General features: G+C 55.1%; 7 protein-coding genes and 1 non-coding gene across 9 annotated transcripts; 2 read left to right on the top strand and 6 right to left on the bottom strand.

Moving 5' to 3' along the window:
• Positions 1-425: 425 nt before the first annotated feature.
• On the bottom strand, positions 426-3083 carry TYSND1 (trypsin like peroxisomal matrix peptidase 1). Its single transcript, XM_063406257.1, has 4 exons — positions 1477-3083; positions 1260-1393; positions 993-1178; positions 426-898 (listed from the first exon to the last, which is right to left on the bottom strand). Exons 1-4 carry the CDS (start codon positions 3066-3068, stop codon positions 687-689), a joined length of 2124 nt encoding a protein of 707 aa, XP_063262327.1. The 5' UTR covers positions 3069-3083; the 3' UTR covers positions 426-686.
• A 471-nt stretch (positions 3084-3554) lies between these two features.
• On the bottom strand, positions 3555-8298 carry SAR1A (secretion associated Ras related GTPase 1A). The gene is made up of 7 exons (XM_063406259.1): positions 8205-8298; positions 7815-7889; positions 6820-6939; positions 6310-6375; positions 5813-5916; positions 5199-5330; positions 3555-4612 (listed from the first exon to the last, which is right to left on the bottom strand). The coding sequence occupies exons 2-7, from the start codon at positions 7870-7872 to the stop codon at positions 4496-4498; spliced, it is 597 nt and encodes a 198-aa protein (XP_063262329.1). The 5' UTR covers positions 7873-7889; positions 8205-8298; the 3' UTR covers positions 3555-4495.
• Positions 8299-8703: 405 nt separating this feature from the next.
• On the bottom strand, positions 8704-19177 carry PPA1 (inorganic pyrophosphatase 1). The gene is made up of 11 exons (XM_063406258.1): positions 19019-19177; positions 18812-18876; positions 15784-15837; positions 15247-15366; positions 13481-13567; positions 13086-13212; positions 12459-12586; positions 10986-11071; positions 10690-10759; positions 9575-9614; positions 8704-9034 (listed from the first exon to the last, which is right to left on the bottom strand). Exons 1-11 carry the CDS (start codon positions 19134-19136, stop codon positions 9003-9005), a joined length of 927 nt encoding a protein of 308 aa, XP_063262328.1. The 5' UTR covers positions 19137-19177; the 3' UTR covers positions 8704-9002.
• Positions 19178-20744: 1567 nt separating this feature from the next.
• NPFFR1 (neuropeptide FF receptor 1) lies at positions 20745-30166 on the bottom strand. The gene is made up of 4 exons (XM_063406254.1): positions 30056-30166; positions 22695-22988; positions 21956-22055; positions 20745-21635 (listed from the first exon to the last, which is right to left on the bottom strand). The coding sequence occupies exons 2-4, from the start codon at positions 22882-22884 to the stop codon at positions 20840-20842; spliced, it is 1086 nt and encodes a 361-aa protein (XP_063262324.1). The 5' UTR covers positions 22885-22988; positions 30056-30166; the 3' UTR covers positions 20745-20839.
• LRRC20 (leucine rich repeat containing 20) lies at positions 25166-34520 on the bottom strand. Its single transcript, XM_063406255.1, has 5 exons — positions 33944-34520; positions 32605-32736; positions 31683-31832; positions 30056-30223; positions 25166-26411 (listed from the first exon to the last, which is right to left on the bottom strand). Exons 2-5 carry the CDS (start codon positions 32672-32674, stop codon positions 26260-26262), a joined length of 540 nt encoding a protein of 179 aa, XP_063262325.1. The 5' UTR covers positions 32675-32736; positions 33944-34520; the 3' UTR covers positions 25166-26259.
• Positions 33497-33568, bottom strand: TRNAE-UUC (transfer RNA glutamic acid (anticodon UUC)). The gene has a single exon. It is a non-coding gene; the product is annotated as a tRNA-Glu (tRNA).
• EIF4EBP2 (eukaryotic translation initiation factor 4E binding protein 2) lies at positions 33658-37052 on the top strand. Its single transcript, XM_063406256.1, has 3 exons — positions 33658-33857; positions 34527-34703; positions 34785-37052. The coding sequence occupies exons 1-3, from the start codon at positions 33719-33721 to the stop codon at positions 34814-34816; spliced, it is 348 nt and encodes a 115-aa protein (XP_063262326.1). The 5' UTR covers positions 33658-33718; the 3' UTR covers positions 34817-37052.
• A 2328-nt stretch (positions 37053-39380) lies between these two features.
• On the top strand, positions 39381-60450 carry PALD1 (phosphatase domain containing paladin 1). Of its 2 annotated transcripts, none has more exons than XM_063406251.1 (20): positions 39381-39539; positions 46415-46612; positions 46744-46846; positions 47355-47534; positions 47611-47775; positions 47846-48006; positions 48141-48216; positions 49002-49150; positions 49232-49328; positions 49436-49540; positions 51911-52006; positions 52158-52292; positions 53229-53345; positions 53429-53608; positions 54080-54277; positions 54545-54685; positions 55298-55369; positions 55520-55660; positions 58032-58187; positions 60180-60449. In XM_063406251.1, the coding sequence occupies exons 2-20, from the start codon at positions 46425-46427 to the stop codon at positions 60327-60329; spliced, it is 2610 nt and encodes an 869-aa protein (XP_063262321.1). In that variant the 5' UTR covers positions 39381-39539; positions 46415-46424; the 3' UTR covers positions 60330-60449. The 2 variants fall into 2 exon arrangements, with proteins under 2 accessions (XP_063262321.1, XP_063262322.1); XM_063406252.1 differs by lacking the exon at positions 39381-39539 and adding an exon at positions 45408-45569 and having other exon boundaries at positions 60180-60450.
• Positions 60451-60948: the final 498 nt, after the last annotated feature.

Here is a 60948-nt window from a genome sequence, read left to right as displayed (position 1 = left end):
CACCCCCCGGCCCTGCAGGGCTGTCCTGGGGAGGGGGGAGCTGGGGCCGTGCCCTTCAGTGAGTGGGCACTGCTGGGCTGGAGAGTGGGTTGGGGTAGGAGTGCCCCTCTGCCAGTGCCTGGCTTTGGTTCGTGCACTCTGCTGCCATGAAGCTGGAACTGTTTCCCTCCCCAGGGATATGTCCCCTCCCCAGCTCCTGACCCCCAGCAGGACCCCAAACCCTTTCCACAGGGTCTGGAGCCATAGAAGGACTCAGAACTGCCCTCCCTCCCCATGCTTTACCCCAACCCCCAACAAGACCCAAACCAAATCCAATCCCGGACCCAGAATATCCCTTATAACCTGCCCCCCTAACCCAACCCACACCCTAGTGAGGGCCTCCACCACCCCCCTGCACCCACTCAGCACCATGAGATACCAGGGCCTCAACTCACAGCATTTATGGCCCCAGAAAGAAAAAAAACAATAACACAGACTCCAAACCTCCCCAGTTTGGGGTTGTCAGCAGCTGTCAAAGGCACTGTGCCACACCCCCTGCCCCAGGGTGCCCATGCTGCACTGGCTCTGTGGAGTCCAGCTGCTTCAGCCCCACACCACCGGGGTCAAAGGGGGCTGTGGCAGCCCCATCCCGGGCACCTTGGTCCCTGACACCTCGGTCCCTGGCCCCAGCCCCCCGGGAGGAGGGGTCAGAGCTTGCTGGGGGGTCCTGGCCGCTGCTGGAGCTGCCAGGTTGCCCGCACCCCCTCACCCACCCGGTTGAGCCCGGCGAAGGCCTCGGGGTCGCCGGTGCGGCGGTAGCGCGCGACGAGGGGCTGCAGGACGGTGATGGGGATGCAGAAGTTGAGGTGGGGGTAGGTGGCCCCTGCAGCGGTGTCCCGTGTGTTGCTGGCCACGATGCCTGGCGGGGAGGGAGCGATGCCCATGTCACTGGGTCTGACCAGGGGACACCCATGGGATCCCCCCGGCCACCCACGGGGAGACCCCTGGCTTACCCATGAGGCATCCACTGCGGGAGGAGACCAGGGGGCCGCCGCTGGAGCCCCCGTGGACGGCACAGGTGGTTTGGAGCATGACAGGGCGCCCGGCCACAGCCACCACCGCCGAGAGGATCCCTGCTGTCACCGAGGGGCCGCACGCCTGCCCCAGCGCCCCGAAGCCCACCACGCTCACCTCTTCTCCTGGGATGGGAGAGGCCAGAGGTGGGTACACGGGGGCGAGGCAGCCCCTACCCCAGCACCCCGTGTCCCCCCATTGCTTACCTGGGAGGAAGGTGTCGGCCAGGCAAGGCGGGACAAAGCCTGGCACGCTCTCTTCCAGCTCCACCACAGCCACGTCGAAGGGGGACGACTCCTCGGTGGCAAACACCACACGTCCCCTGAGCACGGCGGCATCCCTAAGGACACGGGCAACGAGATGTCACGGCCGGGGACACGCAGGGTGGGGGGGTTTAGGTGGGGAGGGCACAACCGCACTCACTGGCCGGGGCCGGCTGCCGGCGTCACATGGAGCGGAGCTCTGGCTTCCACGACGTGCCGGCAGGTGAGGAGCATCCTCGGTGCCAGCAGCACCCCGGAGCCCCAGGTCGCCCCGCATTGCACCAGCGCCGTCCAGCCCAGGGGGTCCTGCCCGCCGCTCGCTGGCGCCGCGGCCACCCAGGCCGGCACCGGCGGCACCGCGATCCCCGCTTCGCCCAGGACAGCGGCGCTGCTGCGCAGGATGGCGGCGAGCGAGCACAGCAGCGTGAGCCCGACCCACTCGGCGCCCTTCCAGCAGAGGGAAGCGGCGATCACGGCCACCACGCGCGGCCCGTCGGGCGAGGGCACGAAGGCGGCGCCGCCCTCGGTGCCGGGCAGGCAGCGGGCATCGGTGAGCACCAGAGCGTTCTCCTCGCCCGCCAGGTTGCTGACCACCCCCCGGCTCAGCGTGTTCAGGAAGAGCTCGGGGCACAGGTCTCCGAAGGGGGACCCGCAGGCCAGGAGCGCCTGCCCCTTGCGCAGGCAGCCGGCGCTGGCCCGCGCCGCCCACCCGGCCTCGGGCCCGTCCAGGCCGGGCACCCGCAGCCAGGCGAACCAGGGCAGCGCCCGCGGGTCGGTGCCCGCCTCCCCCTCCGCCCCGAACCGCCACCGCTCCGCCCGCCCGAGGCCGCGCTCCAGCGCCCGCCGGAACGCCGCGCACGGCACCAGCGCCAGCAGCCGCGCATCGAGCTCCCGCAGCCCGCCCGCCTCCGCGCCCAGCACGACGCTGAGGCGCGGCAGCGGCCGGAGCGCGGCGGGCGGCAGCGCGGCGGGCCGCGCCCAGGCGGCGGGGCCGGCGCGCAGGAACGGGGCGAGCACGGCGGCGTGGCAGAGCACCAGCGCGGGGCGGCGGCTCAGCACCAGCCCGCTGCAGCCGCCATCGCCGCCGCCCGCGCCCCGCACCCGCACCGCGCAGCACGGCGGCGCCGCCATCACCGCCCGCCCCGCCCCGGGCCCGCCCCGCGCGCCCATTGGCTGCGGGCCCGCCCCGCGCCCTCCCCATTGGCCGGGGCGGGGCGCGCACGTGGCGGACACGCCCCGCGGGGTCCTCACGGGGGGTGCGGGCCCCCGGCGCGGCCCGGCCCCGCTGCCCCGGGAGCCGCGATCCGAGCGGCCCCTCGGGCCCCGCTGCCCCGGGAGCCGCGATCCGAGCGGCCCCTCGGGCCCCGCTGCCCCGGGAGCCGCGATCCGAGCGGCCCCTCGGGCCCCGCTGCCCCGGGAGCCGCGATCCGAGCGGCCCCTCGGGCCCCGCTGCCCCGGGAGCCGCGATCCGAGCGGCCCCTCGGGCCCCGCTGCCCCGGGAGCCGCGATCCGAGCGGCCCCTCGGGCCCCGCTGCCCCGGGAGCCGCGATCCGAGCGGCCCCTCGGGCCCCGCTGCCCCGGCACCGTCCGCCCGGGGCCGCCCTCCGGCCTCCGCTTCCCCGGGACATCAGGGATGCCTGGTTCGGAGCCGTCCCCACCCTGCTTCCCTGGGAGAATCAGGACCGTCGGCCCGCAGCCGCCCCTCAGGACACCGGCACAAGGCCTCCCTTCCCCGGGACCCTCGCCCCGCATACCCCACGGCCATGTTCGCTTCCCGCCTCACCCGCAGCACAAACCTTTATTTCCAACAGAGGTACCGGGACTGGGAGGATCCCTTTGGAAGAGCTAAAATCCGCCCGAACACCGGGAGCCAGAGCTGAAGCTGAGTCACAGCTTCTTGGCTGTCTGGGGTTCGCTGTGGGTCCCCTGCACCAAGGGCAAAGCCCCTGCAAGCCATGAGCTCTCCCAGGTTGGCAGCCCAGAGGCAAATGGCTCTTCCATCCTGCCTCGGTTTCCCTCACTGGCTGCACCTCGCAGGTCACAGAATTATGGAATCATTGAATGAATATCCTGAGTGGGAAGTGAAAAGGACTGAGCCCAGCTCCTGGCCCTCAGGATGGCCCCAAATATCCCACCCTGTGCCTGAGTGTTGTCCAAACGCTTCTGGAACTCTGTGGCTGGTGTTCTGACGGCCCCAAGGCCCAGCAAACACCAAGCCAGACTGAGGCTCTTTGCCCCTTCGGAGGAGAAAGACATGTCTTTATTGAACTGAAAATGAGTGCCAGACAGCAATGAACTTCAGACAAAAAAAAGTCCGTTGAGAGTATAAAAGAAATCGGTTTAGTCTACATTAATCACCTCATGATATGCAAATGCCAAACACTTCCATGCTACAACCAGAACAGCTCCACGGTTCTTATGGTGATGGCTTGGCCAGAGGATCCTCAACAGAGGGTCTGGCCCGAGGGGGAACCAGGCAGCCCCTTCTCACTGGACACCACCCCCAACACCTGCACCAGGTGCTCCTCCCCAACTAGAAAAGAAAAAAACCTGTAAACTAAAGAAGCTGGGATTGCACACCTCAGTCCCAACGGCACCTCGCCGTCGTCGGTCAGCGTGACACAGCACAGCCACCCTACAGCTCTGTTAAGCCCAAATGCTATGTTTATTGAGGACTTCTAATATCGTGATACCTTGGTTCAGTAATTTGTGAAATACCTAAATACCGTTAAATATATTTTTAAAAAACCCTAAACCATACTCTGGACTAAACAAGATGAAAGTTAAACTAAAAAGTTAGAAGGGACGTAATTTACATTAACACTTTCTTTAAAAAATATAATTGCTTTTTCCTTTTCTGTTTCTGTTTGTTTTTGAAGTCAATTAACCACAGTGGTGAGACGTGCTCTCTTTTTCAGCTGTTACACTGCAGCGTGCAGAGTTTTGCCTCCCCAGATTGGAGCAGCCCCACTGTCACCGAACTGGCAGGGACAACTCAGGAACGGCGCTGCCTCCCCGCCGCGTGGAAAAGAGTGGTGTCACCACTGTGCCATAGGGGCAGCCGGAAAACCAGGAGTCTCTTGGACAATGCCAGCCTTCCATGTTCTAATAGAAAAGTCCATAGGAAGCTGTGAACAGGATCAGTCCAGAGGAGTAAAACTCTCGTGTCTGTGCCAGTATCAGTCGATGTACTGCGATAGCCAGCGGAAGCCCTCACCGTAGCCTTGCCTCTTGAGCACACTGCACATGAACACCTCCATGGGGCGCGCATTCAGGTCCTTCAGTGGCACGTTTCCCTGGGAAAATCCAAACACCAGTCACATCTGCACCCCTGGCACCCTCAGGGAGGCACCCAGCCAGCCACAGCCATCCAGGGGAGCTCCTCTCGCAGGCCCCTTCGTGTGTGCGCTGCGCTTTGGACAATCCTGGCAGCCTTAAAACTTGCCCAAGGGCATCATCAGAGGTTTGGGTTACAAGGGAACCTTAAAGATCACCTCATTCCACCCCGTTGCCTGGTCCCACAAGACCAGGTTACTCCAGCCTGGCTTTAGACACTTCCAGGGACGAGGCAGCCACAGCTTCTCTGGGCACCCTGTGCCAGGGCCTCACCACCCTCACAGGGAAGAACCTCCTCCAAATTTCCCATCTGAACCTGCCCCTCTGGCAGTGAGAAGCCAGTCCCTCTCGGCCCACTCCTCCATGGCCTTTAAACAGTCTCTCTCTTGTAGGCTCCCTTCAGGAACATCATCATTATTATCAATTGATTCACCTTGGTTAATTAGTGGACAAATTCCCAGAAACAACTCGGTCAGGCCTCAATGTGCCAGGAAGCAGGCAAGCTCTCCCCTGCGTGTGACAATCCAAGATTTGATGCCTCCCTACCTTTCCTGTGGTCTGTCCATAGAGCCCAAAGATCTCCCGCAGTTTCTCCTCACTGATGGCCTCTGGTCTGTCGATTTTGTTCCCCAAGATAAGGATTGGCACGTTGGATATTGTCTCGTCTGTCATTAATGCCTGCGTGCAAGAGCCAACAAGAGGTGAGCAGAGAGGTGGAAAAAGGAGTCATTGCTGGAAGAAAATGGTTTTGTTTAAGCTCTGTGACCAACAAGGGCTCATTTCTGGGGCTTCCATACTCCTGTGGAAGACTCACAGAATCTCTGAGGCTGGAAAATCCCTCCCAGCCCACTGAGTCCCAGCTGTGCCCCATGCCCACCCTGTCCCCAGCCCAGAGTACTCAGTGCCACCTCCAGCCCTTCCTTGGACACCTCCAGCCATGGGCACTGCAACCCTCCCTGGGCAGCCCCTGCCAAGGCCTGAGCACCCTTTCCATGCACAAATTCCTGCTGCTGGCCAAGCTGAGCCTCCCCTGACCTCAGGTGCCTGTGGTCAACCCAGAGTAAGGACATCCAGGCTCCCCAGCTCTGGGAGAGATGCTGTTCTTTATAATTTAGCTGCTCAGAGGTCTTGGAGAAGGGAAAGAAGAGAAGTGTATTTACATTAAGCTCAACTTTGGATTCCATAAGCCGTGAGTGATCTGCACAGTCCACCAGGAAGACAATCCCATTGATGGCAGGCAGGTAGTTTTTCCAGACCCGGCGAGCTGGAAAACACAAGGGACAAACATGGCCCTGTGAAATCTCCACACAGGGAAAACTCCACCAAACCTCAGCAACCATGGCTGCCTTTTTAGCCAGGCTATCTTCCTTCCAATAGTTCTGTACATAAAAGGGCAAAAAACCTGAGTTTAAAACTTTCTAGAAAGTACAGAACTAAAAATTCACCAGTTATTCAAACTAAATTATACTGGAGGCTTCCACAGCTAAAAATACTTCAGGCAGCAGAGCACGAACTGGCAGCACTTCCTTCCAAGCAATCCTACAGCCAGGAGGTCGCTTCCACGTGTTGTTCCATAAATAAAGCCAAGCAACAAATAATTAGGCACTGCTAATTGCTGGCGCTCGTCAGGATCAATTTTTGGTCATTTTTTCTTTACCTTGTTCATGTCCACCCAGATCAAAAGTCGTGAAGGTCATTCCAGCGATCGTCAGCTCCTCTGATGCTGAAATGGAAAACACAGGCTGGGATTCAGGAAAACAGGGAAGCTGTGATGGGCAGAATTTCTCTGGCGTTTGTGCTGGCATCACACACGCTCCTCCAATAAGGAATTCCCTGAACTTCCTGCAGAATTCAGTGGCTGAAATGGAGCCATTTCACAAAACCATGAGCGGCAGAAAGTAATTTCACCTGCCTCCCACTGAAGCTTTTTAACCTGCAATTATTATCCTTCATTCGTTAGGAAAATCTCATCTTTCTACTAATAGAGCCACAGCAGTTCTTGGCCATTTCTAGAGAGAACACAGATCCACTCCAGCTTGGGGGACCACAGTGCAGCTGCAACCTCAGCTCAAGTCCCAAGACCCTCAAACCCCCCCAGGCAGAGGGGTCTCCTCCTACACCGTGTCCCCAAAATTCCAGCGGAAAAGCCATACCCAGGGAGACTTACTGGGATGTAGCGTGGGGACGTGCTGACCCAGCCTGTCATCCTTGAGCATGTGCAGCAGAGTGGTTTTCCCCGCGTTATCCAAGCCCAGGAACACCAGTTTTCCAGACTTCTTGTACAAACCTGCGAGGAGAAGGAACAAAGCAAGAGGGAAACTCCAGCAGGAGCCGGAACGCTGCGCTGCCGCCGCTGTTTTTTGGGGAAGGCCTTTCCCAGAGCTCTGCTGCCACCTGTGCACACTGCCAGCATGGACACGGGGCAGCAGGGGAAAACACACAGCTCAAACAGGCTTTTCCCAAGGCGTGTTTACAGCGAGGGACATTTCCTAAGCTCCTATTCCCATCAGTATTCCACTCTTTCCTCTGGTCCGTCCTAGCAGCAGAGGACAGTGTGCAGCAGAACATTATGGATCAATCTCTCTCCTCAAAAGATGTGAAAATTGAACAGACTCATAAAAGACAGCAGAGAGTTGTCCAGGAAAAAGTGCAAAGCAGGGAACAGCATGTTGTTTTCTCGGCGTAAACTGATTTTTGTCATGTCTGCCACAGGAATGCTCCCAAAGGTTTCCAAAGTGAATTTTTGTCACCCCACCCCTCTCATCCTCCCTTCAAGAGGTGATCAGGAGAAAGGGCACCCCATCCTCCAGCACGGAGTTCCACTGGAATCTGGGACTCTGGAAGGAGGACAGGGAGGATGGGCTTCCCTCCCTGGTGAGGCAGCACCTCTGCCTGGGACTGGACAGGCCCTGGGTGCCAGCCCAGCTGCTCTCAGCCTTCTAAAGGGTAAGAGAAACACCCAACGCTCCCGAATACCCCCAAAGTTTCTCTGCATCCGTGTAAAAGCCCCTTTATTGATACGCAGCTTCCTCCCCAGACTTTGCACTGACCAGACCACCTCAATCCCTGATTTTTATGGGATACTGGCAATGGGAGAACCAAAAACCGACCCAGAGGGGGCTGCCAGGGGCTGCTGAGGCACGGAGGGAGCCGCGGCATTACCTAGGAACTGCAAGACGCTGCTGAAGCCGTTGTAGAGCCATTCGAAAATGAAAGACATCTCTGGAAATAAAATGCCTGCGGGGGACAACCCCCAAACCCCAAGTTACAAAGCGTCGGTGCTTAAAGGGAGCCGCGGTCAGGGGGTCCGGGCCGGGGGGATCGGGAGCGAAGGGGAACGGGGGTGAGAGGAGACAGGGGATGAGGGGCCACCGGGGTGAGGGGGACCGGCCTCAAGGGCGGGCGGCGAGGCCTGGCCCCCGCCCCGCCCCCGCCCTGCCTGCGTGTCACCCCCCGCGCCGCCGCCGCCCCTCGCCCGGGCCTGCCAGGCGCCCGCCGACCCGCTGAGCATCCCGCCGGGCCCGGCCGGCCCACGCGGCCCCCCCCGCTCACCCCCGGCTGCCCCCGGGCCGCCGCCGCCACCGAGTCCCGTCCGCGGCCGCCGCCAGCGCCCCGCCGGAAACGCGTCAGAGCGCGCCCCGCCCGCTTCCGGCCCCGCTGGCCCCGCGCGCCGGGGGCTGCGGCAGCGCCCCCAGGTTCGAGACCCGCCCGCTCCCCCCAGGGCCTCGGGTTCGAGACCGGCCCCGTCCCGCGAGGGCCGCGCTCCGGAGTCACCCCGTAAAGCTCCCCCCACAGAGGCCGGCACTGACGCTGAGGACGCGGGCTCCAGCTGCGCCAGGGGAGCTTCGGGTCTGGGCTGCCCAGGGAGGTGGCAGTGATCGTCCCCGGAGGTGTTTAAGGGAAGCCTGGACGTGGCACTCAGGAACAAGGAGGGGATTCAGTCACAGGCTGGACTCGATGATCCGTAAGGTCTTTCCCAGCCTCAGTGATTCTGTGATTTTGTGACCCCCTCAGCTCCAGGGAGGGAAAGGAGAAGGGAGCCCCACAGCACTGGATTTCAGTAGTTTTTATTTCTATCATCCGTACACATCCCAGGTGAGTGATCTCCTGTCATGATTTAGAGCACACCACGCGACCATGCACGAGTGGGGTGTTTGGATTTTATAAATTATTTCTTCCAGCCTCCACCAGGCCTCAGCAGACACGTCACTTCTAGGTATGGAATTCTAATCAGCAAAGTTACAGGCAAAGTCTTCTTGCTGACACTGAAGCTATTTTTCTGGTCTATTCCTGCACGTGGCAGCTCCTCAGTGGGGAAGGACACAGCTGTCTCACCACCATCCTCGGGACTTAGTTTTTCTGGTAGTAGAACCATTTATCAACTGTGTGGGGTAGAAAAAAGGAAGGGGTTAGTCCCCTGTGAGCCACCCAGTTATTAGGTAGTCGTGTGGCAGTGTGTATGTGTCACCTCCAACTGAGGGGCTTCCTCTGCTCTTGGCAACAGCTCCTCAGCACAGCAAACAGGTTCTGGCACAACCCTGTTTATGTGGATTTGTTTTCCCAAAGCAGCCACCCTTGCTCAGGCTGCCATTAGGAGCATCCATGACTTGGTGCAGGCAAGGACAGCAAGCCAGGCTTCCCTCTGGCTCAGCTGACTCAGGGAGGCAAAGCCATTTGACCTCCAACTCCCATGCCCACATGGAAGGCACACGGTTCTGCACAGGTTTATTCCCCATGAAGGGATTGGAAGTGTCAGCCTAGCTCCTCTTTCTGCTCCCAACACTGCCCTCAGCCTGCCCTTGGGCCTTGCCCTGGCTACAGCTACATTCAGGTGTAGTTCAGACCCTCATTTTCCTATGGACAATTCCCCTGAGGAAGCCCCTGCTCTGTACTGGGATGTCAGGGTGGCTTTTGAGACTCACCTTCGGGCGGGATGGGGCTGGCAGCTTTACATGGCGGCGCCTGAAACAAGAAGGGTTTTATCAGAGACCAGAGGTGTCCTTGCACTCTCCACACATCATTTAGAGCTGCACAAGTCTTCCCTGAGAACCATTTAAGACCCTGTGGCAGCTGGGGGGGAACAGCTGAGCTCACAGGCACTGTCCTGTCATTCCCAGAACCTCCCCATTCCGGAGGTGCTCTCCTCCAAGTGCAGGCTCCAGGGCCATCTGATTCCCAGCACAAGCAGCTCCCACTCCAGAGTCTACACAGGTGCTGCACAGCTGCTTTTTTTTTTTAAACCTACAACATTGGTTTAAATAATGTGGGGGAATAGAGGCATGAAGGGCTCTCTGAGAACTCCTCTGAAGAGCTTTCCCTGGTATTCAACCTGGTATAACAACCAAAGACAGCGAAAATCCCTGTCTAGTGACACATCCTCCATGAGGGCTTTCAAAAACCTCATTGAGACCCCTAAATGAAATACCAGCACTTTAGAAAACAAGACAATTGTTTTAAAAGTCTCTCCAAGGCTACAGAGAGACTCAGGTTATGGAAGAGAGGCAAGATTTGCATTTCAATTTTCCTGTCCCCTCCCTCTAAGCCCTTTCAGGTTGCCAACAGCAGTGATCTTCAAGTCTAGGGAGACACAATTAATTCCCGAGGCTGGCCAGTAGAACTACACCTCTCTCAGCAGGAGAACTACGTGTCGAGCTCTTCGTTCTGAAGCTGTAAAATCCCTGAGGAATTAGATTCTCTTTTCTCAAAGGGAGACCTGTACTGTGAAGCTCTTGGAAGTCCAAATATGAAAACCCTCTCAGAACAGCTGACAGGCAAGCTGCAGCTCAGAAGTTTAACCCTCCATGCAAACTCTGTTTGGGATTCCATCTCTTGGATGACTAAGGGCAGGGAGAAGCCTCTGGAGGAATGTCTGGTTTGCTCCGCATCCATCCTGTTTAACCAGAAGCAGGTGCTCAGCCACCCAAAACATCCTGAGCATGCCATGTGCCATTCACACAGAGAGGGCAGCTCACCACACAAATTGCACCGTTTTTCCTGATAATAACCCCTGGATTTGGCCACACAAACTGGTACTTACTGCAGCCACAGTAGCTTTTGCACAGTCTTGACTACAGCAGAAGGGGCTGTCAGACACCGTCAGGTTGGTGCTGGAAGACATTGGGCACTTGTGAGAACATGCAAGCCCAGCCCCCCCCCCGGAGCATTGAATAATGGAATGTTAAGGATCGCAGTTAACAGCTGCCAAGTGGAGGGGGAAGGCCTGGGGAAGAGAGCCAGCAGCTAACAGAAAGCATGGCTCCACTCAGGAAGGGATGTTCCAGGGTTTTTAGTTTAGGGAAGAGGAAGGTGCACATTACCACAAGCATTACTTACCAGTTGATCCCCCCTCCATCAGTTTTCTTCGTTACTAAAGCTTTCCAGTGTTCATGGGTTTCTCTGATGACATCCAGGGCAAAATCCTGAAGTTGGAGATGAGAACAAACATCATGTGTGGAAGAACCAGACCACCTTCTCCAGACTGTCACTTACAAGGAGCTGATTTTAGACAGCTCTGGAAGGGGCTCTTCCACCCTGGTGCCGTTCTGGAAGAGCAGAAACTCCCAGCACGCAACAGCTGAAACAACCAGGATTGTCCAGGAGAACTGTTTTGCTTTCAAGATGGGAGGATCTGCCAAGGTCACAGAGTGAGCTTGAGGCCAAAAGAAACTGAACACAATCTCAGGCCAGTGCTCCATTGTGAAAGCACCTCCACCCTGCTGCTCCTCCCACTCGGTTTTTCTTCAGCAGCTTGCTGATCCAGGCCTATCCAGGAGCTCTCTTGCACTCCAGGCAAATAATTCAGGCCAGCAGGAAGAGACACGCAGCTGATCTGGCTTTGCAACTACTTAAAAATGAATTTGTTTCCAGGCATACCAAGCTCTTTCCTTAAAAATGAGCAATATATGCTCAAGCATTAACCTGTCAGTTGGAGAAGGAAACACACACAGCTCTTTGTTGCCGTGAACACCGGCACTAAATGTCCTGGTTTGATACCAAACCAAGCCAAATAAAACACTGCAGAGCACATGTGAGGTTCTTTATCCTGATTTTCGAGTTTCCTTGATGGGTTTCACCCATCCTGAGAGGCAGCAAGGTGTTCCAGCCCGACCAAGCTAATGCTGTGCCACAGCCAAAGGGGACAAGTCCTTTCTTGACTTCCATTTTCTTTCCCAGAGAGAGCTTTTGGAAGAACTCCCCTCCTCTCCACTCCAGGAGCTCTGGGAGTTGTCTCACCTCACTAAAGCCCTCATGGCACTCCAGGAAAGGCAGGAGTGAGGACACCAAGACAGGATTTCACCTGCTCAGGAGCAGCAACTTATCTGATCCAACCCAGAGACGAGGCAGAGGAGCAGTGCTGCCAAGGCAGAGCCTTACTCACAGGGTGTGAGGGAACACTTCATGCCCAAAGGAAGAAGTGTTTTAACTCCTGATTTAAGTTCAACTTGCACCAGGTTGCAATGGAACAAAGCCAACGGGTGAGGGAGGCAAAGGGTGATGTCAAGCTGCCTTTGCTCCAGAGCTGGAGCAAATAAACCTGGTGTTTTCCACCTGGTTCTGACACAGAGGCTCCCAGCCCTGAAGTGATCCCATGTGAAAATAATATTCAACAACACCACGGTGATAACCCCAAGGCATTTTTTTCTGGTGTTCCTGCACTCACTAGGCTGGAAAAACAGCAGGATGAACTGAAATCAACTATCAGCAGCCGCATTAAAATCCATTCTCTCAGCGACTCACTTGTGTCCCCACACACCCTGAGCTCAGGTTTTGGACAAGGTGCCCTTGTGCAAAGGGAGGTGATCCTACCTTGCCTTTAAATTCCCCATTGAAAGCAAACTGGTTTTCTGGCTTTCCATCAGGTACTTTGTATCTTCTGAACCAGTCCACAGTAGCTTCTAAGTATCCAGGCTTCATCCTTCTGACATCCTCGATGTCTGGCAGGGGACATGGGGTTTGTTAGCCAGAAACAGGAACAGAATTTATTGAGTTACAGAATTTATGTGGCTCTGCCGAGTTGTGCTGGGCTGTGCCTCTTTCAGCCCCTTCCCAAGCAGCCTTAGCAACACTTTAGACAGGTTCCCTGAAGAGACAGTGAGTATCTCCTCAGGGAAGTTTGTGTTTCATCCTCAGGCTGTGTATCCCCAGTGTCCCCAGGACAGGGGACACATTTAAACAGCCTTGATTACTGGCTGAGGGGGACAATCCCTTTCCTCCCTTTCCTCCCACTGGACAGCCACCCTGTGTCTGAAATGCGAGGCTGTGCAGAGGATTGCTAAAAAAAAAAGTAGTGAAACATTTTGCTCTAGGACTGTCCTTCCAGCATCACATCTGATTAACACCACAGCACAGAAGGAGCAAGCCCTGTCCTCACCTGCTGCAGGCTTTCAGAGGAGAAAGGGAAGCACTGATCCTGCTCCTCCCCCTGTAACTCACCATTGTAGCTGTCTGCTTCCGGGTCTTCCACGTTGATAGCAATTACCTTCCAGTCTGTCTCCCCCTCATCAATCAGGGCCAGCGTGCCCAGCACCTTCACTTTGATGACTTCTCCCCGAGAGCAGACCTGCAAGGACAAAGGCCTTGCTGTCCATCCTGATGCACCAAGGAGTGCACAGCAGCAGAATGTGCAGGAGCTCAGCAAGGCACCATGAAATTAGCTCTTGCTGTCAGCAGCTCATCAGCCCTGGCTCATCTCAGCAACAATCTCCAGAGGCAGCAGAGGGAAACATCACATTGTTAAGGGAGGGGAGGTAGGAAATGAATAATGTCCCTGGATAATTGACTTTGGAGACATTAATTACACGTTTCAGGAGACATTTAGGATGCGTTACCTTGCTTCCAATTTCGCAGACATCAATTGGATCGTTATCTCCACAGCAACCAGTGTTTTCATCCTTGTGACCTGGGTCTTCCCAAGTCTGGAAAAAAAAAACCCCAAACCAACACCAAAATCAACCATACATCATAAGAACTCACAGGTTTAAAAAGGTAGTAAAAAGCAGGTTTATTTCAGGCATGCAGTTGCCTGGAATAAACAGAGGATGGCCCACTTCGCACCTGCTGCCAGGTCAGGTATTTGGCCTGCTGTTTCCCTTGTGCCTGCAAAGTTTGAATTCAAGTTAAAAGGTCTTGTCTTCCAAAAGGTAAGCAACTCCCTCCTACCCAAAAACCCCCTTTCAACAACATTCCAGACTTCCTCCTCTGTGCCACAGCTGCGTAAAGGTGAAGTTCACATCTATAAAGGGCAATTGTTGATTTGGTTTCCTGCCTGTTCCTCTCTCTATTCAATCCTTAGCAGAAGTTTCCTGAACTCCAGATAGCAGTCCAGCAGAGATGGAAGACAGAGAGGGTGTATTGTTTCCCTTTAATTAAACAATTAAAGACACTGCTAACCCTAGAGAAGTGATAAGAATGTGGAGTCCCACTATGCTCCCCAGTGCATCTCACCCACAGTGGTGAATGCACCCTGAAGGACATGACTCCAGAAGCCAATTAATTAACTCCAAGAACAAGAGCTGTTTAAAACATGCTCCTGATCAGGAGTGAAAAGCACTTCATGTCCACTTGCATCATAGGGAACTCCTAAGGGGGTTGAGATATAAAAAGGAATGTTCTTCCCAAACTTCTGCATGCCAGGACAAGACCAGTGCAGTCAGGACCTTGTGATGGATCCAGAGTGATCAGGAAGATGTTTTGACACCTGGGTGGTGCTGTGGGGCCGTTCACAAACACGATCACATTTCTCCACCAGGAAGTGTTAAGCTCTTGATCTATAAACACCTTTGATCCACAAGCACATGACAGAGCAAAGGCTTCAAAAGACACAGTTATGCACAAAGAAACAGGCGCCAGAATCCATTCAAGCAGGAAACAACTCAACCTCGAGGCCCTGTGTTAAGCCATGTGGGGAAAACACTTGACATATGCTAGTGTCAAGAGCAGGAATACCAAATTCAGTGTGTTTGCCTGTGATCTGTCACTGACAGCTTATTTCTCAGGAGAAAACTCCAGCCTTACAGAACATCAGAGGCAAACAGCCTTGTCTGAAGTCCCTCTTTATCTAGCAGTCCTCAGCCACTTAAGAGCACGTGTCCAGATGTCACTATCATTGTCCCACCTTGCCAGCTCTTTCTGGGAAGGCACATCTGTGCAGTGGTGGGTGTTGGCAAGAAGAGTCTTCTATAAAGATTCAGCCTAAATCCTGCACCATTAGGATAAAACCTTGTGCTTTGCCAGGCAGGAACTGAAGGCACTGCCTTGCCAGATGCATGATGACAGCTCCCTTCAGCCACAGAGAAGGACCTGCCAGCTCCTGCCCAACCGACCTCTGAGCAGCTGAAGATGAACAGCAGCTGCTCATCCTCAGGGAGCTTGTTTATATCATCAGATAGAAGCCTAAAACTTGGGATTTCTGCTTAAAAATATCCCCGTTTTCCTGACAGGTTCTCTCCCTCAGCAGGGTGATACATCCAGCTGCAAACACCACACAGAGATCAGATCCTCTGCTGACCTATTTGCTCATTACCACAGTGGCAACAGCAGGCACCCTCCCTCCTCCCCACCAGGATGGATGAGCCACTGGGATAAACCACAGTACCTGTGGGATGGCACCGTAATTCCAGATGTAGCCCTTGTGGGGAAATACGTTCGCTACAAAGCGCAGTTTCCCTTTCTTCACATCTTGCTTAATTGGATTTAAGGGTTCCTTTGTGGCAATCTGAAAGGAAAGTGATATAAATCCCTCTGCTATATGCTTTATGAATAAAAAAGTACTTTTTTGAAATGGAACTGACAAGCCAAGAGACAGGAGATGATGCTAATGCCAGTGGCAGATACTGGACAACTCCTGTTGCACTGCCATCCCTTGGGATATGGTTTCCAGCAGACTTACAAGCCTTGGAATCACATGGGCTTAAGAGCCATAAAATACTGCGTTAATCAGAAGCCACTGGAGAACACCAAGGCATTCCAACTTCTGCAATCTCAGCCTCAACACCAGACCTCCAGCATTACGCAAGTACTGACAAGAGAAGTTAGAATCTTCCAGAGGTGGAATTGAGGAGGGATCAGCAGGGTGGATTTGAGGAGAAAATGACAAAGCCAAGGATTAAGACTGGAACTGTGATGCAGTTACCTCCATTTTAGCATTTGTCCATCGAGGTACCTCCACGACCATGTTGAACACATTCTGAAGAAAGCAAAAGAGCAGTGAGTGGGAAGGGATCTTGGGGCCATGCTTTAAGTTAGGGAACACATACAAGTGAGCACAGAAAACAGCCAGTTCATCTGAAAACATAAGTTGTTTCTTCTTTTCAGTGCTAATTTTGAGACAGCTGATAAAAGTCCTGTAGCCCAGTCAGTCACACATCATCACTCCAAGCTGAATCCCACAAAACACCCCAAAAGGCCAGATTGAGGTTCCCACAAGTTCTCCATCAGCTGCCACCTACAAACACCCCTACCACATTCCTAGGCAATAGGAACAGGTTAAATCAATGGCAAACAGCTGCATACAAACTACCCTGGACATAAAAAAATGGGGTTTGGGCCATATTTATTAAATACAAAGTGTTTAATGCTCCAGAAAGAGCTACTCTGGCCATTCAGAAAAGCCAAGACCAACAGGACAAGCCATCTATTTAATAGTGTGGGTATGTATGTACTGCCCTGAATGAGTGAGATCATCACTCCCAAATATTGTAGTCATAATAGAAGGAGGATGGGGAGGGATTCCCTTTCTCCAAGCTGAGACTCCTGTAAAAGCAGACCTTGCTAGTGGCATGGTGCAAGGATAAAAATGTGGGGGAGAAATGCAGAACCACATCTCACTGTATCTTGTTTACAGGTGACACTTGAAAACATCTCCTGTTGATCTAGCTGGGCTGAGAATTCAGTGTCAGCCTCCTGTCCAAGAGAACAAGCTTTTCCGCACCTGAATCTTAACATCTGCTGTTTGAAGAGATTACAGCTTTTTAACAAAAAGTCAAACCTTGCTCCCTGGCCTGGGCAACTTTTCTAATCCCCACCTTAAGCAGTATTAGCATGGCAAAGTCCCTCAAACCTGTGTTGCCCCATAATTGGATTGATATTGTGCAACAAGTGCTGTTACATCACTGACTTTGCCCACACCCTTCCCTAGCAGAGCTTTCTTACAACCCCTTAATTGCAGAGGGTCACTGCTCATTTGCATTTTGTATGCAGAAAGGCACAGAACTATTTTTATTCCTAACTCAAGGGCAGGAATGAGGCAACTGGAACAGGCTTTGCAGGCAGGGAAAGATGACTTGGGGCTGCATCTTTGTAAGGATTTAAGCTTCCCCAAGGTCCAGCTTGGCCAAAGACACACAAAGAGCAGCCCAAGGTCATCCCTTTGCAATGACACAGGTCCAGGTAAGGTCAACGCAGCCCAGCCTGAGACTGAAAAAAACACCCTGCAATCCTCTCAGCATCTTAGGAGTCTGAGGATAAAGATCAAGGAGCCCAGACAGAGTGGGACAACCTTTTGCTCAGAGCTGGGCCCTTTACTGCAGCTGCCAGCCCACCTGCTAAGTGATGAGTAAAACCTCAGTGTTGAGGCACTCTAGCCAGAGAGAGCCCCATGGGACCAGCACTATTGTGTAACTTGGGGGACTTTGACCTTCAGCTATTGTGACTTTTTTCTCTGAATGACTTGGCACAGAGGTGCTGGCAGCCGCACTTCGTGCCTGAGGGCAACAACAGTAGCCCAGTTTCCCCTGTTAAGCAGCATTACCAGTTCAAGGAAGTTCTTCTCACCTCTGTGCTCACTCCCCTGCTCCTTCCTCCCCTGTTCTGCAGGCGTTTGCAAAGCATGGCATTATCTGGATTTTCCTTGTCTGGGTTACCTGCCAGGCACCTGCACTGGGAACTGCTTCCCTGCTCGGCCACTGCTTCACCACTGTCCCTGATGACCACAAGCCATCTTTTCCCCTCTGAGAAGGCAAAAGGCACTTCAGACTTCCCAGTGCACCTCAGGCAGCTCCACCACCTTCACCTCAGTACCTCAATCAGCTGCTTTTTAGAGGTTCATCTCTCAGCTCTGCGTATGCTTTTTTCCTTTCCCAGAATCACTCTCCAGCTCTGAATTTCACCTCTAACAAGTAGTAGTTGCTCCACTACATTTCCCGAGCTGCACAGCTTTTTATACATGCCAGAGAAAGAAACAAGCTATAACAGTAAAGGACACAGTCAGAGAGCCCAAGGTACCACTGAAAAAACCATTAAATGAAAACTGAAACACAACCATTTTGATTTCCTGAAGCTGGGGCATTTTTCACTCAGAACAGCCTAATTTGACTAACCACTGGTGCTAGAAGGATGTGAAAGCCCTGCAGCACTGCAAGGGGCAGGTTCTGCCAGGCAAGAGGTGCCAGCAGATGCTACAGCAGGAATTTAACCTGTTCATCTTCCCCCTCTGTTCAGTGTTGGATTATACTGCAGGCATAAAGTGGCCGTACTGCAGCCAAAACCCAAGCCCGAAATATCATGCAGCACCCATAGGAATGGATGAAAATATTACAAAAAAAAGCAGTTTTGTGCTTAGCTAACCCAAAACGCCTGCATAAGCTCAAGCCAACCACTCGCATCTCTGATGCAAAAAATGAGAATGAGATCATCCATTCTCCTCTCCTGGGTCGCTCCACCCGAGGCCAGGATGGTGAGAAACCCATTCCTTGCAGGGTGGGCAATGACTCCATGAGGTGCTCCTGCAGTGTGTGAGGATCTGGGAGCCTCCCCGGGTGTCTCAGGCTGCGGGATCCCCCGGTCCCTCAGATATTTCAGGACTCCCTGGTCCCCTGTGTGTTTCCACAAGCCCTGGTCTCCGGAATGTTCTCAGATCCCCTGGTCCTTTGGATGTTTCAGGACCCCTGCTCCCCTGTGTGTTCCCAGATCCCCATGTCCCCTGTATGTCCCCAGATCCTCTGTGTGTTCCCACATCCCGTGGTCCCCTGGAGGTTTCAGGACCGCTGCTCCCCTGTGTGTTCTCAGATCCCCTGGATTTATCAGGACCCCTGGTCCCCTTTGTGTTCCCAAATCCCCTGGTTCCCTGCATGTTCCCAGATCCCCTGGATGTTTCAGGACCCTGGCCCCCCGGATGCTTCAGGACTCCCCGACGCTCTGCGTGTTTCAGGACCTCCTCTTACCTTCCCGGCGTCCGCGTAGATGGGGATATCGTGGAACGGCGAGATGTAGCGCCCGGCGGCATCCTCTGCAAGGCAAAGGGAGGGGGCCGAGAGTGAGGGGCGGGGGAGGTACACCCCGGCAGCGCCCACCTGAGCGGAGCCAGGCGAGCCCTGGCGGGGTGTGGCGGGGCCGGAGGGGGCGCGGGCGGCGGCGGTGCGAGCACTCACTGAAGAAGAGCCGGTACTCGGGGCTGTGGGGCCCGGCGCGCTCCTCCACGCCGTACCCCGACATCGCCGCGCACGCGCCCGCGCTCGCCGCCGCCGGCCCTGGGGGCACACTGCGCATGCGTCGCCCGCGCACGCGCGCGCGCGCTCCCGGCCCGCCCCGCGCCACGCGGCGCCGCTGGGAACGGCCCGGCCCGGCTGGGAACGGGTGTTCCCGCTTTGGAATGGTTCATCCCGGCTGGGAACGGGTGTTCCCGCTTTGGAATGGTTCATCCCGGCTGGGAACGGGTGTTCCCGCTTTGGAATGGTTCATCCCGGCTGGGAACGGGTGTTCCCGGCTTGGAATGGTTCTTCCCGGCTGGGAACGGGTGTTCCCGGCTTGGAATGGTTCATCCCGGCTGGGAACGGGTGTTCCCGGCTTGGAATGGTTCTTCCCGGCTGGGAACGGGTGTTCCCGCTTTGGAATGGTTCTTCCCGGCTGGGAACGGGTGTTCCCGCTTTGGAATGGTTCTTCCCGGCATGGAACGGGTGTTCCCAGCTTTGAATTGTTCTTCCCGGCTTGGAACGGGTGTTCTCAGCATGGGATGAGTGTTCCTGGCTGGGAACGGATGTTCCCAGCTTGGAATTGTTCTTTCCGGCTTGGAACGGGTGTTCCCAGCATGAAATGAGTGTTCCATGCTGGGAACGGGTGTTCCCGGCTTGGAATGGTTCTTGCCGGCATGGAATGGCCCTGCTCACCATGCCTGCAACAAGATGGGTTGGCATGGACCAGCACGGCATGGTTCTAGCCCAGCTCAGTTCAGCATGGTCCTAGCCCAGCATAGTTCAGCGTGGTTCTAGCCCAGCATAATTCAGCATGGTTCTAGTGCAGCACAGTTCAGCATGGTCCTAGCCCAGCACAGTTCAGCATGGTCCTAGCCCAGCACGGTTCAGCGTGGTCCTAGCCCAGCATAGCTCAGCATTGTTCTAGCCCAGCACAGTTCAGCATGACCACCATGGCAGCAAGTGGTGGTGTGGTCCAGCACAGTGTGATCCTGCCTGGTGGGGCCACAGAAGGGTGGGCTGGCACAATCTGGCGTGATTCTGCCCGGCATAGGTATAACAGCATGAGGTGGCATGGACTGGCATGGCATGGCTTGGTCCTGCATGGCATGGCCACTGCAGTATGGTGGGGTGTGGCCCAGAATGGCCACAAATGCAAGGAGTGGTGATGTCCTGCGTGGCATGGTTTGGTCTAGCAGGGACACAACAGCATGGGATGGCCTGGTCCGGTCCGGCTTGGTCCAGCATGGCCACAGGAGTATGGGATGCCTTGGTACAACACGGCCACAGCATTGCCCATCCACGGAATGGCCACGGGAATGGTCCATTCCCCATGACCACGATAGCATGGAGTAGCATGGCCCAGCACAATGCGGCTCGGTCCTGCCTGGCATGGCTGTGGCAGCGTGGTTTGGCACGATTCCGCATGGCATGGCTTGGTCCAGCACAGCACGGTGCTGCATGCCTCTGCGTGGCGTGGCCAAGCGTGGCACAGGACGGCTCCTTCTCCTGCACCTCTCCTGGATCCCTGCACTCCTGGCCCCATGCCTGGACTGGGGCTGGGTAAAGGGGGCTCTGGCAGGGCCCAGGGGTCTGTGGTGCCAGGGGGGCTCTGCTAGGAACCCTCTGGATGGTGCCGTGGGGGAAATGGAGGAGCCTAACCAGGGACAAGTCATCAGCAGGACACACCTTTATTTTGACGTCTCATGGCCATAAAGTGGCAAATCCCCACTCCTCACCCCACCAGCCCTTGGTCCAGAGTGGCTCGGTGGCCGCGGCTCCTCAGCCGTCCCACGCAGGGACAGCGGTGCGGCGTGGGGCCAGCGGCCCCGGCTTGGGCATGGCCGGCGAGGCGCTGGTTGGCGCCGGGGTGAAGATGCGGTTGCGGGTGCCCGAGAGGGCCCCATGGCCCTGGCTCCGGGGGGTGTAGGGCCTGCGCTGGCCGTGGAGCGAGCAGAGGGGGGCCCTGAAGACCTCCTGGAAGCCCCGGCGGAAGTTCTCGTTGAAGTAGCCATAGATGATGGGATTGGCGCTGCTGTTGAAGAAGGCCAGCCAGTGGGCGAACGGGTAGACGTAGACGGCAAGCAGGCGGAGTTGGCCCTCACTCAGCCGCCCGTAGTCTGTCAGCAGCATCAGCGTCCAGAGGGGCAGCCAGGAGATGGTGAAGAAGAGGGCAACAATGATGAGCATGTTGATGACCTTGGCCTTCCTCCGGGAGATCCTCCTCCCCTCCGGCTCCTCTCCGCCGTGGGCAGGCGCCACTGACTTAAAGAGCTTGAAGGCGATGCGGGCGTACATGATGACGATGAGGGCGAGGGGAGCCACGTAGATGTGGGAGAAGAGGACGGTGGTGTAGATCCTCCTCATCCCCGTCTCGGGCCAGGCCTCCCAGCAGGAGTAGAGAGGGTAGGAGTTGTTGTAGGTGTCCACCATGAAGTGGTGCTCCTCCCTGGTGACAGTCAGGGTGACGGCAGCGGGGCACATGATGAGCAGGGCCAGCACCCAGATGATGGTGATGGTCAGCAGGGCTTTCCTCAGCGTCAGCTTCTGCTGGAAGGGGTGGACGATGCAGCGAAATCTGTGGAAGAACAGCTGGTGGTGGCTTTGGGCACCTGGTGGGGACATCCCTGGGGAAGGAGGGCGGCCAGGACCCAGGGGTGGGAACAGAGGGTGAGGTGGGTTGCTCTTTTGTTGGCAGAGATGTGTTGGTGTTTTCAGCCCAGTGTGGGGAAGGACACCTTGCTGGAATGCCCCGTGGACAGCTCTGTGGTCCTCCTGGAGAGCTGTGACAGGCTCCTGACACTCCCAGGAGCTTCCCCACCATGGGAACCCCACAGGGCACCTGGACCTCATGGAGATTGCTGTTCCCCATGTCCCCACATTCCCGTGCCAACGTACCTCTCCACAGCGATGGCGACCAGCGTGAAAACAGAGGCGGAGACGGACATGCCCTGCACCAGGCCGCTCATTTTGCACATGGTGTTGTCAAAGGGCCAACCTGTGAAGGGACACCGTGGGGGCTGTAGGTGCCTCTGGCTCACCCAGCTCCCTTTAGGTGTCCCCATCCACTGTGTTGTTGCTGTGGGTTGTTGTTAAGTCCCACTCCTAACAGGGGGTTGTATGGAGATAGCCTTTAGCAGCATGGATCCTTGAAGGAGAACCCCAAAACTGGTAAAAAAGATTGGCACATTACACTTTGAAACTGGTGGCTGTCATTTTTTCTACCAGCTTTGGGATCCTCAATCAGAAGGACCTTCATCTTGCTTCTTGACCCTAATACCAAGGCAGTAAATAGATCACGCCCCATAATCAATAAATACAAACCCTGCTCTATGGCCTGGCTGCTGCTGCAGCTGAACCCTCCCAACTCCCTTATCTTTGGAAAGGTCAACAGGCAGAGCTGAGCCAGCACAGGTTGAAGGTGGATGCAGGAAGAATAGGAGGTTTTTTCAGCTTTACTTGGTGAAGAATGGCTGAACTTCAAACAAATATGCAAATGCAGCACTAGGATCAAACTTATTTTACCACAAATGGCCAAAACCTCAAAAAAAAAAAAAAAAAGGATGTTGCCCACTCATGCATGGGGGACATTTTCTCTCTGTTCCTCATGTCTCTCCCCTTCCTGTGCCCTGCTCACCTGTGATGAGGTTGTCCACCAGGGTGGTGGGCATGCAGAAGATGCCCACCAGCAGGTCGCTGATGGCCAGGTTGAGGAGGAACATGTTGGTGACCGTGCGCATCTGGCGGTTCTTCACCACAACGAAGCACACCAGGACATTGCCAATCACACACATGAGGAAGATGAAGGTGTAGGCCAGGATGAACATGAGGGCCACGGGGGAGGAATGCTGGTAGTACGCCAGGAAGGTGTAGTTCTCCCTCAGGAGGTGGCTGGCGCTGGAGTTGGGCCACCAGGTGCCATTGGAAGGGCCTGGGGAAGGGAAGGCAGGAAAATTAAGCTGGGAGAGAATAAAGCAATTTCCCCCCTTTGCTTCTTAGTGCCTCCAGGAGTGGGTTTTCATATTTATTCTGGTGCCCAGACTGGCTGGGACATGTTCTGCTGGACTCATCTTCGTGCTGCAACAAGTCTCCTCCTCCTTGGGTTACACAGCTCAAGGTTCTGCAGCGCCTTGGCTGAATTATTATTTTACATGATTATTGTTTAATACCATTGATGTAATTCTTATTTGAGACAATTATTATTTGATATAATTATTATTTGATATAATTATTATTTGAAATTTTTATTACTTGACAACATTATTATTTGCATCATTCTTTTGATGAGGGATTAGAGCAGCCCAGAAGACATCCTGATCTCATGGGGCCTTGTTTTAGGGATGATGCAAAGAAGACAAATCCACATCCCGACACTCCAATGCTCTGGCCTTATGGGAGCCGTATCCGTATGGTCCCAGTCGCGGCTGGCCTGGGAGCATCCCTGCCCCCGGGTGGCTGCCGCTGCTTCTCCTTGTGCTTCCAAGGTTTACAATTCGATATTCCGCAAAACCGTGTTCTGCCCGGCAAAGCCGCAATCGCCAAGGGAAAGGGGCTGGGGCAGGGGACACCCTCCCCTCCCATCTAAAGCGACAGTCGTCATTCTGATCATTATCTGGGAGCTTCTAGGGAGGCGGGGGTGGCATTTTGCCACTTCGGGGAGCGGGGCTCGGTGCTCCCACCCTCGGGCTTCCCCGGCCGCACGCAGGCGGGGCTGCGGGAGGATGCCGGGCGTGGGCAGGAGCCGCCTGCAGCGGTGACGGGACTGACTCCGGGGGAATCCGGGCTGCAGTGGTGAGACGAGGAAAGGCACATTTCAGCTTTAAGCGCCTGCAGGTCAGCCCTGAGCTGAGACAGCCCTCCAGAGCCGCTGTGTGACGGGCAGCTGGAGCATCCCCCTTTCCCTGTGCCCGTGCCGCTGCTCAGCTTGCCAGCGAGATGCTCTTCCCAGCCGCCGGGACCAGCGGCTTCCCCAAGGTTCCAGCAGGCAGGAGGGCCTTATCCAGCCCCTAACAACCCCGTGCTGGGTGCAGGATTTGGGCAACACATTTCCAGTGGGGATTCAGAAAGGAGCTGGGGGAGGTTGCAGCCGACACAGGAGAAGGAGCCTCGTGGAGGGGCAAGGGAGTAGCGGGAACGAGGGGGCAAGATTCTCTAGATAGTTGGTATCAGATGCATGAACCAGCTTTGTAAGCAGGAGCAATAATAAGACTGTGATGAGATTGCCCAAAGCCTGTGATATTAAGCCTAAAACTTTGCTGGACTTTATCTTTTGGGGTTGCATTGCAGCATGAGCAAGAGGTTGGTATCCTATGGAATTGGAGGTGGTTTTAAAAGCGAGGTGGAAGATGGCCAAAGGAAAATAAGGGGCTGCTGAGCACCCGGCTTGGTGCTGGATGGGTGAATGAGTGGATAGATGGGTGAATGGATGGAGGAACGGATGCATGGATGGATGCAGGTGTCCTCAGTTCAGCATTGACATCTCGGATGTGGTGACAAGGGGATGAGGGGACAGGACGGGGGGCGATGGACCACCTGCCTCTCTGCCTGGCTGTGGGAAACCACCGCAGGGAAAGGCTGGTCTGATGGAATAGGGGGCTGGGATGAGGGGTGGATCGCTTTTTGGGGATAAAATAAATCAGGCTTGGCACTCACCTCCGCCGGTCGGACCCGGCTCCGGGAGCTGCATCGCTGCCATGCAGGGGTTACCGCCAGAGGCGATCTGCTGCCCGGGGAGGGGGCGCAGTCCGCCCCCGTCCCTCCCTCCGTTCCTCCTGCCCGGTCCGGAGCTCCGCGGTGCCGCCGCGCCGGTTGCGGCTGCTCGCCCGCTGCAGCGGAGAAGGGGAGGGGGCGCGGGGGGAAACATCCTCCCATCGCCATGGATACCGGGGCACCCGCCCGCAGCCCCCCGCCATGAGGCAGCGCGGGGGCGGGCAGCCCACCGGGGCAAGGAGAGGGAGAGAGCCGGGGTCTGTGTCCCCTCGCTGCCGCCGAGGTCCCCACACTGATGCTGGCCGGTGTCCCCAGCGGCGCTCCTGTCCATCCCGGGAGGAAAATATAACAGGAGCCTCAAGACGAGTGGGGAGATCCCCTACCCATCAATCCACACACAGGGACAAGCAACACGATGTTTGGGGATGCTGGTGCTGGCTCCAGGCTGCTCCACTCAACCCATAGCTCCTCCAGCATGCCCAACGTCTCTTACCATAACCTTTCACCAAAGTTTGGCAAGTCCAGAAGTCAAATATTTACAAGATTTACCATTCCTGGTTCTCTCCAGCCTGCACACAGCACTGGGAAGTGTTTGTCCCTTAAATACCAAAGGAACAAACAAGGGAGATGTTTAAACAAGGAGTTTTGAGATAACACCTGGGGTTTCTCCCAGGAGTTGGTTTGTTGTTTTTGGTAGTTTTTTGCAGGCAGCCAGCTGCTAAGGGACATGGGTGTGCTTGGCAGTGGCCTCTCTGCCACTGGGAAACCACTCTCCCCAGGACATTTCTTCCTGGGAAGGGAATCAGCACAACTTGAGGACCCCCAGGACCCCAGAGGTGGGCTCACACTTCTGGGGATACCCACGGGGTGAGCAGCGTGTGGGCACCCACTGGCATTGGGTTGCTTTGGTTTCCATGGTGAGAAAACAGAAGGGACAAAAGATTCCTTGGAAAACCAGGATTTTTCCAGGGAGATACTGCTTGGGTCAGGGAGAATCCAGCTGGAGGCTGTGGTGAGCAGCTGTGTGAAGGGGCTTCTTTAACGACAAGGCTGGTAATTTGAATTTAATCAGATACAACCCCCCTGATGTAACAGTAAAGCATTTAATCAGGCACTTGGTACACCACCACGTCAGCAATTCCAGGGAGAACCCTTACAGCCACAGGGATGCCCGCCACCATCCTGGCTGCTCCCCATCACTGCCCACATGGGAGGGTGAACACCCAGATCCCCCCAGCTTTACCCAAACCTCCCACCACAGGTCCTGCAGCTCCTCTGCATCCCCAAAGCACATAAGCAGGAGATTGCCAGGCCTTGGATTTGGCAGAGCCATCCCTTCACGGGGGAGCCCTGCTGCTTGCTTTCAATTTAGGAAAAACGACACGCTGGCTCAGGTTTGGGACAGAAACAGGGGCGTAGCAGGGACTGACCTAAGCCAAACCACTCCTGTGGGCAGTCACCCCTCGGGACAGCTCGGGCACCCTGGGGTCCCATCAGGCTTTAGGGATGGGCTCCTCTGGAGACAGCAGCAGCTCGAAGGGAACGAGGGGCCGGACCAGCAGCCGCACCTCGGGGCCCACCGGGTTGGCCCGCAGGTTGAGGCTCCGCAGCAATGCCATGGAGGCCAATTTATCCGTCGGCACCTCTGCAAACAGAGCACGGAGGTGAGATCCCGCCCTGGGGGGTGGAAGGGATGAAAGCTCCTCCTGATGGACAGCCCGCAGCAAACCCTGCTCCTGCCTGTCTGCAGGCTTTGATCGAAACAGAAACATGGTGAAATATTAATTTATCCAACTGCTCAGGCAAATGGTTGTCGGTCGGACTCGATAGTCTTGGAGGTTTCTCCAACCTAAATGATCCTGTGATTCTACAGAAAGTGGCCTCAAAGTGCAAGCACCAAGATATCCAACATGGGCACTGTCCTCCAGTTCTCCCAGTCCTAATAAAACCCCTGCCGGGACACTAAGTTGGGATGCAAAGACTTATTCCCTGATTTTATCCCCGATGTTGCAATGCCCAGGAGCCCTCTTCAAGCTAACAGGAGGCCACGTGGTCTTTGCCCTTGTTGGATAGGCTGCAAAATGGCTCTGAGCCATCAACAGACACCCTTCTATTTTGCAATTTCCATGAATTTGGGTGTTTTCCTTTCAAAAACATTACATTTACAAACCGTGCACTAAAAACAAAGGTGCAGCTCAGCTGGATGGTCCCAGTGTGAATCCAGTGAGAGCAGAGGAATGAGACTGGTATGAAAACCTAACCATTAGGCTCATTAAAAGGTGATAGATTTTGCTACAATTCTCAATATTTTGGGCTTGCAAAGCCCACCTGCCTGATTTACCTAAACCAATTTCTTTTTAATTTGGCCAGCAAAATGACAAGAGCCTTTTATATCCCAGCTTCTGTTTCCTCTGCCAGCACCTTATGCAGAATTGCTGTGTTGTAATTATATCTGGTGGATGATGATGTGATTTTTTTAACCATTAAGCTGATTTTGTGCTGGAAAAAACCTCAAACAGTTCGATGCCTTTGTTTTTTCCCTTTTTCTCCTTCAGAAAATGTTGCTATTTTCCATAAACAAATTCCCTAGGAGTGCATATCTCATCAGGCAGAGCTTCACATGAATTTTTTTAATAACTCTTCTTCATGGTAGATTTGTTTACTGCCATTCCCCCATATCACTTTGCTTGGTTTTTTTTTCCTTCAAGCACAAAAGTAATATTTTTTCATAGATCTTTCCATTTAATCATCTTCTAACACAGTGGAGAATAAGAAGTTTAATCATTCTCTTAAGCAGCATGATAAAGTTAAAAGTGCTTTCACTCATTTTGCTTCAGTTAGGGAGTTTAGTAAAGTATTTTGGGGACCAAGACCTTCTCAGGCTGGGAACAGCTCGGCTCTGCACCTTAATTCCAGGTAAGGAGCAGTGACTCACCCCTGGCATGAAGGGACAGGCAGGGCACATGGTGCAGCCTATAGCTGTAGGGTTGTTGTGAGCCACAAATTCCTCTAAAAACAACCCAAAACATCACTTGCTGCCTTCCCAATGGATGAGGCGCTTGCATTTGAGCCTAAATTATTCATGCTGGCTTCACCAGCTAAGCAAAAAACAGGGAGGGAAAAGGTTTCTACATAACTAAAGCAGAATGTGACAGTAAGTGAGTGACACCATAGTGGAATGGTCTGGGTTGGAAGGACCTTAAAGCTCATCCAGTTCACCCCTGGACAAAGGCAGGGACACTTTCCACTATCCCAGGTTGCTGTAAGCCCCATCCAGCCTGGCCTTGGACACTTCCAGAGATCCACAGTGTCTCTGTGGATCTCTGTCTCATCACCCTCACAGGGAAGAATTTCTTCCCAACATCCCATCTAACCTTACTCTGAGTTTGAGACCATCCCCCTTTGTCCCATCTCAACATTCTGAGGAGGACAAAATTACCGCAGTTGCCTCCAGCAGTGACCTCCCCAGCCTTGGCAGCAATCTCAACATCATCCCTATTAAACCATTAATCAAGGAATAAGGGAAAGAGAAGCTGCAGCTCCAGGCACCAAAACATCCCCGTGGATTTGGGAGCTTGAAATGCTGATTTGATACAACCCTAATTATCGGGGAAAGAGTTAAAAGCACTGACAGTAATATATACATAATTACAGTCCAGGGTTAAGAGCTTATTTAGATGAAAAGGGTGTCTTGTGGCACTAAATGTCTCCTTTCACAGAGCCCACAGGCTCCAGGCAGGCACTAATTAATATCCTGTCACTCCTGTTCCCCTTTGGAAAACATTACCCACCACTTGCAGCTCAATGTGTCTTAGGAGGGCATTCAGCTGTTTCAGCAGGAGATTTTAAATCAGGTTTGCAGCCCTGGCAGGAGCTTGTCCAGCATCCCTGGGATGGCACAGGAGGACAGGCAGGACTGGCACAGCACCACAAACAAGGGGATCTGCAACCAACACAAGCTTACGTGCAGGGGAGCCTGGAACCTATTTGGGAAGGGCTGGTAGGAGCAGTGTGATTGCCCAGGTTTTTGTTTCATTGGAAAAAATGGGCTGAACCCCCCCGGCTTTCTGGTCTCTACCTCTTCCCTTTCCAGAAAATGTGTAAAATAATCTCACGTCACCTATTTCTGCAGCCAGGCAGCGTCGTGTGCACTACTCAGACATTGCCCTAGCTTGAAACTGTTAAATTTTACTCTGTTTTTATTTTCCCCACATCTGAAGGACACGTCCCAGCCGAGGGGAGCCTGGTGGGAGGTGACCTGGCAGCCTTGTTCTCCTCCCAGCCCAGGATCAATCCAGCTGGGTGCAACCCTGGATGCAGCCTTTCCTCCCTGCATTTTAACAGGGAAAAAGGCACCAAAAAGCTGCCTTTCTTTCTTGCAGCACCCTGCTTGCACAAACAAGTGGGGGAAATGCTGTTTGGAGACCAGGTCGGATTGAAATCAGCCAATTAAAAAGTGATGGAGGGAGCTAAAGGTGAGACAGCTCTCTCTGGGAGGCGGGAGAGAAGAAGAGGGTGAGGAAAAGCCTTGAATTTCTCTGGCTCCCGTGGAAGCAGTTTTTTAATTCCAGTGTTTCCACAGGCACAGCCAGGGAGCAGCTGATGTGAGGCTGTTAATAAACCTCGTGTTGCAGGGAGCAGCTTTCCCAGCAGCAGCTGAAGCAACCCCAGATAAAACAGCAAAATTGAGTGGACTCGGATGTTCACCTCCCTGGGGGTCCGTGGGGGCTGTGGGATGCTCCAGTCCGAGCTCTTTGAAAGCTGCCTCCTAAACAAATCCTTTTTTATCTGTGTACAACAGCTGCCCCTTTTGCCCAGCTTTTGGAGACTCCAAAGCCTCCAGCTTTTGCACATGAAAGGTTTTCCTGCTGCTGCAGGGCTGAGCATCTCCTACCATTCCTTTGGTTTTATTTTTAGGGTATTTTGTAGTGTTAAACAGCTCCTGTTCGTTCTGGGAAATGTTCAGGTGGGCTCGTGAGATTGCTTAGCCTGGCAGCAAACATCCCGGCCCAGTTGCAGAACCACTGGTTGCTGGTTCTGCAACCAGCACTGGTTTTTCGATGAAATCTGGGGATTGTGGGTCACCCTGGCTGGAGTTGCCTTTAAAAGCTACACCCATCCCAGCGTGGAGAATAGTGCAGCTCAAATGAGGCTGTGAAAACACCGGGAAAGGCAAATGGCTAAGCAGACTCTGATTATTTAGCATCATCCCTCGGGTGATGCTAAATCACTTTTTTTTTTTTTTTTTTTTCTTTTCTTTTTTTTCCAGTGGGAAATTTTCCTCCTCACCTGCGATCTCGTTCTCTTGCAGGTCGATGGTCTCCAGGGCGGGGACGGTGGCCAGGGGCTCCGGGAAGCGGCGGAACCTGTTGCGGGAGAGGTCGATGGCCCGGAGGTGCAGCAGGGATGTGATTTCCTCGGGCAGGCGGTGCAGGTAATTGCCCGCCAGGTTGAGCTCTGGCAAGAGAGAAGGGAGGTGGTGGGATCCAGGGTAAAAGATGGGAAAATAGCTAATGCACGGCTTGATTTACAGCTTCTGTCCCCGTGGACTGCCAGGTCCATCAGTGGGATTCCAGCTCCAAAAATTGGGGCGCCTTTTTTTTTTTTTTTTCCCCCCCTGTTTTCCGTGGTTGCCATTGTAGATTTGCCTGCTGGGAATACCACATTTAGGAGTGATGTTTTTGTTGGTTTCCTAGTGAAACTGGGCAGCCTTTGCAAGCAGGATCTGTAAAAAATAAGGAATATTTCCTCAGTGCGATTATCTCCCCAATGGACTTTTGTCATGGCTTAAGGCTAGCTCTCTATATTCATGTGCCTGAACCCCTTCTGAGGAATAAATGGAATGGTGGAAGAAAGGTCATTAGATGTGAAAAATACCTATTTTTCACAGTTTACCAATCTGTGATGCTTTCCCGCCCCAGAAATGAGCTCCTGTGGGGTTAGGAGCAGCACTCCTGGGGCCAGAACTCAAATCCCGCTGTCCCAGCGCCCTTCTCCAGTGACACAGGGCTTTCAGCACTATAAATACCCACACAAGCTGCCCTACCCCTGCTAATGCCTGGTATTTATAGGTGCTGCCTTATTCAGCCTGTCCCCAGCCCTGGGGCATCTGTTCCTGCTGAGACCCAGCACAGTTCATGGCCAGAGTGATTGGCTCACTGGTGGAGCAAAGCCCTTGCTGAGAAACAAGGTCTTTTTTTTTTTCCCTTCAGGGCTTCTTGTGCTGTCTAGAAAATGAAAATTGATTTCCTGTGCTCGATGTGTTTTCTTTCCCCAGCCCAGGGGTGCTCTCACAGATGATGCTCTGGCTCCAGAACAAGGGAAGCCTCCCCAGGCAACCACCACAGTGGCATTTGTGTGGTACATTGTAGCAACAAAATTGATTTTAGAAGCTGCCAGAGCATCCTCAGTGCAGTCCTCAGTGTTCAATACCGTGGTGCTGGATGCTCTGGATGCTTGAATGGCCATTTTTTAGCGGACTAGCCTCTGGCTGCTTTTTCTGGGCTCCCCAGGGAGGTGTCCCTGTGGCGCAGATGATCATTCCCATCTCCTGCAGCGATTAACTCTCACTGATGTCTCACATGAGACTAATTACTCAGCACAGCCTGGATTGTCCGGTCCCTTCCAAGCCCCGTTGTTATCCCCAAGATGTCTTTCCTGTCCTCCTCCATCCTCAGCCCCATCCCTGGAGGAGCTGCAGGGTGATGAGTGACCAGTTTGGAAGGGTGGGTGAGAGCAGAACCTGTACTCTCCTTCAAGGGACAGAAAGTATAAGGAAAAATGGATTTTTTGGGATCTGAACTAATGCTTGCAATGAGGTGTGAGTTCAGGGGAGACTCTTGGGTGCTTTGCCACCTCTGCAGCGACCTGGGGGCTACTGGAGTGTCCCAGAGGATTGGCAGTGGCAGTCCCTTACCTGTCAGCTGGCTGAAGGTGGTGACAAATCGGCTGGTGATGGACTTGAGCTCGTTGTTGGCCAGGGAGATGCGATGGATCCCCTCGGTGACGCTCCTCATGGCTTTGTAGATCCCAACGGGGAAGGTCATCAGTTTGCAGTTGGCCAGATCTGCGCACAGAGAGACCCAGGCAAGGGTCTGATACCTTCAGTCATCCTGCTCCCCTGTGTCCCTAATTCCCTGGGGGTAGCTGAGCAGAGCAGGGATGCCCCTGGGCATGCTCCTGGCTGGATTTCTCACAGTCATGGGCAGTTGTCCCATGGCAAGGGGTGGAGAGGGAAAAATATTTGGTTGTGCTTCTCACCTTCTTGTTTTGTCCTGAGTTGTTTCTGTTTCCCCTCCCAGGAGACACCAGGGATGGAAACCCTGTATCCCAGCCCTAGGATGGGCTCTGCTTCCTGCCCCCTCCCCAAAGCCACTGCAGGGGCTGATGGAGCCAGCTGCATCCTCCCACGTCTCCCTCAGGAGGATGTGGAGAGCCTGACCGATGAAGTTCCAGCTCCTGACATACGCTGGTTTATATCCCAGGACTGGGAATCCAGTGGGAATAAAAATGAGTGGCTTTCATTTCTCTCCTTTTCTGCACCTTGCTCTTGGAAATGGGGAAATCGCAGGAAAACACAAATCTGACAAGGCAACATGGGGAAAAACCTGCTCCTGCTCCTGCTCCCAGGAGGGACACATCCCAGGGGATTATGTAAACCTGCTCTAACTTGCGGGACCGAGGGCCCTTTGGGGGAGCCTTTCTCTTCTCCAGAACCGCGGGGAGGGAACGCCGACAGCTTTTTTTAGACTGTGGCAGTGAAAAACTGAGCTCTGCTCCCGGATACCCGATCCTTGTCCGGGCCCCGAGCGGGAGCCGGGACGGAGCGCCGGGCTTACCCAGGGAATCCGTTTTGTTCTCCACCGTGTCGTTCACCTTCCTGGCCACCCGGGCCACCGCCTCGCCCATCCTCCTGTGCAGGCGGGCGGCCGCTCCCGCCGGGAATGCGCCTCGGACCGGGGGATCCAGGGCTGGAGGGAGAAACCAGCCACTCTGGCCTCTGGGAGAGGGATACTAAAAATAGCTGACAGGATCAGTGTTCCCAGGAGAGGGAGGGAGGCTGTGCTGGGGCTGGCATGTCCCTCAGGGGTGAGATTCCCAGCTTTGCAGGGTGCTGCTTATGGGGTATGGAGATGCATCCTATTCCCTGGCTTGGGGTATGGCGATGTATCCCCTTTCCTGGTGTAGGATATGGGGATGTATCCCCTTTCTTGGTGTGGGATATGGGGATTCATCTCCTTCTTGGTTTGGGAAATGGGGATGCATCCCTTTTCCTGGTCTGAGATATTTGGATGTATCCCCCTTCCTGGTATTGGATATGCCATTTTCCCAGTTTGGGATATGGGCATGAATCCTGTTCCCTGGTTTGGGATATTGGTGTGGGTGGGGATGCATGTCCTTTCCTGGTTTGGCATAAGGGGATGCAACCCATTTCCTCATTTGGGATATAGGGATCCATGCCCTTTTCCTAGTTTGGGAAATGGAGATGAATGCTATTCCCTGGTATGGGATGTGGGGATACCAACTCTTTCTGGGTTTGGGATATGGAAATGAATGCTATTCCCTGCTATGGGGATACAATCTGTTTCTGGGTTTGGGATATGTGGATGTATTCCGGTGATTAATTCATCTCGGTATAGCCAAAACATTTGGGCCGAAGGAACCATGGACAGGACAGAGTAGCAGGGCGCCACCCCTCTGCCCTCCACACCCCGCCAAAAAAGCTCCAGCTTCCCACGCCGGGAGTCGAACCCGGGCCGCCTGGGTGAAAACCAGGAATCCTAACCGCTAGACCACGTGGGAGGCGCGGGCAGGGCGGCGTGGCGCGGCGCCTGCCCCCTGGCGGCGGCGGGCGGGGCCGGGCGGGCCGGGGGCGGGGCCGGCCCGGGGCGGGGCGGGGCCGCTCCGCCCGCGCCGCTCGGCGGGGACAAAGCGCGGCGCCGAGCGGGGGCCATGTCGTCCGCAGGCGGCCGCCAGCCAAGCCAGAGCCGGGCCATCCCCACCCGCACCGTCACCCTCAGCGACGCCGCGCAGCTCCCCGCCGACTACTGCACCACCCCCGGCGGGACGCTCTTCTCCACCACGCCGGGAGGTAAAAGCGTCGCGCCCGCCGGGGCCTCCGGGGGAGCGCGCCCGGGCCAGCCCGCCAGCCCCGAGCGCCGCGTGTCGCGGGCGTACCGTGCCTAGCGCGCCTCTATCCCCTCGCTGTGGTGTTGATACGCAGCGCCTGCCGCCCGCTCTCCTCGCCGCACACGCGTGCAGATGAGTTTATTATTTCTCCGGGAGCGCGGAGGGTCCCGGCGGGGCGGCAGCTGGATCCCCGGACGGGTCGGCAGGAAGCTCCCGGTGGGACGCGGGCGCTGGAGGGGGGTCGGTGCCCCGGCCCTACCCCGCCTCGGCAGCGCGGGGTCGTGCCCTGCCTCCTGTGCAGGAGAGCGGGACACGTGGTATTCCGGGGTGCCGCTTCCATCGGCATCCCCGGGACGCGCTCCCAGCCCTGCCTTGAGTTTGCCAGGTCTCTGCGCCGGGCAGCGTTGATCTCCCCGGGACCCAGCTGCCGCCGGGCTGTTTGGGCAGCGGCGAATTATCGCCTGTCGTGCCCAGATAAGGGCGAGCAGAGCGGCGGCGCGCACCCCCCAGCCCTCCCCGCCGATCTTTGGCGGAGAACCTTGGCCAGGGAACCCGTCCCGCCGGGAAACTCCTTCGGCAAACAAGCGCTGCCGAACCGGATTCCCCCACTCTCCTCCCGTCCTCCCCCCAGGCACCCGGATCATCTACGACCGCAAGTTCCTGCTGGACCGCCGCAACTCCCCCATGGCCAAGACCCCGCCTTGTCACCTCCCCAATATTCCCGGCGTCACCAGCCCCGGCGAGGCCGGCGAGGAGCCCAAAGCGGACGCCACCAGCTTAAACCACCAGGAGGGCAAACCATCCATGGGTAAGGGACTCCGGGGTGGGACAGGAGGGATTTGGGGTGGAGGATGACACCCCTAACACTGCTCTCCTTGCCTCTTGCCAGGGGACGATGCTCAGTTCGAGATGGATATCTGAGCGGGAACCACGGAGAGGCAGCGACTCCCCAGACCTGTGCACCCCCCATTCGGCTCAGCAGGATCCGTCCCGGCGAGGGGGAGGTGGCAGCGGTCCCCACCAGCGTCCCCTCCCTGCCTCCTCCTCCTCCTCTTTTTTGGAGGGAGTGCAGCTCTGTCTTCTCCGCCTTTGCCGGTGACCAGTCCCAGCATGTGCCAGACGGAGCATCCCTTCTGGATCCGGCCCTATTCCTCCTCTTCCATCTGGCCAGCAGCCTCATCTCTACCAGGCTTCTTTTTAAAACATCCCTTTGCCTCTTTTGCTGCCTCGTGCCCCCCACTAAAATTCCCCTCTTGTTACCCAAACCTCCCATTGCCAGCAGCTCAGTGTTCTGGAGCTCTGTTGCCCCCTTTGCCCCCTTCTCCTGGAAAATTTGGGCAGCCTGGGAGGAGGAGGGGGAAACGTCACTTCTAAAATCATGCACCTGTTTGCACCCTGGGGAGGGTGTTTTTTGAGTTTCCCTGGGATGTGCTGGCATTCAGCGAAGGACAACATTGGGAGCGTTTCCTTCGGTGCGCCAGGGATCTGATGTAGTCCCTGATGGAATCAGCCAGCATGTCCACATCTCTCCTACCTGGATTTCTTCCATCTTGGTCTTCCAGCCAGGGGCTGTGTCCCCCACCCACCAGCTAGGACTCACAGCAATGTAGCCATATAGTATAAAACCCCCTTGTTTTTATTTTTGGTACTAAAAAGGGGCACTTTACCCCCAACAACTTCTGGGCTGGGGCTGAGAGCCTCTGGGAAAGTGCTTTGTAGTGCTTGGGGTTTTTTTTACTCCCCAGCCCTTTAAAATGTGAATCCCACAGGGGGGAGATCCCTCTGGCACCGTTGGATGTCTCAGGAATCACTGGGTGTCCCTGGGGGCTGTGGGGGCTCGCCAGACACCACAGGGATGGGGCGCTCTCCTTGCAGGGTGCTGCCATCGATGCCATCCTTTGCTCAGTTTTCAGGGTGGGATTTCTCCCAGCCAGATCATGCTGTCGTGGATAAAGCATTTTCACGCTAACCTCCCCTTTGCCAGCTGGCATGTCGTGGCCATCTTGAACCTCCCCTGGAGATGGGATTTATTTTTCCCCCTCTCTCCATGCGACTCTTGCCCTGGGCAAGGCCCTGCGTGGCTGCAGCGGTGTCAGGCCGTGTCCCCCAATCCCACCAGCCCCCCAGTTTTGATTTTTTTACTGCCTGTTGGGAGCCATCACCAGCTCCACAATCTTCTCAAGTGCCATTTTATCAGCCCCCACCTGAGTGCCTGCTCCATCCATCCTCCCTCCCTCGCCAGGGTCGCCCCCACCTCAGTACCCAGCCCTGGGGGGACCCGTGCTGGGGAGGGGACACCCCACAGGCTTTGTGCACTTTCCATCCTGTAATTTATTTCTCTAGGTGTGTTCGGCACGGGGCAGTGCTGGTGGCGAGCTCCCATCTTCCAGCTGCTTTTTTTTTTCCACAAGGAGGGGGCTGCCCCTCGTTTCGGGCGGTAGGGGGAGGAAGAAGCAAAAGCACAACCCCAGGGAATGGGTTGTCTTTCCCATCCTCTCCCTGGTGTGGGAGGTGAGGTGAAGGCAGCAGCCCGGCCGCCGTGGGCGCACGAGTGAGTGAGTGTGAGTAGCAATATGTACATGCGTGTGGGTGGGTGGTGGTGAGACACACACAAATATATATATTATATAGAAATGAATATATTTTCCTTGAAGCGAAGATCCTAGGAGGTCAGTTAGGCCCTCGGATCAAGGGAGGGGCAGGGGCAGGGGGTGAGGACATCCTTGGCCAAGCAGGGACGGCCACTGTGGTTGCAGGGACCTGGCGCCCTCAGCACAGCTGCTCGTTTTGGGAAACCTCCTCTGCTAGCCAGAAAGAATTAGACCATATCCAAGGACAACGTGACTTAATGGACAGGAGCTGGAGGGAAACCTTGTTGTTGTTTATTTTTTTTCTCTAAATGCCCCCTTTCCCAACCTCCTTGTGTCTCCGTTCCCCATCCCAACAATTTTCTCCCGGTTCCCTTTTGTAAGCGGGCTTGGGGCTGAGCAGGGAGGGAGTGCCTGGCCTCGCTGGGGCGTTCCTCTGCTAGTCAGGGGATCCATTTGGGATTTCTCTTGGTTTTTACCGTCCCTTCAAGCAGGTGTTTGGGAGGAGAAAAGCTCTCGCCAGTGGTTGCTGATACAGTGAGATCAATAAAGATTTTGGTTCTTCTAAATCAAGGTGATTTGGACTGTGATTCAGGGGGCGGGGAGGATTTTCCTTTCCCTTTGGAGCAGACTCCCATCATGGGCTGTCTCCCAGTCATGCCCAGAGAGCAGGGAAGGGTCAAACCCAGACCCAGCAGCTGAGGGTTAAATTGTAAAATGTCACACAAAGAGAAGCCTGATGTTCTCATAGATCTCCCATGTGCAAAACTGCCCCAAACTGATCATTTGTTCTGTCTCCAGTGGCTGCCTCATCCCTGGATGTCTTTAGGGCCAGGTTGGATGGGACCTGGAGCAACCTAGTCTAGTGGAAGGTGTCCACCAACATTGGCCTTGAACCCTTCAGGAACAGGACACCATTAATCTGTGTTAATATATTACACTGTAATATGTATTTAATTTTTTTAAACCAGGTCAGACTCTTCTATACCATCCACTGTAATTGAGGAGGGGTCTGAAGAGTCTTTTCCCCCACTAGGGCAGTGACAGGATGTCTGTCCCCTCCCTCTGGCTACAGAGGGTGCCCCCAAAGTTTTGTGGGGCCACCAGCATCCCTTGGGGATGCATCCCTTGAGGACACCTCAGCTCTATGTGTGAAATACCACAGCAGCACACCACATTCCCACAGCATTCAGATCCCAGGGGCAAAGCCAGGAGGGCGTTTCCAAGGGTTTGGAAGGGCCTCTTGGAGCACCCTGGTTTGGCAGCACTCGGTCCTGCCATGACCTCCCGTGGATTCTGCTCATATTGCAGCAGTTTAATTCTGCAGTGTCAGGGAAATTTGGAGTGTGCGTACGGAGAGGAACACGACGAGAAAAATTGCTGATGAGGCATTTGGGGAGCTTCTTTTCCCTGGTTCTTGTTTTGCCCATGCAATGCCAGTGACAAATGGCTCCCTCCCAAATTTTGGGGTGTTTTTTATGTGTTAATCCCAGCTACTGAAGCTCCTATTGTGAGGGGTTTGTGTGTGTGACCCTGGGTTTTGGTGTACTCCTCCCTAAGGAGCTTCCAGATGCTAATTTGGGATCTTAAAATAGAGAATTAAAAAAAAAATCAAATTTTGCAGTTATAAAATTTCAGCCTAGGACTGTAAGTGCAGCAGAGCAGCTGAGGGCAGGGTATTTTGGCTGAGCTGGATGCTGGGAGCCTGGCTAGGATCTCAGATCCCTATGAACAAACTTTCCAGCCCTTCTTTCCAGCTGTTACCATTTTCGGACTAGCTCTGGGCTGCGTTTACATTCCTGGCCCTCCTTCCCAGTGCCAGTGAACGTGTTAATGCCGTTTTTCTCCTTTTCCTTCACCCTGCTGGTGTCCTATAAACACGGATTTGGAGCAGCACGGCAGCCGTGGATGGTGCTGGGTGTGGGCAAGGCTGGGGTGGCTCAGAGGGAGGTGGGGTTGGGGTCCTACCTGAGAGAGCCACTGTTTAAACCCAAACGGAATGTGGGAAGGCAGGTGGGAGCTGAAAGGGTTGGGGTTTTACAGATTAGCTAAAATAGCATCTTTGCTTGGCAGTGAGGGAAGCCTGGAGTCGCCTGATGGATTCACTCTGTGCCGTGATGGACCCTGGGCAGGAGATGAGCAGAGCTGGGTGTGGACCTGCTGGTACTGGTGAAGCCATGGCAAGAGTCCACCACGGTGCCTGTAGGGTGCTGGGCAGCAGCCTGAGGGGCAGCAGCCTCATTCCCCACGAGTCTGAGTGGCCTGGAAAAGGAAGGATGACTCTGAGAATTTGGGGTCTGGAGCCGCCCTGATGTTTTCCTGATGGAGATAGGCTGGGAGAGCAGGAGGTGTTCATGTGGAAAAGGCTCCAGAGAGACCTTACACCCCTTCCAGTGCCTACAGGGGCTCCAAGAGAGCTGGAGAGGGATTTTGGACAAGGGTGTGGAGTGCCAGGATGAAGGGGAATAGTTTTGAACTGCCAGAGAGAGGTCAGGGTTAGATGGGATATTGGGCTTCCATCACACCCATCCCTGTCTCCCATTTCTGGAAAAGAAAAGCACTTTTTGACTTTGAGACGTGCCAGCTGTGCCCTGATGCCCTCAAAACGGCAAACCTGGCTGGGATGGTGGCATCTGGCCGTCCTCTCTCTGTCCCAACCCCTCTCTGTTTTGTCGCCAGGAGATGATGGAAGGATCAGCGTGGTGGGGGTTGCTGCCTGCTGGGGGTCCCCGAAACGATGGGGGCTGCGTGTCAGGGGTCCCTAAGGGGACAAGGGCTGTGTTTGGGGGATGCTGCGGGTGGGAGACGCTGCGTGCTGGGTGTCTCCGCGGTGTCCGGGGGTGCCGGGGGCGGTGCCGGGGGCGTGTCCCGGGGCGGGGGGCGGTCCCGGACGCCCCTCGGCCCCGTCCCGGTGCCCGCCCCGGTCCTTCCCCCGCCGAGGCGCCGGCGGTCGGCGCGGCCGCGGGGCTGCGCTCCCGCCACCGCTCCCGCCGCCCCCATGGGGCGCCCGACGGCGCGGCCGGCCCGGCGCGAGAGCTGAGCCCGGAGCCCCCCAGGTACCGTATCCCCGCCGAGACCGGGCATCCCCCCTCTCCGAGCCGGGCATTCTCACCCCGACCCCCGGGGCTGGGCGTTCTCCCCGCTCCAGCCCCCGGGACCGGGCATCCTGCCCCGCTCCAGCCCCCGGGACCGGGCGTCCTGCCCCGCTCCGCGCCCCATCCCGGATCCCGGGCATCCTCCCGCCGCCCCGAGCCGAGCATGACCCGAGCTCCGGACCGCGCATCCGCCCGCGCGGGCCCGGCCGCCGCTCTGATCCCTCCCGGAGGTGGCGGGGTTCGCTGCCCGGCCCCGTGGGGGGGAAGGGGATGGAGGGGGCAGGAGCAGCCCTCGAGGGTGCCCCCCCTCCCAACCCCCCCACCCTCCGGGGGGGTTTGTGTTGGGCACCCGGGGGGCTTCCTGGGCCAAGGCCAGAGGGACAATGGGGGGAAGGTTTATTTCGCCCCTGGAGCACAGACCCCGCAGCGTGGCCGTGAGGTGCCCCAGCCGTAGCGAGGAGGGTTTATCCGGAGCCAAGGCTGGGCTTCGAACCTCTGGAAAACAGATGGATCGCTAGTTTTGAGGCCCAGCATGCGCCCCGCGGATGGCATCCTCCCACCTCTCCTGCCTTTGCAGTTGCGTTTCCTATTTAAAAGGGGCTTTTCTCTCCCTCTTTTGGCCTGGGAGCCAGCCCCGGCGGGCTGGGAGCCCAGCACGGCTGTCGGCCGGTGCCTGCTGCGGCTCGAGTCCCGCGGAGTGAGTTTGGGGATCTGCATCTCTCGGCTGTGCCTCCTTGCACCCCAAAGCTGCCTGAGGAGCAGGCTCTGGAAGCGGGGAGGTGCAGGATGAAGCTGGAGGAGGAAGAGGAGCAGACGTAGCCGAGGGCTGGGGTTTGGCTCCGCAGTGTCCCGTTTAGCCTGGGATGGGTTTCCCGCGGGCACGGGGGGGGATGGCGCAGAGCCCGGTGAGCTCCCACCCCCCGTGTGGCACCGAGCCACCGCCGGAGAGGATGTCTGTCCTAGCAGCAAACCTGCCTGCTCCCGCTGAGCTCCTGCCCAGCTCCTCGGGGCTGAAAACTTCCAGAACCCTCATCCAGGCTGCGTTTCCGATGGCTGCCGGACTTTTCCGGACCTGCTTCCCTGCCCTTTCCCCAGCGCATCCTCCCGAGCACCCCTTGGTCTTCCCGCGGCGCTCCGGCCGTGGCACCGCTGACATCCCGAGCTGTGCTCGGGTGGTTTTTCCCCCTCGGATGGGATATAACAGCGGGTTTTGGGGTGGCTGGGCTGGCAGCAGTCAGGCATTGCCTGAGGAGAAGGCAGGCAGCGGTGGTGGGACATTTCCTTCCTGGAAGGCAGGAAGTGATTATGTCTTCGCACGAAGCCTAAAAATAACGGGCAGGTTTCTGTTGTGAGCAGAACTCCCCTGGGATTTGCTTGATTTTTGCTTTATTTATTAAGAGAGGGGGGCAGGGGAGGGGAGACCTGTGAGCCCCGAGTCCTGCTGCATCCCAAACCACGGTGCTGGCGTGCATAAGGTGCTGCTTGTCCTGGGAGAGGTGCGGTCTGGAAAAGTGGCCCCGTGTAAAAGGAGCCGTCCCGCTGCTCCGGCAGCCTTCCCCCAGTTGGGAGGGGAGCCGTGGTTAGCTATGAATAGCACAAAATCATAGCCCTCGCCTTCCCAAAACGCCCCGGCCGGCTCTGCGTGGCGCTGGCTGGGCTTGTGCTGGGAGGGCCAGCCCGAGCTCGCCAGCCTTGGGGACATCCCGCTCCCCCCTGCCAGCCAAAGTGGGGTCACACTGCAGAACCACCAGCAGGGAAAAGCTTGGCAGCTCTGGTTTGGGTGTGGGGCTCTGCTGCTTCCTGGCAGGCTGGGGACTGTTTGGCGTTGGACAAAAGCTTTGCCCACAGGTCGCTGGTCTCTTTGGAGATGCCCCCTCAGCCTTTATCCTTATGTTTTATGGCTTTTTGTTTTGTGTTTTTGCTTTGTGCTACTGAAAGGAAACTCTTCAGGCGAGTGTGCTCACAGACCTTGAAACCACTGGCACAACTGGCAGCACTGGAGCTTCCGAGTCAGGGCTTTGTTCCTCTTTCCATTGCTGCTCATTGATAAAAGCCCTCACCTCAAGAGCAAGCAGCCCAAGCAGCTCCTGCCTGCCCAAAAAGCAGCACCCCAGGGACGGGTGGGATGCATGAGGGAACCTGCCAGCAGGCCTTAAAAGTTGAGGGGTGTGAGGCAGCAGTTACAGGTGGGCTCTTTGCAAAACCCTGGAGTCGCTGAATGGTTTGGAAAGGACCTTAAAGGTCATCTCATTCCACCCCTGCCACGGGCAGGGACACCTTCCACCAGAGCAGGTTGCTGCAAGCCCCATCCAACACTTCCAGGAATTCCTCCCAGGCTGTGCTTAGCAAGGCAGGTTAATCATGCTGATTAATAATGCTAATTATTAATCACACAAACCAGGTTTGTGAAGAAGGGCTGCAGCCTGGATACCGTTCCTGATGGATACCAGCACCCTCCTCATGGTGGGGAGCAGATTGGTATCCCTGTTTTTGGGGTGACTTTTTTTCCCCTCCATTCCCAGTCTCAAACAGCTTTCCCTGGCTCCAGGGTGAGGAGATCTAAATCAAGTGACTAAAGGCAAGCTGCTCACGTGGAGGTTGGGGATGTGGCTCTCAATTTTCTGCCAAAAGACAGGAGCTTGCTGGGGAGGGGGTATGAAATGCCTGATCCTTGTTATTCTGGATGCTCCCGCTTGGATTTGGGGGCATCCCACTGATACTTTCCTGTGGTGCTCGGCAGGTGCTGGTGGGGGGATCGACAGCACCGATCCTGGCCTGGTCGGGAAACACCTCTGGACTTTCTAGGAAATGCTGCTCATTTAATTGTATTTTTGGCCGTCGCCACCGGCTCTCTGAGCATCTTGTGAGGATGGAGGGCGGCCACTTTTGCTCCTTTAAAGATGTTAATAGATCAAGTCAAGGCTTCTAAAAGCAGAGCTGTCTGCTGCAAAGTTGCCTTTCCAGGGCCCTTTTCTGCCGTGGCAAAGCACTTTTAGGTTGATTTGAGGCATTTTGGTTCTTTGCCTTATTTTACCATCACAGCTCGGTGGGCAGACAACAGGTTCCAAATCATCCGCAGCTTCATGTGTTATTTCTCACCTTCATTTTTTTGTTTTATTATGTGTTTTTAAGAAGCTGGGCTGCTTCCTTCCGGCATCACCTAGAACAACAGGAGCCTGCTTCCCATGCAGCCTCTGCTCTGGCATATCTCCCTGCACAGACAGGCAGGCTGTCCCAGAGAAGCTGTTAGTGTGCTGTTTAATTTTTCACCTTTTTTTTTTGAAAAAGAAGGTGAAAGAGCACGATAGGATGGGAGGCTCAGCTCCAGCGCTTCCTCCGGGCTCCGGTGATGCCCCTCTGACTGCACTGGAGCTTCCTGCTGGCCTGCAGTGTTTCCTGCCTCTCTGCTTGGCTCAGCAGCGCTCCAGGGTTGCCCCTGGGTCCCTCGAGGATGCATCCACGCTGAAAAGCCACAGGGGCTCCCCCACACCGAGGAAGGACTCAGGATGCTTCAGGAGGATGCCGCCATTGCTGCTGCTTCTTCCCAAAGGGCTTCGCTTTTCATTTAGAAGAGCTTTAAAAGCTATAAAATATCTCAAGGATGCACGGAAGGAGATTTATTTGATTTATTTCCTGCTGACAATGAGGCGGCCCGGCAAGTGCACGCTTCCTCCTCGGCGCGGTGGCTGGGGCAGATGCATCCTGCAGCTGCAGCCCGGCCGCCTCCCACTATATTTAGTCCATTGTTTGCTCCAGCTTTGAGTCCTCGCCAAGTCCCCGGGTGTGGGAATAGCCCCTGTGCCAGGTGGAGGGGGAGAGGAGCAGCTCAGAGAGGTGGGAAGGTGGAGGGCTGAGCGCTGTTCCAGCGTCGTGACTTCTGTGGGAGAGGCTGTGGAATCCACACGGGGTCTGTTGGGATGCTCCAGTGGAATTCTTGGGATGCTCGTGGTGGCTCCTCTGGCATTCCAGGCTTGGCAGACCTGGGTGTTTTGAAACAGGGGCTGGTGGGGAGGGGAAGCACTTCTGCCTTGCCCACCCGGAGGCTCCGCTTCCTCATTAGGCAGCAAGGATAATTAATTGGCAGTGCTTTGAATTTGGGTGAAACACCTGGAGGGGAACACTGCTGGTTTGTTTGGTGGGATGCCCTCGTGCAGGGTGTTGGTTCCTTTTGGTAGCTGGGGAGAGAATGGGCTCTTTGTTCAGGAACCTTGGCCACGCTTGATCTCAGGCTTGGCTTTGGGGTCTGTGGAGAGATGAGCTGCCTGCTGGGGGAATATTTCTGGGGTTTGTCCCCAAAAAGGAAGGACAAGGTGCAGACAGGAGGCCAGGATGCTGTGCAGGGGGATGTTGTCTCTGCATCCTCTCTCTCCTAGAAAGGAAACCCCCAAATACTGTGTGGTGAAAGGGAAGGGATGCTCAAAACCAATCCACCCCAGCTGATGGCTAATGCCGTTATAAAATCCCTGTGGCTTGTTTCCCAGCCTCCTAACCTGGAATCGTAGAATCCCAGAATGGTTTGGGCTGGGAAGGACCTTAGAGATGATCTCGTTCCAACCCCCTGCTGTGGGCAGGGACACCCTCCACTAGACCAGGTTGCTCCAAGCTCCATCCAGCCTTGAACACTTCAAGGGCTAAGGCATCAACAACTTCTCTGGGCCAGTGCAGGAACTTCTCACAGTGTTTGCTAACTGTGCCCAGCTATGGGGAAAAGAATGATATTTGGGTTAATCCAGAGCCCTATGGTGGGCTGGTCCTGGCCAGGCTGGACCCTGAGCTCCTACTTCCCTTGTCTGGCCTGTGATGGTGGCTTGGTTGCATCTCTTCCCATTGCAGCCACCAGCAATATCTGGTAAAATTTTCAGCCAAGATAATTTTATGTGTTTTCCTGGGGTAGGGTTTTGCTTCCCTACCCATCCTAGTTTGTGTCCCAGCTTGCAGACTGGGCACTCGGTGGGGTGTAAATCCTCCTGCTCCCATCAGATGCAGCAATCCCAGTAAATAGCTGCTCCAGTATGGATAACACCAGCACTTCCCTCTTTCTGTGGCTTTTTAGAGCAGTTCCCATGGATTCCCTGAGCACCCACTTTGGGTAATTTTGGTCCTTTTCTTGCCTGGTTGTGCCTGCCCAGCCTAAGCAGGGAGTAGGGAAAGAAGCTGAGATGGGATTTCCTCTCTCCATTCGTTTTGTGGTTTGAAAGACAATTTCCAAATCTGCCCGGCGCCTTTTATGCCTGTTATTTCTTAGTGTGGTTTGTCGAGAAAAGAAAATATCCCTGGGGGTTTTAGGGTGAAGGTGGGTGTCTGTGGAGTGGGGAGAAAGAGAAAGGAAATACTGAAGCTGCCTGTCTCGAAACTGGGGGGTGGAATCTCTGTTTTCCAGCATGGGGATGGCTGGAGCAAACCCAGCCCGCTGTTGAAAAGATGCCCCCATTCTGAGCAAGATTAGGGAAAAAAACCATCCTGGCTCAATGCCCCACTCCTGCTTGCTGCTCTCCAAAGCCATGAGCACTTGCTCTGAAACACTCAAAACCTCCCTATATATATATATTATTTTTTACTTCATTTTTGCCCTCACAGTGTTTACATGAAAGAAACACTCAAAGGGACTTGGAGAAACTGCACTGGCCTGAAGCAGCTGGTTTTGTTCCCCCCCCCACACCCTCTGCTCTTGTGTGTAAAAGAAACCAGGCTGCCTAATGGTGCAGAAAATTCACAGTAGAGCAACAAGTTTTCTGCAGAGCAGGGAAGGAAGATGGGGAGGAGGGGAAAATGTGTGCCTGGGCAGAGTGGTCTAGAAATAGCACATTTTCCGCGGGCTTTTCCCCCCTCTTGAAGCATTTGCAGCTGCTGGGGGCATCACATTCGCTGGGATTGCAGTAAGGGATTGATCCTGTGCTGCCTGCAAGGCAGGAGGAGCAGCTGCAGAGGATTTGTAGGGCTGGCTTAAAGCCGCTCCCGGTGTTCCCAGCGCTGAGCATCGCCTCGGAGCAGGTACCGTCCCCTTCGGCTGCTGCCAGGAGTATTCCCACGCAGTGCAAAGGAGGTTTTACTGGGGACCGTCTCGTTAGGAGTGGGCAGAGTTTTTGTCTTTTCCAGGCTACCCCTTTGCCATCTCTGGCTCCGTTGGGAAGCCGGGATCCGGCGCTGGCTGGCGCAGACAGTGGCTCATTGTCCCGGACCGCTCGAGTGTGGCGGGATGCTCCAGGCCTGCCCCTTTTGATTCATTCTCGTTCAGGGATGAGCTCCCTGGGGACGAAGCGGGGGCTGCTTTTGGGGTCCCCACCTGCCCTGGCTGCTCCCCCGGGATGGGGATAAGTGGCTGCTGTAAAGGCAGCTTCCAGAGTGGCACACACAGACCTGCTGCTACACCCGGAATTACCAAATATCCCATAACATGTGCTCTCTGCTCAAGAGTTTTCTGTGCGGGGAGGGACTCAGGAGTGGTCTGTGGGTGCTGGGAAAGCAGGGGACAAGGCTCAGGCACAGTGCCGTGTGCTGACTCAGCAGATTTTAGGGACCGGATCCAGCCTTTCACCCTTTATTCTTCCCCCTCCCTCCTCAGCCCTACTTTCACCTCCCTGATGGAGCAAGCTGCATGGCAGGCAGGAAGAAAGCCTTTTGTGGGAGTGGGAGGGAAAGGGCTGGCTTAGCTCTCCCTCCCTGGCTGGCTGTCAGCAGGGGGTTGCCCTGTGCCTGCCTGGGCTTTTCCCATCCTCAATCGGGAGCGGCTGAAAAATCAATTCCTCTTTTTCCTTTTTCCTCCCCTCCCTTCTCGGTGTTTATTTTTTTTTTTTGGTTTGTTTTTTGTTGTTGTTTTTCCCCCCATCCTGGCACAGCTGCCCACGGATGATGGGTACGACGGCCAGCGCGGCACAGCAGGCGGTCTCGGCGTCGCCCCTGGAGAGTCGGGCGCCAGGAGACGGCAGCATGGAGGACCAGCACTCCCTCAGCATCCACTCCTTCCAGACCCTGGGGCTCCACAACAGCAAGGCCAAGTCCATCATCACCAACAAAGTGGCACCCGTGGTCATCACGTAAGTCCTCGGCAGCCTCCAAAGCTCTGGGTTTCTCCACCCTCTTCTCTGAATGTTGGGGTTTGTTTCAGTCTTGACCTGTGCCATTGTTTTTTTTTTTTCCTTTACCCACCTGCGTGTGGCTCTTGCAGGTACAACTGCAGGGAGGAGTTCCAGATCCACGATGACCTGCTGAAGGCCAACTACACCGTGGGACGTATTTCTGAGGCCACGCTGGAGCACTACCTGGTGCAGGTGAGCATCTCTGCTGATAAATAAATCCTCCTTTAATTCCCTTAAGGGTCTAAGCTAGCTCAGGCCTTCTCAGGCCTTGGAGGAATATATCAAGAGACAGGAAAAAGGATTCAAAAGAGGCTCTCACCCTTAGCTGCAGTAAGATGTTTATTTCCAGGTGGTCTCCAGGGGAAAGAGGGTGTGCACAGGGGAACAGGGTCTTTTCTCAGGACTTCTGAGGGTGGGGCAAGCTGGCACACAGCCAATGGGGTCAGAAAGGGAAGGAAGGGTCAAACTACATGACACGAGCTCTAGGGGTCCCTGAGGGGGGAGAAACCATTCCCACAGGGGAATGTAACACTCTGCCACTGAATTCATCACCCAGCTCATTTCAGCCTGGGCTTTTTCAGGATTTTTTTGGGGCGGCTCATTTTGAAGATCATGTAGAAAAAGGCACTTTTACACTCAGCTGAAGTCTCACCTTGCTCAAGTCCACTGATATGAAGTCCCACCTTCTGATATTTTGCAGGGGAAATACTTCATGGTCAGGGATGTATATGGAAAATTAGATGTTTTGAACACTACTGGCAGCTGCGGCGCTCCCAACTTCCGACAGGCCAAAGGAGGATACGCCGTGTTCGGGATGGGGCAGCCCAGCCTCAACGGCTTCAAGCTCGTGCTGCAGAAGCTGCAGAGAGAAGGCCACAAGGTTGGTGGGAGAATAGGAAGCGGGGTGGAAAAAACCCAGGAGAGCTTTGAAACAGCGTCTCCCATGCTGTTTGCAGGAATGTGTCTTCTTCTGTGTCCGTGAGGAGCCTGTGGTGTTCCTGCGGCTGGAGGGGGACTTTGTGTCCTACACCCCACGGGGCAAGGAGAACCTCCACGAGAACCTGCAGCGCCTGCAGCGGGGCGCGCGCGCGGAGAGCCTGGAGCTGGCCATCCGCAAGGAGGTGAGCGGGGAGGGAAAGGGCCCTGCTTGTCCCGCCATCACAGAGGGGCTGACGGACGTGTCCCCCGCAGATCCGCGACTTCGCACAGCTGAGCGAGGGCGTCTACTACGTGTACAACAACCTGGAGCGGCTGCGGGACGAGCCCCACACCGTGCGGGTGCAGGGGGACGAGGACATCCAGGTCACCGACGAGGTCTATCGCAGACCTGTCTTTCTCCAGCCCTCCTACAGGTCCTCTCCTCCTCCTCCTCCTCCTCGTGCGTGGTCGGGGCTCTTGGCACCCCCTAAGCCGCGTGTCCTACGTGGTGGTGGGGATGAGCCCCTCTGTGGTGCTGTCCTAATGAGGGCTGTCCCCATCCCGGCAGGTACCACCGACTGCCCCTGCCCACCGAGGGAGCGCCTTTGGAGGAGCAGTTTGATGCTTTCATCTGCTTCCTCAGGGTGAGCAAGGGAAAGCACCTGGTCTGTGGGGCCTCCTTGGGGTGGGATTTGCTCCTGTGCTGTGTCAGAGACTGCGACTGCCTGAGAGCATCTTCTGGTTTTCCTTAACTCTGCCTGTTAGAGGAGGTCTGTGCCTGCAGATTCCACTTCCCTTGCTGTAGGATCCTGCTGGAGGAGTCCATGTTGTCCAGCACTTCATCCCTAGCCCTGGGCTAATGACAATCCCTGGCCACCTCCTGGCAGCTCTTCCCTAAGTGCCTTTGGCAGGAATGATCTGCCTTTAGTGCAAAGTTTTTCCATGTCAGAGCTGGTTTGTTTTTTTTTTTTTTTCTTTTACATTCTGGAAGATGAAATCTCAGTGGGTTGGGGATGAGTGGTGGGAACATCTCCAGTGGGGTGGACAGGCTGGTGGATGGAGAGGGCACTGGGCAGGATAATGCAGTGGGTGGGCCACCCATTGTCCTGTCCTGCTCCATCCACCCCATCCCCTGAGCAAAAGGGAGATGCCACCCACCCCTCCATGCCAGCCACTGATGGGGCAGACCTGGCTCTCCTGGAAGCTGCTGGAGTCTCTGTCCGTCCATCCATCCCTCCATCCATCCATGCATCCATGCATGCATCCATGCATGCATCCATCCATGCATCCATCCATGCATCCATCCATCCATGCATGCATGCATCCATCCATCCATCCATCCATGCATCCATCCATGCATCCATCCATGCATCCATGCATCCATCCATGCATCCATCCATCCATCCATGCCTGTGTCCGTCCCCCCTAGGAGAGCCCCAGCCTGCTGCTGCGGGACCCCGGCAGACCCCCGCCCGCGCTGCTCTTTGGCTGCCAGACTGGCGTGGGCAGGACCAACCTGGCCATGGCCATGGGCACCCTGGTCCTGCACCACCACCGAGGAGCTGCCCAGAAGCCTGAGTAAGTGCAGCAGGCCCCAGGGTGGGATTGGGGGGATGCCCGTTCCCCCCCAGGTTTGACTTCCTCCTCCTCCCACCGCAGCTTCCCCCACTTGCCTAAGACATCTCCCAGGGACAGGCTCAGGGTCATCCAGACCTTCGTGGAGATGGTCCCCAAAGGCCAGCAGATAGTGGAGGAGGTAAGGGGGTGCTGGGGAACCCTCTGGGGGGGTGTCTGGGAGGAAGGGATGGGGTTTCCCCCCAGATCCAAGGCTCATGGAGCAATTTCCCGCTTGCTCCTCCCGAGGTGGATGGGGCCATCGCCTCCTGCTCGGAGATGCACGACATGAAGGAAGCCATCTACGAGTACAAGAAGAAGCTGGAAGGAATCGGGGAGGACTATCAGATCCAGGTAATCAGAGGATTGCTCGGATGCGAGCCATCGGCACCGGGAAACTTACTGAGCTGTTTTTGTGCCGGGATGAGAAGTATGTAAATTCTGGAAATCCCAAGCTTCCTGTGAGCTGGAGATTTCCCAGCAATACGAAAGCTGGAAGGTTGTGGAGTGTCTCTCTCTTTTTTTTCTCCCCCCTCAGTTGTTTTAAAAGCCGTAAAATGGAGCAGGCTGGGACTGGGGGAAAACAAGCTGGTTTGGGCTTTGCTACTGCTTCTGATAGATGACCTCGGGGGCAAATAATATCCTGTGCCCTGATTTCATCAGCTCTAAAATTGGAAAATTGATATCAGCCTGGATGGTAAAAGTCCTTGGGAGCTGGGAGGGATCATTGCAAATACAGTCACCCAAGGTCAGGCTTTTGTAGTGACAGATTTATGTTTTTTCCTGTTGTTTTGAAGAGCCGTCAGGGTGGCTTTCCATGCTGGAAAGCTGTGGTCTTCCCTGCCCAACCATGGGGCTCCTCACCAGATGATGGAAGGAGATTGGATGCTCAGGTGGAAGTGCTGCCCTGATCCCAGTTTCTTTGGAGATTAGTTTTCCCATTTAAATATTGAATGTGGAGTGGAAGTGCCAGAGCTGGTTGAAAAGGCCAACCTCCAACCAGGTGCCCTGTGGCAAAAAATCCCATGAAAATGATTAGGCAATGGGAAAAGAAGGCATTTACTGTCACTTTTTTGGTGTTTAGTGGCAAATCCCAAATTTTACACTCCGCTGTTCCCTTTTAAGATGGATTTAGTGCTGCTCATGTGCTGGCAGGTTCTCTTGTATAGCAGGGGAAGGTTGGGCATGGGACAGGGGATTTTCCCATTGCCTTGAAACCTTTCCCTGGCTTTTCCCCGCTGGGGAAAGCTGCTCCGTGTCATCCTGGACTTCTGGAAAACAAACGGCTGGGGGACTGCTGTAAATAAGCCTCAAGGAGTGTTTATTTGAAGTCTTTGTGGAGCAAGAGCAGGTTTAAACAGTGGCCAGGGGCCAGGAAAATGTGCTGGGGGCACATGGAGAGTGAGGAGGGGAGAGGGGATAATGTTCAGTCATCGGAAAACCACCCTGGACTGTTTTTGTGTTGGATGGGTACTGGGTGAGCTGGTTGGTTTTGGGGGAAGGAGGAGAGGCCGTTCTGGTCACTTAGAAATGATGTCTGTGGGTTTCTGCCTGGGTTTAGGGAGCAGAAATGGAGTTTTAGGCCCTCAAGTGATGGAGGTGCCGGCGAATCCTGGTGCGGGATGCTGAGCAGCCAGACTCCCACAATACCTGGCTGAAACATGAGTGGATCATTCCCCTTTCCACCCATAGCCTGTTGAAGGGGAATCTTGGGAGGTTTGCCTTGGGTGAGAGCATAGGGATGGATTTTACTGCAGGAATCTGAGTGCTTGGGAAGCAGCACCGCTCTGCTGTCGGTGCTGCCGGCAAACCTGGCCTGGCTCCATCCCCACAGGCTCTGTTTTGAGTTTCCAGAGCAAATCCCACCGCCTTTCCTCTTGATAAATGACTGCAGGCCACATTTCTCTTGTGGAGAACAAGTAAATATTCATGAAATAGCAGGGATGAGCAAACCCTGCGGGCGAGCTGACCCGGACACAGCCCCATCTTGCAGGGATTTCCATCCTAGCCTGGGAAATGGGTTCCAACAGGCCCTCTGGGATGTTTGTGGATGCCATGCTGGGTGTTCCTTACCTGGTGCCAGGTTGATTTGTGGGATGGGATGCTCAGAGGTACAACCCTCCTGCCCCGAGGTTTCTGAATTACGGAAAATCCCGAGGGTTTGAGTTTCCTCCCTGGGAGGGGATAGCTGTGGTAGAGAATATGCCTGTCTTGTGGGTGTGATGATAAAGAGGATGAGAGCTTGCAGGAAACATAGGCATCAGGATGCTCCTGGACATGGAAAGGGCAGACCCTTGGAAATTAAGGATATTGCAGGGTGTGTGACTGGGATGGGGTCCTCTCTTCCCAGGGATGCCACTGCCTGAGCATTTCATCCAAAGGCCATGGAGATGGCTGGAATTGGGGCAGGACCTTGCATTTTCCATCCCCATCCCCTTGTGTTTGAATCTCCCAACTGGACAGTGAGTCCATGTGACAGCATGGACTGGTTGGAACTGTTCCCAGTGTGTCCTTGTGCTAAGGAGAAACTTTTGTTTTGAGCTGAAATGTGAATTTGTGCCTTTCAGCATCATTCAATATGGGAAACTGGAAATGTTTTCATTAAAAAAATCAAAACAGCTCATACAAAATGTCTGTAGGGCTTTTTCCCAGCCTCCTGGTCTGCTGGGGGCTGCAGGACTGGTCAGCACTGAACATCACAGATTCTCTGTCCTTCTCTTCCAGGGGAGCAGCACCAAAGAGTATTTCCTCCAGAGGACTCTGCAGAGCCTTGAACGCTATTTCTACCTGATTGCTTTCAACTACTACCTTCACGAGCAGGTAAAACCCGCCAGAACAGCCCCGAACCCACCTTCCTTGCCCTCTTCTGTTTTGCCTGGAAGGGCAGGAGATTTCCAAGCAGGTTTTCTCAGGGGGCGGTGGGCAGAGGGGGAGCAGAGCCCAGGCTGATGGTGCATCCCTCCCCTGGCAGTTCCCCCTGGGCTTTGCCCTCAGCTTCAGCAGGTGGATGTGCCGGCACCCGGAGCTGTACCGGCTGCAGGCGGGCATGGACTGCTCGGAGCTCACCGTCAGCGCCGAGCTCGTCACCAAGGGCGCGCGCGTGCTGGTGAGTGAGCAGCAGGGGTGGGCACGGCGCCTTCCTGCCCTCACAGAGGCCTGGAGGGGTGGGCGAGCCCTGGTTTGGGTCCAGGTGCTGCTGGCACCTGCAGCACGGTGCTGCTGCGTGTCCCTGAGAGCCGGGGATAAAGGCGAGGGGATGGGGTCCCCTGTGGAAACACGAGCGCTGTTTGTTGTCTGCATCATGGATACAGCCTCGGATGTGTTCCAGGGACAGCAGCCAGGAGGGGGCTCAAGGATCCAGGGTTATTTACCTGATGGAAGGGGTGTTTCTGAGGGTCAAGGTCCAATAGGGATAGGGAAACGTGGTGCAGAGGGGTGGCCAGGAACCGGGGGGACTGATGGGGTCACAGGGGTGTGGTACTGTGGGAAAAGTAACCCAGTAGTAACCAAAAGTAACCAAAAAAAAAACCCAGTGGGGTCCAAGGGAAGGGAGAACATTCTGGCAGGTGTGCATATATGGTAACAGGGTGACATAAACTTAACAAACCAATGAAAGAATGAAACCTAAGGAACATTAACATGTGACTGCAGAGGCCCATGGGAGGAAAGTTCTTCTCACCCTAATCTTAAAGGGTATCTCCCATGGGCACCCTCAGCAAGGGTGGAACTAGATGGTTTTAAAGTCCCTTCCAGCCCAACCTATGTGAGTACAAATGTGGCCAGAGATCCCTGAGTATGTGGATGTGTCTGGAGCATCCCATGATGTGAACCTGGGCTGCAGCTCCATGGTTTCTGGGTGGGATGAAGGAGCTGGGGCTGTTGGTGCCTTGTGCTGCAAGAAAAGCTTGTCCCCTCCATGTGGGGCTGTGAACCCTGGGTGCTGCTGTTGGAAGGGTCTGGGGGCTTGTCCTGAGCAGGGCCCATGGCTGTGCTGCAAACCTGAGGGTGGGAAGGGGCATTCCTTGCCCTTGCTCTGTTCCAGGTGGCAGACGAGCGGTTCTGCCCGGATGTGCTGAGCACTGCCAAGGAGATGAGTGTGGCCAACTTCCGCAGGGTGCCGAAAATGCCCGTCTATGGCACGGCACAGCCCAGCTCCAAGGTGGGGAACACGATCCCGCGTCGGGCAGGGAGCCCACGCCGGGCTCCCAGCCCCCCAATCACCCTTGCCCACCCTGCCCTCAGGCCCTGGGGAGCGTCCTGCAGTACCTGACGGATGCCAAGAGGAAGCACTCCCACATTGTGTGGATCAGCCTCCGGGAGGAAGCGGTCCTGGAAGGGAATGAGCAGATCTACACGCTGCGGGAGCCTGGGCTCCTGGAGGAGCTGATCCCTGTGCCTGCTGCCTCGCCCCAGCAGCTGGAGGTGAGCTCAGGGAGATGCTGGAGGCTGTGGAGGTTCCCAGGAACTCTCAGGGGTGATTTCCACAGGCTTTGATAGTTCCTCACCCTCTGGAGCTGCTGGTTTTGTTTTCCTTTGGGAACAAGGGAGCAAATCAGAGATCTGCCCTGGAAGAATTTCTAGCATGCCTTGAGAGCAAGGGTAAAAGGCATCTGGGGAAAGGGGAGCGGATGTTCCCAGCTGGATTTCCAGGGGAGACAGGCAGTGGAGGAGCTTGGCTGCCAGCAGCAGTGTGGCTGCATGGAGGAACTGCCCTCTATGGTGGGAAATGATGCTCCTGGGGCTCCCATCAAGCACAGAGGGACCTGGGCAGAACTGGTGGCCAGGACCTGGTGTGGGGTTTGGGGTTTTCGCCTGCACCCAATAACATTGATTAAAATCCTGCAAAAATTAGGAGGGGCAGGTGTTACAGTGGGGTTTCTCCATCCTCTGCAGAAACTGGAGGCTACCCTGAAGGGGGACCTGCTGAAGTGCCAGAAGTGGCTGGAGGTGTACCTGGAGGCAGAGAAGCAGATGAAGATGTTCAAGAGCTGCCTGACCACGCAGGAGATATTCAGCCAGCAGAAGAATTCCTGCCAGGGACTCACCTACTGCCGCATCCCCATCCCTGACTTCTGTGCTCCCAAGGAGCAGGTACCCCAGGGAGGGGATGGTGCTGCTGCCTCCGTCCCAAGCCAGCCCTGATGCTGTGCAGGAATGTCACTTGGCTGCTCAGTGCTGGCCAGGGCAGGGGGGGATCCCCAGGAGGTGCTGCATGCAGAGGCCGTGTGTTTTCAGGTGGGCATGGGTGGATCAGGCAGCAAGGAAGGTGGGATTTCAGCCTGGAAGCTGTAGGACAGAGGGGACCCTGAGGTGAGGAAGTGTGACATCCCTAAAAACCCACTGGCTTCATCCCGGCAGGACTTTGACCGGCTGCTGGAGGCCATGAAGAGCGCCCTGGCCAAGGACTCGCGAGCAGCCTTCGTGTTCAACTGCTCCAGTGGCCGGGGCAGGACCACCACGGCCATGGTCATCGCTGTCCTCACCCTCTGGCACTTTAATGTGAGAACAGGGGGCTGCAACAAGCCCTGGAGGGGTTCCTAGGGAAGCTCTGGAGAGCCCATGGCAGCTGTGTCACAGCCAGAGGGGTGAAAGGAGTGTGGGCAGGGCCAGGGTGGATGTGGGGTGGGCATCTGTTGTCACTAGCTGTGCCTGACTCCCAGTGAGCTCCACAAGTCCAGGTGAGTTCCTGGTGAGCCTTTACCCTCTTTCTGAGAGCTCCCACCCCAAGATGAAGGGTTAAGGGCAGGGGAGATCGTGGAATCACAAAATATTTTGGGTCAGAAGGAACCTCAAGGCTCATCTCGTTCCACCCCTTTGCTGTGGGCAGGGACACCTTCCACTGTCTCAGGCTGCTCCAAGCCCCCTCCAACCTGGCCTTGGGCACTTCCAGGGATCCAGGGGCAGCCACAGCTGCTCTGGGCACCCTGTGCCAGGGCCTGGAACAGCCCTCTGTCTGTCCAGACATGTGGCTCCCTCCATGGGCAGGGTAAAATTCTCATGTTCCGTGCCTGGCAGTGGCAAGAGGGGGATGCTGGGGGTCCTGGTGGGCTGGGCACAGGCTCTGCATTTTTGTGCAGCCTGTAATGACCTGGTCCCTTCTGGCCACCCCAGGGCATCCCTGAGATGAGTGAGGAGGAAATCGTCAGTGTGCCCGATGCCAAGTACACCAAGGGGGAGTTCGAGGTGAGTCCTGGGGCTGGCTCTGTTTTAGGGCTCTCCCCCTGCTACCTTCAGCCACAGCTGCTTGTTTGGAGGGGCTGGATCCTCTCCTGGGTGGTGGGGCAGGGCAGGGAGGCTCCTGGTGAAGCCCTGCTGCTGCTGCCCGTGCTCCAGGTGGTGATGAAGGTGGTGCAGCTCCTGCCTGATGGTCACCGCATGAAGAAGGAGGTGGACATGGCCCTGGACACGGTCAGCGAGACCATGACCCCCATGCATTACCACCTGCGGGAAATCATCATCTGCACCTACCGCCAGGTGAGCCCCGCCCTTCCCACTGGCACCGGCGATTCCAGGGGCTGCAGCCGGGCTCTGGAGCTCTCTGCCGTGTCACCAGAGCGGTGCCGGGGCTCTCGTGGTCACGGTGGCTGCCCCACATCCTGTGCTGTCCCAGAGTCCTGCCCCTCTGTGGCTCCCATGCTGGGAGAGCATCCCCGGGGAGCTCCTGCATCCCGCAGCCGATGCAGCCTCCTCTCCCCGGCATCCCTTCCATGCCCGGCAGAGGGCAGGACCGGCCTGTCCCGCTCCGCCTCCAGCCCCAAACCTCCTCTGGCTCCTCCGAGTTTGGGAAGGAGATCGGGCTTTGGGAACGTGAGCCATCCCCAGGAACGGGCTCGTCCATGGGCAGCTGAGCCTGTGGTCCACAGCCCTGCTTGGGAGGGAGGGACCACTCACCACTTGGGAGCCTCAGTGGAGCTGATGGAGAAGCAAAAGGGATTATTTTGGTCAGATTTGGGGTATTTTAAACAACTATATCCCAGGGCCTTGGGAGGGACGCCAACACCAGGGCCTGGTGTTGTTCCTGGGATGGTTTGTGCCACATCCCTTCAGCTCCTGCTCCAGCTGCCATCGATCTGTGTTTGCAGTTAATGCTGCCAACGATTGATGGAGGCAAGCATAACCAGAATGTTCCCTCACCCAGGGACATCTGCAGCTCCCTGGGGGTTTGCCTCCTGCTTCCTGAGATCCTCTGCTGTTTCTGGGGGAGCTGGGAGAGAAAACCTCTGGAGACCTAACCATTTGCAGATGTAGCAATTATTAATTATGGCCACATTTAGTTTTATTAATTTATTTTGTTCAGGATAAGTACTTTAATTTAATTTTGGCTTTCCCTCCTTTACTATGGGGGTGTGGCCACGTGGGGAGTTTCACCTGCTCAGCTGTCAGGACCAGCACAGGGGTGATCCTGGGCTGTATCCCATTTCCAGCCTGCTGGGAAGGCGAGATAAGGAAGGTTTCATCCACTCACTCTGCTCAAGGAAGAGCCTCTTGTCACTGGAGCTTGTACTTCCCTCTTGGCTGCTCCATCCATCCCATTTGATTTGGCCCTGAGCAAAATGCTTTAATTTTAATTTATTTTTTGTTGTTTCCTCAGTGATGGGCAGCTTGGAGAAGAGAATGATGTGAATTATTGGAGGTTTGGGAGCCTGCTGGGAGATGCTCTTCAGCGTTAGGGCAAACAGAAGGGAAGGAAAAGGTGTTTTGGGGACTTGGTTTGGTTTGTTCTGACTTCTTTCCACCCCTAACTGGGAGGAAAAACCCAGGAAAACGTAGGGAAATATAAACAATGGGATACAAGATAAATGATAAGATAGTAAGATGGTAAATAATAAGATAATAGAAGAAAAATAAATAGGATAATAGAACAAAATGAGAAGTAATAGTGTAATGGAAGAAAACTGGATAATAGAAGAAAACTAAATAGGATGACAGAATAAAATGATAAGTAACAGAAGAAAAATAACATAGAATAAAAAAAAATAGGATAATAGGATAAAAAATAAATAGGATAATATAACAACATGGTAAATAATAGGATAACAGAATGAAAAATAAATAGGGTAATACAGTACCAAGATAAACAACAGGATAATAGGATTTCTCTCTGCAAATACTGGCACACACATGTGGAGGAGACACCTTTCCTAAGGGCAGGGCTGGAGTGAGGAATTGCTGCCTTTTGGGATGGCCTGTGGGATCAGGGCTCTGATTTATTTAAGTATTTATGAATTCCTAGAAAGGGCAGCATGCAGGGCTTAAAATAATGGCAATAATAAAATGAATCAAAAATCACTGCATAATTACATACAATAATAAAACAATAAATGTAAATAATGCATGAACATTATAGTATGTATAAAACATAGATATTTATGATTTATATATATAAAACAGTACTGGGAGATGTAATGGCCACCAACCTCAGAGCTTCTCTTCCTCTGGAAACAGAGGCTGAATCCAGGTGGGAATGCCTTCAAGGGAGATATTTGTCCCTGGGGAAGTGCTTTACAGTCCAGGAACTCATGGTTTGGGGTACAGTTTGCACCTGGCTGTCTATTCCTGCTCCTGGCCCCCACATTTAGCCATCTCTCACCTATTTTTGAGCTCTGGGAATGTTGTTACCCTCTGGAAACCACAAGGAAATGAGAGCCTGGAGTGCCAAGCCCTGGCCAGAGTGGGCTGGAAGGACGCGCTTATTTTTGTCCCCAGAATGTTCCTCCCTCTTCCCATACCCTTCCCACGGCTTCTCCCCGAGCTGTGGGTGGGGCTGGGATGCAGGATCTCCCCGGGGGTGCTCTCCCAGCACTGGGTGCCACGGGTGCCTCAGCCAGGCCGCTTTTCCTTGCAGGGAAGGTCGGGCAAGGATGAGAGGGAGACGCGGACGCTGCGGCTGAGGAGCCTGCAGTACCTGGAGCGCTACATCTTCCTCATCCTCTTCAACGCCTACCTGCACCTGGAGAAGAAGGACTCCTGGCAGAGGCCCTTCAGCCTCTGGATGCGTGAGGTGAGGCTTTCCCTTGGCTGCTGCCTCGCTCAGCCTCGTGCTTCCGTGGGAATACAGGAATTTACTGGGAATCAGGCGCCCATCCTTGACCTGTGCGTGGTTCTTGGGCTTGTTGGGGTGTCGGCTGTGCCACCTTGGCTCCCTGGGGTGGTGGCTCTCATGGAAAGCCACTGGAGATGGATGGTGTCCCACCACATGGATGGGGAGCTCTCCCAATCCCAGACCTGCTCTCTTCCCCTGGTTTGAATTTCCCAGGGGTTTTGTTGCTTTTGCAGCATCTGGGGCTGGGGGGTCGCCAGGCAAAGCTGCCTGGCCAGGACAGGTGGCACAGGCGAGGTGGAGGATGGGATGTTGGCATTGGATATCCAAGGGAATTGGGAACCAGCTGGAAAAATGGAGTGGGGGTGAGTGAGAGACCCTAAATGATCCTTATGGAGTGGGGGAAGGCTGGGTAAGAGACCCTAAATGACCCATATTTCCTGCTCAGGGGGTTGTAGGCGCTGGATTTATTTGGGATACTTTCATTTGAATTGGAATGTTGGGGGCTGTACATTTCCCCGGAAGAGAAGAGGGACTTTGGAGCTGGTACAAGTGGTGTGGGGGGCATAGGGGTGTGTGTGCTGCTGCCTGGGGGGGTTCTTCTGCATGAAAGGAGAGTCAAGGGGGAGAAGGGGAAGCTGAGGACATGGCAATTTTAATAATGCTACTATTACTCTTCTTATTGCATTTTAATTACTTGTATTTGTATTTTAATTACTTGTAGTTGTATTTATTCAACCTTTATTATTGCATGACAGCATTTTATTATTTTCAATCCTAATTTTTGTTATTTTGTTGTGTCACTTCTACTGACGCGCTCTCCATTTTCACTTGGGCTTTATTGATTTTGTCATTCCCATCTTTTACTTCCGTTATGGTGCAGAGGGTTTTGCTTCCCCCACCACCCCCGGGTTTGCTGCTGTGGGGAAAATCCTTCATCCCTTCCCTTGCCTCTGCTGGCGCTTCTAATTCTGCCTGCACCTTTAGTGCTGCTCTTTTTGACGCTGCATCCTTTTGTGCTGCACCTTTTGGGGGCTGCCCCTTTTGGGGGCTGCATCTTTTGGGGGCTGCATCCTTTAGTGCTGTACCTTTTGGGGGCTGCACATTTGGGGACTGCACATTTGGGGGCTGCTCTTTTTGAGGCTGCATCCTTTAGTGCTGCACCTTTTGGGGGCTGCCCCCCTTAATGCTGTGCCTTTGGGAGCTGCACCCTTTAGTGCTGCACCTTTTGGGGGCTGCATCCTTTAATGCTGCACCTTTTTGGGGGCTGCACCCTTTTTTGCTGCATCTTTTGGTGCTGTACCTTTAATGCTGCACCTTTTGGGGGCTGCATCCTTTAGTGCTGCATCTTTTGGTGCTGTACCTTTAATGCTGCACCTTTTAGGGCTGCACCTTTTAAAGCAGTGCCTTTTGGGGCTGCATTTCCAGCGTGTGGATTTACATTTGCCCCCTGTTCCCCCACCTCCGTTTACTGGAGCATCTTTTAATGCAGCATCTTTCTTTTGGGGCTGCATCTTCTGAGCGCAGCCCCGAAAGGTGCTGCCCCTTTTACTGCCCCATCTCCCGCAGGTGGGGTTTACATCCCCCCCTCCCCACTCCCCCGCCCGCTGGAGGGGAGGGAAAACCTCCCGACCTGCGGATACAAGGAGCCTTTGACCCCCGGGGCGCCCTTCCCGCTGCATAATCCCCGCGTTTTCAGCAAAAACAAGGCGCCATTGTAGCTTTTTGGCAGGAGGGCGCCAAAGCCAACAAACCCTGTGATGGCTGACCCCAGCAGCAAGGAAGAGGCTTAAAAAAAATTGGATAAACCGGGGCTGGAAAGAGGCTGGGGGAGCAGAAGGGGGTGGTAGCGGGAGGGTGGGGATGCCGGGGATCTTCACCCCGGAGGAGGTGGCAAAAGCATCCCCGGGGCGGGAGGGGAATTCAATCTCTCCCTTGTCCCTCTGTTTGCAGGTGGCGGCCGTGGCTGGGGTGTACGAGGTGCTGAACCAGCTGGGCTTCCCGGAGCTGGAGGGCTCCGAGGGCAGCGGGCTGGGCACGCTGCGGGGCCGCTGGCGGGCGCAGGCGGCCGCGGCCCGGCCCTTCCGCGGGGACTTCGTGTAGGGCCCGGCTGCCTTCTCCGGGGTGGGGAGGAGCAGAAAGAAACGAAAAAAAAGACTGTTTTCCCCAAATCCGAGGGTGTGGGGAGGGAGGGGAGAACCTGAAAGCTGCCTTAGGATGGGAGGATTTCTGGGGTTCTTTTGGACGCAATAAAAATACTGTAAATTAAAAATGGAGCCCTTCCTCACTTTGTCCCTGAGGCATTGCAGCATTTACACGAATTTATATATTTATACAACAGTGATGCATTTATGTGTATAAACACACAAATGTGCATGTCTATATACACACATATATATATATCTATATGGTTATATTTTTATGGCTCCATGTATATATGGAGCCATAAACACTTGCAGCCAGACTAAGGACTCGCAGAATTCCCAGTCACTTCAAACCTGGGTATTTTTAAGGCTTGGGCATATTTGTTGGTTCTTCCCAACTCTTTTTAGCTGTGGGTGCAGCTGGGGGAATGGCAGCTGTGGTACCCAGTTTTGCAGTCCCACTTCCAGACCAAGTTGAGTGCCAAGGTGCTGCTGAGGGGGCTGAGCTGCTCTCAGCAAAGGCATAAAAGCAAAATCAATGCCAAGGGGATTTTTTTTGGTTTTTTGTTTTTAAGGAA

Source organism: Prinia subflava, chromosome 9 (assembly GCF_021018805.1).
Source record: "Prinia subflava isolate CZ2003 ecotype Zambia chromosome 9, Cam_Psub_1.2, whole genome shotgun sequence".
Taxonomy (NCBI): domain Eukaryota; kingdom Metazoa; phylum Chordata; class Aves; order Passeriformes; family Cisticolidae; genus Prinia; species Prinia subflava.
The sequence above is the reverse complement of the archived record's forward strand: the minus strand, read 5'-3'. Positions and strand labels throughout refer to the sequence as shown.

Excerpts from the sequence above, each read along its gene's own strand:
- EIF4EBP2 (XM_063406256.1), top strand. The coding sequence starts at position 33,719 with ATGTCGTCCGCAGGCGGCCGCCAGCCAAGCCAGAGCCGGGCCATCCCC. Across the intron at positions 33,858-34,526 it reads CTTCTCCACCACGCCGGGAG|GCACCCGGATCATCTACGAC; the intron begins GTAAAAGCGTCG and ends TCCTCCCCCCAG. Across the intron at positions 34,704-34,784 it reads GGAGGGCAAACCATCCATGG|GGGACGATGCTCAGTTCGAG; the intron begins GTAAGGGACTCC and ends GCCTCTTGCCAG.
- NPFFR1 (XM_063406254.1), bottom strand. The coding sequence starts at position 22,884 with ATGTTCATCCTGGCCTACACCTTCATCTTCCTCATGTGTGTGATTGGC. Across the intron at positions 22,056-22,694 it reads GGTGGACAACCTCATCACAG|GTTGGCCCTTTGACAACACC; the intron begins GTGAGCAGGGCA and ends GTCCCTTCACAG. Across the intron at positions 21,636-21,955 it reads GTCGCCATCGCTGTGGAGAG|ATTTCGCTGCATCGTCCACC; the intron begins GTACGTTGGCAC and ends GTTCTTCCACAG.
- PALD1 (XM_063406252.1), top strand. The coding sequence starts at position 46,425 with ATGATGGGTACGACGGCCAGCGCGGCACAGCAGGCGGTCTCGGCGTCG. Across the intron at positions 46,613-46,743 it reads GTGGCACCCGTGGTCATCAC|GTACAACTGCAGGGAGGAGT; the intron begins GTAAGTCCTCGG and ends TGGCTCTTGCAG. Across the intron at positions 53,609-54,079 it reads CCTCGCCCCAGCAGCTGGAG|AAACTGGAGGCTACCCTGAA; the intron begins GTGAGCTCAGGG and ends CATCCTCTGCAG.
- TYSND1 (XM_063406257.1), bottom strand. The coding sequence starts at position 3,068 with ATGCGGGGCGAGGGTCCCGGGGAAGGGAGGCCTTGTGCCGGTGTCCTG. Across the intron at positions 1,179-1,259 it reads GGCCGACACCTTCCTCCCAG|GAGAAGAGGTGAGCGTGGTG; the intron begins GTAAGCAATGGG and ends CTCCCATCCCAG. Across the intron at positions 899-992 it reads CCGCAGTGGATGCCTCATGG|GCATCGTGGCCAGCAACACA; the intron begins GTAAGCCAGGGG and ends CCTCCCCGCCAG.
- SAR1A (XM_063406259.1), bottom strand. The coding sequence starts at position 7,872 with ATGTCTTTCATTTTCGAATGGCTCTACAACGGCTTCAGCAGCGTCTTG. Across the intron at positions 6,376-6,819 it reads CGTCCCCACGCTACATCCCA|CATCAGAGGAGCTGACGATC; the intron begins GTAAGTCTCCCT and ends TTTCCATTTCAG. Across the intron at positions 5,917-6,309 it reads TCTGGGTGGACATGAACAAG|CTCGCCGGGTCTGGAAAAAC; the intron begins GTAAAGAAAAAA and ends TGTGTTTTCCAG.
- PPA1 (XM_063406258.1), bottom strand. The coding sequence starts at position 19,136 with ATGCGCAGTGTGCCCCCAGGGCCGGCGGCGGCGAGCGCGGGCGCGTGC. Across the intron at positions 15,838-18,811 it reads TCTACGCGGACGCCGGGAAG|AATGTGTTCAACATGGTCGT; the intron begins GTAAGAGGAGGT and ends TGCTTTCTTCAG. Across the intron at positions 11,072-12,458 it reads ATGGGGAATTTAAAGGCAAG|GATTTTGCCCTGGATGTCAT; the intron begins GTAGGATCACCT and ends CTCCAACTTCAG.
- LRRC20 (XM_063406255.1), bottom strand. The coding sequence starts at position 32,674 with ATGGGCGAGGCGGTGGCCCGGGTGGCCAGGAAGGTGAACGACACGGTG. Across the intron at positions 31,833-32,604 it reads GAACAAAACGGATTCCCTGG|ATCTGGCCAACTGCAAACTG; the intron begins GTAAGCCCGGCG and ends CTCTGTGCGCAG. Across the intron at positions 26,412-30,055 it reads GCAAGAGAACGAGATCGCAG|AGGTGCCGACGGATAAATTG; the intron begins GTGAGGAGGAAA and ends CTCTGTTTGCAG.